At 42.0% G+C, this 71771-nt stretch overlaps 3 protein-coding genes across 7 annotated transcripts; all 3 read left to right on the top strand.

The window, feature by feature from the left end:
- Nucleotides 1-37365: 37365 nt before the first annotated feature.
- On the top strand, nucleotides 37366-50354 carry LOC115192574 (perilipin-3). Its single transcript, XM_029751229.1, has 8 exons — nucleotides 37366-37494; nucleotides 46987-47081; nucleotides 47380-47575; nucleotides 47678-47757; nucleotides 48260-48590; nucleotides 48812-49173; nucleotides 49279-49494; nucleotides 49679-50354. The coding sequence occupies exons 2-8, from the start codon at nucleotides 47010-47012 to the stop codon at nucleotides 49814-49816; spliced, it is 1395 nt and encodes a 464-aa protein (XP_029607089.1). The 5' UTR covers nucleotides 37366-37494; nucleotides 46987-47009; the 3' UTR covers nucleotides 49817-50354.
- A 390-nt stretch (nucleotides 50355-50744) lies between these two features.
- LOC115192575 (AN1-type zinc finger protein 5) lies at nucleotides 50745-58832 on the top strand. 3 transcript variants are annotated; one of them, XM_029751231.1, is made up of 6 exons: nucleotides 50746-50866; nucleotides 52330-52532; nucleotides 52815-52929; nucleotides 53122-53249; nucleotides 53445-53552; nucleotides 55183-58832. In XM_029751231.1, exons 2-6 carry the CDS (start codon nucleotides 52382-52384, stop codon nucleotides 55329-55331), a joined length of 651 nt encoding a protein of 216 aa, XP_029607091.1. In that variant the 5' UTR covers nucleotides 50746-50866; nucleotides 52330-52381; the 3' UTR covers nucleotides 55332-58832. The 3 variants fall into 3 exon arrangements, with proteins under 3 accessions (XP_029607092.1, XP_029607091.1, XP_029607090.1); XM_029751230.1 differs by having other exon boundaries at nucleotides 50747-50866; nucleotides 52330-52541; XM_029751232.1 differs by lacking the exon at nucleotides 53445-53552 and having other exon boundaries at nucleotides 50745-50866; nucleotides 52330-52541.
- A 5346-nt stretch (nucleotides 58833-64178) lies between these two features.
- On the top strand, nucleotides 64179-71072 carry LOC115192573 (alpha/beta hydrolase domain-containing protein 17A). Of its 3 annotated transcripts, none has more exons than XM_029751225.1 (5): nucleotides 64179-64417; nucleotides 65329-65710; nucleotides 66702-66896; nucleotides 67325-67504; nucleotides 68734-71072. In XM_029751225.1, the coding sequence occupies exons 1-5, from the start codon at nucleotides 64384-64386 to the stop codon at nucleotides 68957-68959; spliced, it is 1017 nt and encodes a 338-aa protein (XP_029607085.1). In that variant the 5' UTR covers nucleotides 64179-64383; the 3' UTR covers nucleotides 68960-71072. The 3 variants fall into 3 exon arrangements, with proteins under 3 accessions (XP_029607085.1, XP_029607086.1, XP_029607088.1); XM_029751226.1 differs by having other exon boundaries at nucleotides 64179-65153; XM_029751228.1 differs by having other exon boundaries at nucleotides 64184-64264.
- Nucleotides 71073-71771: the final 699 nt, after the last annotated feature.

Here is a 71771-nt window from a genome sequence, read left to right as displayed (position 1 = left end):
TGCTAACACTCGCAAAACTAACTCTAACTTCCATCATACTGGATGCCGAGACATAAAAATGGTATCCACAAGTTCATCTGACTCCAGGGAAATAGATGAAGGTCTTCATTACCAAAATCCTGAAGTATCCATTTTAAAGTCCAGGTAGCAGAGAATGGACCCTATCAGATATTTATGTAGTTTGTGCTGTACATTGCATTCGGAAAGTTTTCAGACCCCTTGACTTTTTTACATTTTGTTCCATTACATACAATTAATATAATTAATATAATTAATGTTTTTCCTGCTCAATCTACACACAACACCCCATGATGACAAAGCAAAAACAGGTTTTTAGACATTTTTGCACATTTATTACAATTAAAAAACAGAAATACCTTATTTATATACAGTACCAGACAAAAGTTTGGACATACCTACTATTTATTTATCTTTATTTTTACTATTTTCTACATTGTAGAATAATAGTGAAGACATAAACACTATGAAATAACACATATGGATGTAGTAACAAAAAAGTGTTAAACAAATCCAAATATTTTTAATGTTTGAGATTCTTCAAAGTAGCCACCCTTTTCCTTGATGACAGCTTTGCACACTCTTGGCATTCTCTCAACCAGCTTCATGAGGTAGTCACCTGGAATACATTTCAATTAACAGGTGTGTCTTGTTAAAAGTTAATTTGTGGAATTTCTTTCCTTCTTAATGCGTTTGAGCAAATCAGTTGCGTTGTGACAAGGTAGGGGTGGTATACAGAAGATAGCCCTATTTGGTAAAAGACCAAGTCCATATTATGGCAAGAACAGCTCAAATAAGCAAAGAAAAACAACTGTCCATCATTACTTTAAGACATGAAGGTCAGTCAATCAGGAACATTTCAAAAACTTTGAAAGTTTCTTCAAGTGCAGTCGCAAAAACCATCAAGTGCTATGATGAAACTGTCTCTCATGAGGACCGCCACAGGAAAGGAAGACCCAGAGTTACCTCTGCTGCAGAGGATAAGTTCATTAGAATTACCAGCCTCAGAAATTGCAGCCCAAATAAAGACTACACAGATTTCAAGTAACAGACACATCTCAACATCAACTGTTCAGAGGAGACTGCGTGAATCAGGACTTCATGGTCGAATTACTGCGAAGAAACCACTATTAAAGGACACCAATAAAAAGAAGAGACTTGCTTGGGCCAAAAAACACGAGCAATGGACATTAGACTGATGAAAATCTGTCCTTTGGTCTGATTGCATCACTGCCTGGTATATGGCAACTGCTCGGCCTCCGACCGCAAGGCACTACAGAGGGTAATGCGTACGGCCCAGTACATCACTAGGGCCAAGCTTCCTGCCATCCAGGACCTCTATACCAGGTGGTGTCAGGGGAAGGCCCTAAAAATGGTCAAAGACTCCAGCCACCTTAGTCATAAACTGTACTCTTAGCTACCGCACGGCAAGCAGTACCGGAGCGCCAAGTCTAGGTCCAAGAGGCTTCTAAACAGCTTCTATCCCCTAGCCATAAGACTCCTGAACATCTAATCAAATGGCTACTCAGACTATTTGCACTGCCCCCCCCCCCCCTCCTTTACATTGCTACTACTCTGTTATTATCTATGCATAGTCACTTAATAGCTCTACCTACATGAACATATCACATCAATTACTTCGACTAACCGGTGTCCCCACACATTGACTCTGTACCGGTACCCCCTGTATGTAGCCTCGCTATTGTTATTTTACTGCTGCTCTTTAATTATTTGTTACTTTTATTTCTTTTTTTTTTGTATTTTTCTTAAAACTGCATTGTTGGTTAAGGGCTTGTAAGTAAGCATTTCATTGTAAGGTCTACACTTGTTGTATTTGGCGCATGTGACAAATAAAATTTGATTTGATTTGATGTGAGGATATGCTCATCTCAACATGATACAAAATAACCTTTTTGATAAAGGGCTCTGGCACATACAGTGGCAAGAAAAAGTATGTGAACCCTTTGGAATTACCTGGATTTCTGCATAAATTGGTCATAAAATGTTATCTGATCTTCATCTAAGTCACAACAGTAGACAAACATAGTGTGCTTAAACTAATAGCACACAAATTATTGTATTTTTCTTGTCTATATTGAATACATAATTTAAACATTCACAGTGTACGTTGGAAAAAGTATGTGAACCCCTAGGCTAATGACTTCTCCAAAAGCTAATTGGAGTCAGGAGTCAGATAACCTGGAGTCCAATCAAAGAGACAAGATTGGAGATGTTGGCTAGGGCCGCCTTGCCCTATAAAAAACACTCACAAAATGTGAGTTTTCTATTCACAAGAAGCATTGCCTGATGTGAACCATGCATCGAACAAAAGAGATCTCAAAAGACCTAAGATTTAGAATTATTAACTTGCATCAAGCTGGAATAGGTTACAAAAGTATCTCTAAAAGCCTTAATGTTCATCAGTCCAAGGTAAAACAAATTGTCTATAAATGGAGAAAGTTCAGCACTGTTGCTACTCTCCCTAGGAATGGCCGTCCAGCAAAGATGACTGCAAGAGCACAGCGGAGAATGCTCAATGAGGTTATGAAGAATCCTAGAGTGTCAGCTAAAGACTTACAGAAATCTCTGGAACATGCTAACATCTCTGTTGACGAGTCCACGATACGTAAAACACTAAACAAGAATGGTGTTCATGGGAGGACACCACGGAAGAAGCCACTGCTGTCCAAAAAAACATTGCTGCACGTCTGAAGTTTGCAAAAGTGCACCTGGATTTTCCACAGTGCTACTGTCAAAATATTCTGTGGACAGATGTAACTACAGTTGAGTTGTTTGAAAGGAACACACAACACTATGTGTGTAGAAAAAAAGGCACAGCACACCAACATCAAAACCTCATCCGAACTGTAAAGTATGGTGGAGGGAGCATCATGGTTTGGAGCTGCTTTGCTGCCTCAGAGCCTGGACAGCTTGCAATCATCGATGGAAAAATTGATTCCTAAGTTTATCAAGACATTTTGCAGGAGAATGTAAGGCTATCTGTCTGCCAATTGAAGCTTAACAAAAGTTGGGTGATGCAACAGGACAATTACCCAAAACACAGAAGTAAATCAACAACAAAATGGCTTCAACAGAAGAAAATACGCCTTCTGGAGTGGCCCAGTTAAGAGTCCTGACCTCAACCCGATTGAGATGCTGTGGCATGACCTCAAGAGAGCAGTTCACACCAGACATCCCAAGTATATTGCTGAACTGAAACAGTTTTGTAAAGAGGAATGGTCCAAAATTCCTCCTGACCGTTGTGCAGGTCTGATCCGCATGTACAGAAAACGTTTGGTTGAGGTTATTGCTGCTAAAGGAGGGTCAACCAGTTATTAAATCCAAGGGTTCACATACTTATTCCACCCTGCGCTGTGAATGTTTACACGGTGTGTTCAATAATGACATGAAAATGTATCATTGACTGTGTTTTATTAGTTTAAGCAGACTGTGTGTCTATTGTTGTGACCTAGATGAAGATCAGATCAAATTTTATGACCAATTTATGCAGAAATCCAGGTATTTCCAAAGGGTTTCCATGCTTTCCCATCTGACCATTTAGAACAACTTGTTCCTTACTGTGGGGTTACAAATATTTATTTTAATTTTATTTCTTTAAATTTAACCTTTATTTAACTAGGCAAGTCCGTTAAGAACAAATTCTTATTTACAACGATGGCCTACCTCGGCCAAACCTGGGCAAATTGTGCGCCGCCCTATGGGACTCCCAATCACGGCCGGATGTGATACAGCCTGGATTTGAATCGGGGACTGTAGTGATGCCTCTTCCACAGAGATGCAGTGTCTTAGACTGCTCCGCAACTTAGGATTCTGGGCCTACCATTTATTTATATGATCTTAAAGGGCATGTAGAAGCTATTTCTCAATGTCAGAAACGCATATAATAGTAACTTAGAACACCCCAAGAAAACATGACCAAATTAAATACATTTCTATAGAGCCAGTTTGAGCTGTTCTGTGAAGAGGGTAGTATACAGTTTCTTGACAATTTCTCGCATGGCCTTCTTTCTCAGAACAAGAATAGACTGATGAGTTTCAGAAGAAAGTTATTTGTTTCTGGCCATTTTGAGCCTGTAATCGAACCCACAAATGCTGATGCTCCAGATACTCAACTAGTCTAAAGAAGGCCAGTTTTATTGCTTCTTTAATCAGACCAACAGTTTTCAGCTGTGCTAACATAATTGCAAAAGCATTTTCTAATGATCAATTAGCTATTTAAAATTATAAACTTGGATTAGCTAACACAATGTGCCATTGGAACACAGGAGTGATGGTTGCTGATAATGGGCCTCTGTACGCCTACGTAGATAGTCCATAAAAAATCAGCCGTTTTTGGTAAAATAATTGAGCTATATTTTGTTTGTGTACTGCCACATGTCGATAACATAGCGAAGTTTGTCACTGGTATGGGCAAGTAAATATCCAATAGCTATTCAGCTTGACAGTGATAGCTGCAAGCTAAAACCGGGGAGAGGGAGGGGAGAATTCACTTTCTGTTTCACTCAAATACATTTTTCCACATATAATTGATGAAATCTGATTTTTATTTGAAAGATTGTAATTGTGCCAATATCTTCAGAATATTGTATTTAAATCCTCACAGACGTTTCCCATACTAAACCGTGAAGTACAACTTGGTGCGCACAAGCTTACCTTGAAAAAATCGAATCAAATCAAAATATATTTGTCACATGCTCCAAATGCAACAGGTGTGTAGGTGTGTTGACCTTACCAGCCCTTAATCAACAATGCAGTTTAAAGAAAAATAAGAGTTAAGAAAATATTGAATAAATAAAGTAAATAAAATAACAATAACAAGGCTATATTCAGGGGGTACCGATACCGAGTCAATGTGCGAGGGTACAGGTTAGTCAAGGTAATCAAGGTAATTTACACATTTAGGTAGGGGTAAAGTGACTATGCATAGATAATGAACAGCGAGTAGCAGCAGCAACAAAATAAAAGGAGGGGGGTCAATGCAAATAGTCCAGGTGGCCATTTGATTTGCTGTTCAGCAGTCTTATGGCTTGGGGGTAGAAGCTGTTAAGAAGCCTTTTGGACCTAGACTTGGCACTCCGGTACCGCTTGCCATGCGGTAGCAGAGAGAACAATCTATGACTAGGGTGGCTGGAGTCTTTGGCAATTTTAATGGCCTTCCTCTGACACCGCCTCGTATAGAGGTCCTGAATGGCAGCGCCTTGCAGTCAGAGGCCCAACAGTTGCCATACCAGGCGGTGATGCAACCTCTCAGGATGCTCTAGATGGTGCAGCTGCATAACTTTTTGAGGATCTGAGGACCAATATCAAATCTTTTTAGTCTCCTGAGATGGAATAGGCATTGTCGTGCCCTCTTCATGACTGTCTTGGTGTGTTTGGACCATGATAGTTTGTTGGTGATGTGGACACGTTGAGGAAGAGTTTGCCAGGTCTCTGACCTCCTCCCTATAGGCTGTCTCATCGTTGTTGGTGATCAGGCCTACCACTGTTGTGTGGTCAGCAAACTTAATGATGCTGTTGGAGTTGTGCTTGGCCACGCAGTCGATGGTGAACAGGGAGTACAGGAGGGGACTAAGCACACACCCCTGAGGGGACCCAGTGTTGAGGATCAGTGTGGCAGATGTGTTGTTGCCTACCCTTATCACCTGGGAGGCCCGTCAGGAAGTCCAGGATCCAATTGCAGAGAGAGGTGTTTAGTCCCAGGGTCCTTAGCTTAGTGATAAGCTTTGTGGGCACTATAGTGTTGAACCCTGAGCTGTAGTCAATGAACAGCATTCTCACATAGGTGTTCCTTTTGTCCAGGTGGGAAAGGGCAGTGTGGAGTGCGATTGAGATTGCGTCATCTGTGGATCTTTTGGGGCGGTGTGCAAATTGGAGTCGTTCTAGGGTTTCCGGGCATGATTGTGTTGATGTGAGCCATGACCAGCCTTTCAAAGCACTTCATGGCTACCGACGTAAGTGCTACGGGGCGGTAATTATTTAGGCAGGTTACCTTCGCTTTCTTGGTTACAGGGACTTTGGTGGTCTGTTTGAAACATGTAGGTATTACAGACTCGGTCAGGGAGAGGTTGAAAATGTCAGTGAAGACACTTGGCTGTTGGTCCACCCATTCTTTGAGTACACGTCCTGGTAATCCGTCTGGCCCCGCGGCTTTATGAATGTTGACCTGTTTAAAGGTCTTGCTCACATCGGCTACCGAGAGCGTGGTCTCACTGTTGTCCAGAACAGCTGATGCTCTCATACATGCTTCAGTATTGCTTGCCTCGGAGCGAGCATAAAAGGCATTTAGCTTGTCTGGTAGGCTCGCATCACTGGGAAGCTCGCGGCTGGGTCTCCCTTTGTAGTCCGTAATATTTTTCAAGCTCTGCCACATCCGACAAGCATCAGAGCCAGTGTAGTAGGATTCAATCTTAGTCCTGTATTGAGGCTTTGCCTGTTTGATGGTTAGTCTGAGGGCATAGCGGGATTTCTTATGTGTCCGGGTTAGAGTCCCGCTCCTTGAAAGCGGCAGCTCTAGTCTTTAGGTCAGTGCGGATGTTGCCTGTATTCAATGGCTTCTGGTTGGGGTATGTACGTATGGTCACTGTGGGGACGACGTCATCAATGCACTTATTGATGAAGCCGGTGACTGATGTGGTATACTCCTCAATGCCATCGGATGAATCCTGGAACATATTCCAGTCTGTGCTAGAAAAACAGTCCTGTAGCTTAGCATATACGTCATCTGACCACTTCTGTATTGAACGAGTCACTGGTACTTCCTGCTTTAGTTTGTGCTTGTAAGCAGGAATCAGGAAGATCAAATTATGGTCAGATTTACCAAATGGAGGGCGAGGCAGAGCTTTATACGCATCTCTGTGTGTGGAGTAAAGGTGGTCTGGAGTTTTTTTCCTCTGGTTGCACATGTGACATGCTGGTTGAAATTAAATAAAACAGATTTAAGTTTCCCTGTATTAAAGTCCCCTGCCACTAGTAGGCTACAGTAGGCTCACCATGTGAGCTATCAAAATGATGATCTTGCATTCGGGCCTTTCTAGAAGTCTTCTTGGTTTTTATATGCAGGGAGCATAAAATGTACAATTAGAAACTAACAAATAATTTTGAAGTTAGAACCCATGTATATTAGATAGTGCATTCGTAAAGTATTCAAAACCCATTTTCCACATTTTGTTACATTACAACCTTATTCTAAAATGTATTAAATGTTTTTTTTACCCCTCTCATCAAGCGACAGAAAATACCCCATAATGACAAAGCAAAAACAATGAAAATATACATTTTATATACAGTTGAAGTCAGAAGTTTACATATAGTAAGGTAGGAGTCATCAAAAGTCATTTTTCAACCACTCCACAAATTTCTTGTTAACCAACTATAGTTTTGGCAAGTCGGGTAGGACATCTACTTTGTGCATGACACAAGTCATTTTTCCGACAATTGTTTACAGACAGATTATTTCACTTATAATTCAGTGTATCTCAATTCCAGTGGGTCAGAAGTTTACATACACTAAGTTGACTGTGCCTTTAAACAGATTGGAAAATTCCGGAAATGATGTCATGGCTTTAGAAGCTTCTGATAGGCTAATTGACATAATTTGAGTCAATTGGAGGTGTACCTGTGAATGTATTTCAAGACCAATCTTCAAACTCAGTGCCTCTTTGCTTGACATCATGGGAAAATCAAAAGAAATCAGCCAAGACCTCATAAAAACAATTGTAGACCTCCACAAGTCTGGTTCATCCTTGGGAGCAATTTCCAAACACCTTAAGGTACCACGTTCCTCTGTACAAACAATAGTACGCAAGTATAAACACCATGGGACCATGCAGCCGTCATACGGCTCAGGAAGGAGATTCGTTCTGTCTCCTAGAGATGAACGTACTTTGGTGCGAAAAGTGCAAATCAATCCCAGAACAACAGCAAAGGACCTTGTGAAGATTCTGGAGGAAACAGGTACAAAAGTATCTATATCCACAGTAAAACGAGTCGTATATCGACATAACCTAAAAGGCCGCTCAGCAAGGAAGAAGCCATAAAAAAGCCAGACTACGGTTTGCAACTGCACATGGAGACAAAGATCGTACTTTTTGGAGAAATGTCCTCTTGTCTGATGAAACAAAAATAGAACTGTTTGGCCATAATGACCATCGTTATGTTTGGAGGAAAAAGGGTGATGCTTGCAAGCCGAAGAACACCATCCCATCCGTGAAGCACGGGGGTGGCAGCATCATGTTGTGGGGGTGCTTTGCTGCAGGATGGACTGGTGCACTTCACAAAATAGATGGCATAACGAGTGAGGACAATTATGTGTATATATTGAAGTAACATCTTATGACATCAGTCAGAAAGTTAAAGCTTGATCGCAAATGGGATCTTCCAAATGGACAATGACCCCAAGCATTCTTCCAAAGTTGTGGCAAAATGGCTTAAGGACAACAAGGTCAAGGTATTGGAGTGGCCATCACATAGAAAAGTTGTAGGCAGAACTGAAAAAGCGTGTGCGAGCAAGGAGGCCTACAAACCTGACTCAGTTACACCAGCTCTGTCAGGAGGAATGGGCCAAAATTCACCCAACTTATTATGGGAAGCTTGTGGAAGGCTACCTGAAACGTTTGACCCAAGATCAACAATTTAAAGGCAATGCTACCAAATACTAATTGGGTGTATGTAAACTTCTGACCCACTGGGAATGTGATGAAAGAAATAAAAGCTGAAATAAATCATTGTCTACTATTATTCTGACATTTCACATTCTTAAAATAAAGTGGTGATCCTAACTGACCTAACACAGGGACTTTTTACCAGGATTAATTGTCAGGAATTGTGAAAAACTGAGTTTAAATTTATTTGGCTAAGGTGTATTTAAACTTCCGACTTCAACTATAACTTTAAGTATTCAGAACCTTTACTCAGTACTTTGTTGAAGCACCTTTGGCAGTGATTACAGCCTCGCTTCTTCTTGGGTATGACGCAACACGCTTGGCACACCTGTATTTTGAGAGTTTCTCTCATTCTTCTCTCCAGATCCTCTCAAGCTCTGTCAGGTTGGAAGGGGAGCATTGCTGCACAGCTATTTTCAGGTCTCTCCAGAGATGTTCGATTGGATTCAAGTCCGGGCTCGGGCTGGGCCACTCAAGAGCATTCAGAGACTTGTCCCGAAGCCACTCCTGCGTTGTCTTGGCTGTGTGCTTAGGGCTGTTGTCCTATTGGAGGGTGAACCTTCGCCTCCAGTCTGAGATCCTGAGTGCTCTGGAGCAGGTTTTCATCAAGGGTCTCTCTGTACTTTTCTTCGTTCATTCTTCCCACGATCCTGACTGGGCTTACAGTCCCTGCCGCTGAAATCCCCACAGCATGATGCTGCCACCACAATGCTTCACCGTAGGGATGGTGCCAGGTTTCCTCCAAATGTAATGCATGGCATTCAGGCTAAAGAGTCCAATCTTGGTTTCATCAGACCAGAAAATATTGTTTCTCATGGTCTGAGAGTCCTTTAGGCGCCTTTTGGCAAACTCCAAGTGGGCTTGCATGTGCCTTTTACTGAGGAGTTGCTTCCGTCTGGCCACTCTACCATTAAGGCCTGATTGGTGGAGTGCTGCAGAGATGGTTGTCCTTCTGGAAGATTCTCCCAACTCCACAGAGGAACTCTGGAGCTCTGTCAGTGTGACTATCGGGTTCTTGCTCACCTCCCTGACCATGGCCCTTCTCCCCCGATTGCTCAGTTTGTATCCTTCCCCAGATCTGTGCTTCAGCACAATCCTGTCTCAGAACTCTACGGACAATTCCTTTAACCTAATGACTTGGTTTTTGCTCTGATATGCGCTGTCAACTGTGGAACTTTATATAGACAGGTGCATGACTTTCCAAATCATGTCCAATTAATTGAATTTACCACAGTAACCAAAAAAGTGTTAAACAAATCAAAACATAAGTAGACACCCTTTGCCTTGATGACAGCTTTGCACACTCATTCTCTCAACCAGCTTCACCTGGAATGCTTTTCAAACAGTCTTGAAGGAGTTCCCACATTTACTGAGCACTAGTTGGCTGCTTTTCATTCACTCTGCAGTCCAACTTATCCCAAACCATCTCAATTAGGTTTAGGTCGGCGATTGTGAAGGCCAGGTCATCTGATGCAGCACTCCATCACTCTCCTTCTTGGTCAAATAACCCTTACACAGCCTGGAGGTGTGTTGGGTCATTGTCCTGTTGAAGAACAAATTATAGTCCCTCTAAGAGCAAACACAGATGGGTTGGCATATCGCTGCAGAATGCTGTGATAGCCATGCTGGTTAAGTATGCCTTGAATTCTAAATAAATCCCTGACAGTGTCACCAGCAAAGCACCCCCACACCATCACACCTCCTCCTCCATGCTTCATGGTGGGACTCACACATGCGTGGATCATTCGTTCACCTACTCTGCGTCTCACAAAGACACAGCGGTTGGAACCAAAAATCTGAAATGTAGACTCATCAAATTGTATTTGTCACATGCGCCGAATACGACAGGTGTAGTAGACCTTACAGTGAAATGCTTACTTACAAGCCCTTAACCAACAATGCAGTTTTAAGAAAATACCTAAAGAAGTAAGAAATAAAAGTAACAAATAATTACAGAGCAGCAGTAAGATAACAATAGCAAGGCTATATACCGGGGTGCCGGTACAGAGTCAATGTGTGGGGGCACCGGTTAGTCGAGGTAATTGAGGTAAGTTGTACATGTAGGTAGAGTAGCAGCAGCGTAGAGGGGGGGGGGGGGGGGCAATGTAAATAGTCTGGGTAGCCATTTGATTAGATGTTCAGGAGTCTTATGGCTTGTGGGTAGAAGCTGTTTAGAAGCCTCTTGTACCTAGACTTGGCGCTCCGGTACCGCTTGCCATGTGGTAGCAGAGAGAACAGTCTATGACTAAGGTGGCTGGAGTCTTTGACAATTTCTAGGGACTTCCTCTGACACCGCCTGGTATAGAGGTCCTGGACGGCAGGAAGCTTGGCCCTAGTGATGTAATGGGCCATATCCAGTAAGCTCTGTAGTGCCTTGCGGTCGAAGGCCAAGCAGTTGCCATACCAGGCAGTGATGCAACCAGTCAGGATGATCTTGATGGTGCAGCTGTAGAACTCTTTGAGGATCTGAGAACCCATGACAAATATCTTCAGTCTCCTGAGGGGGAATAGGTTTTGTCGTGCCCTCTTCACGACTGTCTTGGTGTGCTTGGACCATGTTAGTTTGTTGGTGATGTGGATGCCAAGGAACTTGAAGCTCTCAACCTGTTCCACTACAGCCCCTTCGATGAGAATGGGGGCGTGCTCGGTCCTCCTTTTCCTGTAGTCCACAATCATCTCCTTTGTCTTGATCACATTGAGGGAGAGGTTATTGTCCTGGCACCACACGGTCAGGTGTCTGACCTCCTCCCTGTATGGATAGGATAACGTGATTTACCACTTTCCAAAATCCGTAAATATAGAATTCTAAGGACAGACTATTTTGAAATGTCAACAATAAACAGAAGAACTATGTGTCCTGGGTCACACTATATAATCTCCTGATGGTGGTGATGCTTTTCCGCTGTCATTTGTCTGGAGGTGGCAGTTAACCTAGCCGTTAGTGTGTTGGGACAGTAACTGAAATGTTGCTTCTTCGAATTCCCAAACCTTAAGGTGGAATAATCTGTCCTTGAGCAGTTAACCCCCACATTGACTGCTCCCCGGGCGCTGTGGATGTCGATTAAGGATGTTGGGTTGGATGCAGAAGGCACATTTCACTTGAATGCATTCAGTGTGCAATTGACTCGGTACCTCCTTTCCCAAATGCAGCACACATTTTCCAGTTCATTCAATCTGATAGATATTAGCAAAATATAGTACTGTAACATAACACTATTATACCACTGCCATAACATAAGCAGTAATGACAGCTGATGTTAGCTTATTGTACTGAACTACATTGTCATGATACAAACGATTGCTTGGATCAGCTGATTGACTATAAGCATATACAGGACAGTGCCTAGTGAAAGTCTACACACCCCTTCAAGTCTTCACATTTTGCTGCCTTGAAATTAAATCTAAAAAGGATAACATTTGTTTGATTTGTCCTCCAGATCTACAGAAATAGAAAATATTCCTAATAAACAAAAAAAATAAACAAATAGTCTTGATTGTGTTTCTTTGCATTTGGCAGCCATTACAGCTGTGAATCATTTTGAATAATATTCTACCAACCTTGCACAACTCTTAGGACAACATATGTCCATTGTTTTTGTCAAAATTGCTCATGCTCAGTAAATGTGTTTGGAAATCATTGATGGACAGCAATATTCAAACTTTGATTCTGATTTTCAAGCAAATTTAAGTCATGACTGAGACTACACCACTCAGGAACACTCAATAGCTCTTGGAAATCTGGTGTGTCCGTGGCACAAACATTTGTGCAATTGTCTAGCTGAAAAATAAAACTCTATCCCAGGGTTAGATATTCAGAAGAATGAGGCGGGTTTTCCTTTAACTTTTTACCTGGGCTTTTCTCCTTTTATATCTCTTTTGATCCTGACAAACTCTCCAGTTCCTGCCGATGACAAGCATACCCATAACATGATGCTGTCACCACAATAATTTAAAATATAGAGGGTTTCACTCTGTTGTATTGGATTTGACCCAAAACTGTAGTTTTTATTTTAGGCCAAATAGTGAATGTCTTTGCTGTGTTATCTTGCAGTATTTCTTAATGGCCTTGTTGCAGACAGAATGGATGATTTGGAGTGGATTTTTTAACACAAGTTTCCTTCTTTTCACTTTGTCATACAGGCCAGTAATGTGGAGTAAATGCCATGTTGTTGATCCCTTTGTATTTTCAGGTATTGTGGTGGCAGCATTATGTGTATGCTTCTCACTGGCATGGGCTGTAGAGTTTCTTAGGATCAAAATAAATAGGAAAGGAGCAAAGGCCTACAGGTCCGTAGCTACATCTGAGAACACTGAGTTCAGGTCCTCTGTATTTTTTTCGAATGTATATTATAATTATAATTGGTATTATATTAATATATACTATATGTACACTACATGACCAAAGTATGTGGACACCTGCTTGTCGAACATCTCATTAAAAAATCATGGGCATCAATATGGAGTTGGTCCCCCCTTTGCTGCTATAACAGCCTCCACTCTTCTGGGAAGAAATGTTGGGACATTGCTGCGGGGACTTGTTTCCATTCAGCCACAAGAGCATTAGTGAGGTCAGGCACTGATGTTGGGTGATTAGGCCTGGCTCGCAGTCGGCGTTCCAATTCATCTCAAAGGTGTTGGATGGGGTTGAGGTCAGGGTTTTGTGCAGGCCAGTCAAGTTCTTCCACTCCGATCTCGACAAACCATTTCTGTATGGGCCTCGCTTTGTGCATGGGGCATTGTCATGTTGAAACAGGAAAGGGCTTTCACCAAACTGTTTCCACAAAGTTGGAAGCACAGAATCGTCTAGAATGTCAATGTATGCTGTAGCGTTAAGATTTCCTTTCATTGGAACTAAGGGGCCTAGCCCGAACCATGAAAAACAGCCCCAGACTCCAAAATGTACAGTTGGTACTATGCATTCAGGCAGGTAGCGTTCTCCTGGCATCCATCAAACCCAGATTCGTCCATCGGACTGCCAGTGTTGAAGCGTGATTCATCACTCCAGAGAACGCGTTTCCTCTGCTCCAGAGTCCAATGGCAGCGAGTTTTACACCACTCCAGCTAACGCTTGGCATTGTGCATGGTAATCTTAGGTTTGTGTGTGGCTGCTCGGCCATGAAAACCCATTTCATGAACTTCTTGTGCTGACGTTGCTTCCAGAGGCAGTTTGGAACTCGGTAGTGAGTGTTGCAACCAAGGACAGATTATTTTTATGCGCTACGTGCTTCAGCACTCAGCGTTCCCATTCTGTGAGCTTGTGTGGCCTACCACTTTGCGGCTGAGCCGTTGTTGCTCCTAGATGTTTCCACTTCACAATAATAGCACTTAGAATAGTGCAATTTCTGAACTTGGTTGTGCATTCTGTGCTGTTGTTTTTGTCGCACTGCTTTGCTTTATCTTGGCCAAGTCGCAGTTGTAAATGAGAACTTGTTCTCAACTGGTCTACCTAGTTAAGTAAAGGTGACATTTTTTTTTTAATAAGCAGTTTTCCTGTTGTTATATGTCATTCACTGACAGTCACTCAACTACCCAATGTCAGTTAAAACATTTTAGATTGGTAAATTAGTGTAGTTAGTCTAGCCAGCAATCTAAACTTGTAATATTCATGGCCGAATTACCGACCAGGCACACAGAGCACGTGCCCAGGGGCCCCCATTGATTTTGTTAGTCACTCTCACTCAGATATCGTATTAACATGGCGTAAGTCATAAGTCATGGCAAAATGTATAGAATAGCAGGCAATTAGCTGTAAAACTGCAACAAAAAGTTATGTACAGCAAACATATTTGTTCACCTTTTGTTAATAAAATAATTTTTCTGCTAACAGATCCCTCTCTACGTATTAAATGATAGTTTTTAATCTCGGTGCTGAGATAATGTGACTTTATGTGTAGCGGCTAATTGTATAGCTAATAGGCTATATGTTTGTATATCGACTGAGGTGAGTGAAGCCACAGCAACCAATGTCATAATGGCTGGATACATTTTTGCTTGTTTTTGCTGTTCTCCAAATAACATTTTACCTTTTAAATTGTATAGAAATGCACTAAATTAACTTCAACCTTCTTAACATGGATATATGAGCAGTTTTGATGAGCAGAAACAATGGATTTACTTGTATTTTGCCCTAAGAGTTGTGCAAGGTTGGTAGAATCTTATTCACAATTATTCACAGCTGTGATTGTCACGTCCTGACCATAGAGAGCTATTATTTTCTATGGTAGAGTAGGTCAGGGTGTGACTGGGGGGGTTTATCTAGTTTATTTATTTCTATGTTGTGTTCTAGGTTCTTTTTTCTATGTTGGGGTTTTTGTATGATTCCCAATTAGAGGCAGCTGGTCATCGTTGTCTCTAATTGGTGATCATATTTAAGTCCTGTGCCTGCTCCTCGCACTCGCCCTGAAGTGCGTGTCACTAGTCTGGCGCTACCTGTTCCAGCTCCACGCACCAGGCCTCCAGTGCACCTTCACAGTCCAGAGCTTCCGGCGACAGTTCCCAGTCCAGAGCTTCGGAGTCCAGAGCTTCCGGCGACAGTTCCCAGTCCAGAGCTTCCGGTGACAGTTCCCAGTCCAGAGCTTCCGGCGACGTTTCCCAGTCCGGAACCTCCTGGGATGGCCTACGGTCCGGAACCTCCTGAGACGGCCTACGGTCCGGAACCTGCTGAGACGGCCCGCGGTCCGGAACCTCCTGAGACGGCCCGCGGTCCGGAACCTCCTGAGACGGCCTGCGGTCCGGAACCTTCTGAGACGGCCTGCGGTCCGGAACCTCCTGAGACGATCCGCGGCCCGAAGCCTCCGGGGACGATCCGCGGCCCGGAGCCTCCGGCGACGGTCGGTGGTCCGGAGCCTCCACCGATGCTGGCGGATTCGCAGGATGAGAGGGCGTGACTGGGCGTGACTGGGGGTTTTATCTAGTTTATTTATTTCTATGTTGTGTTCTAGGTTCTTTTTTCTATGTTGGGGTTTTTGTATGATTCCCAATTAGAGGCAGCTGGTCATCGTTGTCTCTAATTGGGGATCATATTTAAGTTGTTGTTTTTCCCACCTGTGTTTGTGAGAGATTATTTTGAGTTAGTGCATGTTGCACCTCTGTCGTCACGGTTTGTTGTTTGTTATTAGTTTATTGTTTGTCTCGCTAAGTTTCACATTGAAATAAAAGATGTGGAACGATATTCACGCTGCGCCTTGATCCTTCTCTACAAACGAACATGACAGTAATGGCTGCCAAAGGTGCTTCCACCAAGTATTAACTGGGGTGTGAAGACATATGCAATCGATAAATCCTCATTTTATACTGAACTAAAATATAAACGCGAAATGCAACAATTTCAAAGATTTTACTGAGTTACAGTTCAAAGAAGGTTATCAGTCAATTTAAATTAATTAATTAGGCCCTGGTCTATGGATTTTACATGACTGGGCAGGGGCGTAGCCATGGATGGGCTTGGGAGGTCATAGGCACACCCACTTATTTTTTAATTTTTTTTATTAACCTTTGTTTAACTAGGCAAGTCAGTTAAGAACAAATTCTTATTTACAATGACGGCCTCCACCGGCCAAACCCTAACCCGGACGACGCTGGGCCAATTGTATCCCGCCCTATGGGACTCCCAATCACGGCCGGTTGTGATACAGCCTGGAATTGAACCAGGGTCTGTAGTGACGCCTCTAGCGCTGAGATGGCCGGGCCACTTGGGAGCCAGGCCCACCCACTGGGGAGCCAGGCCCAGCCACTGGGGAGCCAGGCCCAGCCAATCAAAATGAGTTTTTCCCAACAAAAGGGCTTTATTATAGACAGAAATACTCCTGAGCACCACCCCTCCTCAGACAATGCAGCAGGTGAAGAAGTGGAGTTCCTGGGCTGAAGTTCCATCCATCCTGAAGATGTGGAGTTCCTGGGCTGGCGTGTTTACACGTGGTCTGCGGTTGTAAGGCCGGTTGGATGTACTGCCAAATTGATGTAAATAAATTTGTGCACCAAATTTGTAAGAAATAAGCTTTTTGTGCGTATTTAAAATTTATGGGATCTTTAATTTCAGCTCATGAAACATTGGACCAACACATTACATGCTGTGTTAATTTTTTTGTTCAGTATACACTACCGTTCAAAAGTTTTTGGTCACTTAGACATGTCCTTGTTTTTGAAAGAAAAGCACATTTTTTTGTCAATTAAAATAACATCAAATTGATCAGAAATACAGTGTAGACATTGCTAATGTTGTAAATGGTTATTGTAGCTGGAAACGGCAGATTTTTTATGGAATATCTACATAGGCGTACAGAGGCCCATTATCAGCAACCATCACTCCTATGTTCCAATGGCACGTTGTGTTAGCTAATGCAAGTTTATCATTTTAAAGGGCTAATTTATCATTAGAAACCCCTTTTGCAATTATGTTAGAACAGCTGAAAACTGTTGTCCTGATTAAAGAAGCAATACAACTGCCCTTTTTTAGACTAGTTGAGTATCTGGAGCATCAGCATTTGCGGGTTCAATTACAGGCTCAAAATGGCCAGAAACAAAGACCTTTCTTCTGAAACTCATCAGTCTATTCTTGTTCTGGGAAATGAAGGCAATTCCATGCAAGAAATTGCCAAGAAACTGAAGATCTGTGTACTACTCCCATCACAGAACAGCGCAAACTGGCTCTAACCAGAACAGAAAGAGAAGTGGGAGGCCCCGGTGCACAACTGAGCAAGAGGACAAGTACATTAGAGTGTCTAGTTTGAGAAACAGACACCTCACAAGTCCTCAACTGGCAGCTTCATTAAATAGTACCCGCAAAACACCAGTCTCAACGTCAACAGTGAAGAGGTGACTCTGGGATGCTGGCTTTCTAGGCAGAGTTGCAAATAAAAATCCATATCTCAGACTGGCCAATAAAAAGAAAATATTAAGATGGGCAAAATAATGCAGACACTGGACAGAGGAAGATTAGAAAAAAGTGTTATGGACAAACAAATCTAAGTTTGAGGTGCTCGGATCACAAAGAAGAACATTCGTATGACACAGAAAAAATAAAAGATGATGGAGGAGTGCTTGACGCCATCTGTCAAGCATGGTGGAGGCAATGTGATGGTCTGGGGGTGCATTGGATGTGGTAAAGTGGGAGATTTGTTCAGGGTAAAAGGGATGTTGAAGAAGGAAGGCTATCACTCCATTTTGCAACGCCATGCCATACCCTGTGGAAAGCGCTTAATTGGAGCCAATTTCCTCCTACAACAGGACAATGACCCCAAGCACAGCTCCAAACTATGCAAGAACTATTTAGGGAAGAAGCAGCCAGCTGGTATTCGGTCTATAATGGAGTGGCCAGCACAGTCACCGGATCTCAACCCTATTGAGCTGTTGTGGGAGCAGCTTGATCGTATGGTATGTAAGAAGTGCCCATCAAGCCAATCCAACTTGTGGGTGGTGCTTCAGGAAGCATGGGGTGAAATCTCTTCAGATTACCTCAACAAATTGACAACTAGAATGCCAAAGGTCTGCAAGGCTATAATTGCTGCAAATGGAGGATTCTTTGACGAAAGCAGTCTGAAAGTTTGAAGGACACAATTATTATTTAAATTAAAAATCATTATTTATAACCTTGTCAACGTCTTGACTATATTTCCTATTCATTTTGCAACTAATTTCATGTATGTTTTCATTGAAATCAAGGACATTTCTAAGTGACCCCAAACTTTTGAACGGTAGTGTATATATACTGCTCAAAAAAATAAAGGGAACACTTAAACAACACAATGTAACTCCAAGTCAATCACACTTCTGTGAAATCAAACTGTCCACTTAGGAAGCAACACTGATTGACAATAAATTTCACATGCTGTTGTGCAAATGGAATAGACAACAGGTGGAAATTATAGGCAATAAGCAAGACACCCCCAATAAAGGAGTGGTTGTGCAGGGGGTGACCACAGACCACTTCTCAGTTCCTATGCTTCCTGGCTAATGTTTTGGTCACTTTTGAATGCTGGCGGTGCTTTCACTCTAGTGGTAGCATGAGACGGAGTCTACAACCCACACAAGTGGCTCAGGTAGTGCAGCTCATCCAGGATGGCACATCAATGCGAGCTGTGGCAAGAAGGTTTGCTGTGTCTGTCAGCGTAGTGTCCAGAGCATGGAGGCGCTACCAGGAGACAGGCCAGTACATCAGGAGACGTGGAGGAGGCCGTAGGAGGGCAACAACCCAGCAGCAGGACCGCTACCTCCGCCTTTGTGCAAGGAGGAGCAGGAGGAGCACTGCCAGAGCTCTGCAAAATGACCTCCAGCAGGCCACAAATGTGCATGTGTCTGCTCAAACGGTCAGAAACAGACTCCATGAGGGTGGTATGAGGGTCCGACATCCACAGGTGGGGGTTGTGCTTACAGCCCAACACCGTGCAGGACGTTTGGCATTTGCCAGAGAACACCAAGATTGGCAAATTCGCCACTGGCGCCCTGTGCTCTTCACAGATGAAAGCAGGTTCACACTGAGCACATGTGACAGACGTGACAGAGTCTGGAGACGCCGTGGAGAACGTTCTGCTGCCTGCAACATCCTCCAGCATGACCGGTTTGGCGGTGGGTCAGTCATGGTGTGGGGTGGCATTTCTTTGGGGGGCCGCACAGCCCTCCATGTGCTCGCCAGATGTAGCCTGACTGTCATTAGGTTCCGAGATGAGATCCTCAGACCCCTTGTGAGACCATATGCTGGTGCGGTTGGCCCTGGGTTCCTCCTAATGCAAGACAATGCTAGACCTCGTGTGGCTGGAGTGTGTCAGCAGTTCCTGCAAGAGGAAGGCATTGATGCTATGGACTGGCCCGCCCGTTCCCCAGACCTGAATCCAATTGAGCACATCTGGGACATCATGTCTCGCTCCATCCACCAACGCCACGTTGCACCACAGACTGTCCAGGAGTTGGCGGATGCTTTAGTGCAGGTCTGGGAGGAGATCCCTCAGGAGAACATTCGCCACCTCATAAGGAGCATGCCCAGGCGTTGTAGGGAGGTCATACAGGCACGTGGAGTCCACACACACTACTGAGCCTCATTTTGACTTGTTTTAAGGACATTACATCAAAGTTGGATCAGCCTGTAGTGTGGTTTTCCACTTTAATTTTGAGTGTGACTCCAAATCCAGACCTCCATGGGTTGATAAATTGGATTTCCATTGATTATTTTTGTGTGATTTTGTTGTCAGCACATTCAACTATGTAAAGAAAAAAGTATTTAATAAGATTATTTCATTCATTCAGATCTAGGATGTGTTGTTTAAGTGTTCCCTTTATTTTTTTGAGCAGTGTAATTTAGAAAATGTTCTATAATTTTTCTTTCACTTTGAAAATGTGATAGATCGGTGGGAAATAAATCCAATTTAATCCCGTTTAGATGTAATTTTAAGGCAGAAGAATTTGAAGACTGTGCAAGAGGTGTGTAGACTGTACCATTAGTCAACTGGCTTTCCATATTAACAACTTGTGTCCTGACTGTGTAAAGTCAGTTGCCAAAGTACCACAGAATGTACAGTCTACATTTCCTTTAACAATATATTTCTTGGTAGGACTATAAAAACAGCCCAGTGGACCACTGCACCCTCACCAGAGGACACTGCTCAGTCAACACACCAAGCAGCAGCATCATTATTCAAGCAGTGCGATGCTGGGGCCAGGGCCTGAATAGTGATGAGTTCTCCTCTCACAGACACACAGCACACCTAAGAAGAGCGGGTTCGATAGGATTGGATCACAGCCTAAACTAAGGTCTCTACAAGGTCACCTCCCATCTGCGTTGAACTGAAATGACTGCCAGTCACTTTAAATGTTACAATAGACAGGAGGTTATGGGCATTTGAGGACACTTAAATCAATGAAAAAGTATGGCTGTAAGGATATGCTCTGGTGGCCAGCCTTTAATTAAAACGTTTTCTAATTGTGTGTGTGTGTGTGTGTGTGTGTGTGTGTGTGTGTGTGTGTGTGTGTGTGTGTGTGTGTGTGTGTGTGTGTGTGTGTGTGTGTGTGTGTGTGTGTGCGTGTGTGTGTGTACTTGTTTTCCTACCTTATAAGGACACCAATGTCCTAACAATTCACCCAAATATTCTGACAAGGTAGGAAAACAATAACTTTTTAGAAAAGTCGGTACTTCTTTCATGTCCTGAATTTTTTCAAATGCTATTTTAAGCTTAAAGGTTAGGTTTAAGGTTTTGGGATTAAGGTTAGGGTTCATGTTAAAGTTTACAGTTAGGTTTAGGGTTTGGGGGGTTAAGGTTAGGTTAAGGGTTAGGTTTAGGTTTAGGGGTTAGAGAAAATTTGATTTTTAATGGTATTTTATTTTACGCCCAACAAGTCAAGTACACGCCAGTTCACACTTGCAATTTCAATCTATTGTGACATTCTCTGTACTGGTTTCCTAAAGCTTTATTCAAAGTAATAAATTAGGACAAAGAAACATTGCACCAAATTCAGCAGAAAAGTTGCGCTTCAGTTCATTTTGTCTATTTGATCTCTTGTCAAGGATGGAGGAGGATGGGAAACTGACAATAAATAAATAAACAAAAAGCATGTGTTGTTCTCTTGCCTTTTATCCCACAGAGTCTTGGAGCAGGCAGGCAGATCGCTATAGACCTGCACTAGATAAAACGAGAGCGGAGCAGGATGCGAAAATGAAATAGCAAAAATCGTAACCTTTGATGGAGAACACTGTGGTTTTTAATCTTTCAACAATGTCGGGAGAAGGGGCAGGGCAATGAAGTGCAGGCTTCCTCTGAGAGGAGAGCGGAGATGCTAAAACTAGATCAGTAGTGAAAACAGCAGTCATTATTGTTAATATTCTGCAGTATGTGCCTGACATAAGCCCATGGGGCAGGTGTCATCGTGATGATGGAAGGATAGGATATCAATGATGCTTAGTGTAGACGTAGATACTCTGTTTTCTACTATGAGCACTAGCAGCACCTTGTCCTCAGAGAGGTAAAAACATAGTTCAGCTACGGGCAAAGATACTGAGATATAATACATTCATGTGAAATTAGATGATCTGCTGTCACAAGTGAACCAGCAGCTCTGTCTGTCTCCATCTCTCCTTGTGATCTGATGCCATGTTTGATAAAGGAAGGCCCCATGAAAACCACTCAGACATTTTAAGAGTTGTTATGTGTCATGCCTTTCTCTTATCAAACATTTCTCCTGGAATGGTTTGTCGAGTAAACACAGTGTAAGCTTTATTTAACTAGGCATTTTACATTTACATTTAAGTCATTTAGCAGACGCTCTTATCCAGAGCGACTTACAAATTGGTGCATTCATCTATAATATCCAGTAGAACAACCACTTTACAATAGTGCATCTAAATCTTTTAAAGGGGGTGGGGGTTAGAAGGATTACTTTATCCTATCCCAGGTATTCCTTAAAGAGGTGGGGTTTCAGGTGTCTCCGGAAGGTGGTGATTGACTCCGCTGTCCTGGCATCGTGAGGGAGCTTGTTCCACCATTGGGGTGCCAGAGCAGCGAACAGTTTTGACTGGGCTGAGCGGGAACTGTGCTTCCTCAGAGGTAGGGAGGCGAGCAGGCCAGAGGTGGATCAACGCATGTCAGTTAAGAACAAATTCTTATTTACAATGACGGCCTACCCCGGCCAAACCCGGACAATGCTGGGACAATTGTGCACCGCCCTATGGAATTCCCAATCACGGCCGGATGTGATACAGCCTGGATTCAAACCAGGGACTGTAGTGACACCTCTTACACTGAGATGCAGTACCTTAGACTGCTGTGCCACTCAGGAGCCCAGAGTTTGATTGCAGTTGAATAACAGAGCTTGCTCACCAGTACAAATTGATTTCACTTCCCTGCCTCCCTAACAGTAAGGCATCCAGTCAAACTTTGGATTTTTTCTGCTTCCTCTGTGGAACCAAGAAGCTCAAACTGTGGTTCAATGTCATTGGCTAGACTTCATTGCCATGTGTCTTTACACAGAGAAACAGGAAAGGGAATTGTCCACTACTCTCATACATAATTTCTCTTGCACAACCTTGACTTATCCTGACTGTTTCCCATAATTATGAGCACATGCACCGATTGAATCAACAAGTATAATGCCCCACTTTACAATGGCTATATTCTATGTTGGGTATTAACTTGAGCTCTGCTAAATGCTAATGCAATTACTGGTGATTTTCTCTTGGTAGATGTCCAGAGCTGATAAAAGTGCTCTGCTTCTGACGTCTGCCCAGGCTGGATGGCCATGTTATTTCTCTGTGAGGGGCATTGTCATGGTAGCCATCATTCATGGTAGCCGTGTGAGTGGAGTGTGCAGCAGGGGATGAGATTATGAAAGAGAGGACAGAGGGAAGAGGAGAAAGGCCAATTTAGTGGAAGACTTATTTTACAGTACCTCACCTTTCTACAGTCACACAGCGTACTGCAGCACACCAGTCCTTTGTTTGGGGACAACACAGTTGTAGGCCATCACTGTCAGGACAGATCAGCAGTCACATCCCAGCCAGACGATTAATATTGCAGGGCTAGCCGTCTCCCCCGTGTTCCCAGTGCACCTCTACTGTTGCCACTGACCCGTTGGTAACCCCCTCTGGCCAAATAATCCCACTAGAATAAACAGTAGAAGAGACTACAGAGTCGCCTGTGTTTCAGACATGATGAAAAGTCGTAAATTAGGAGGATATTTTTTGCCATGGAGGAAACTGTGTCTTATTTGTTACTTTTCATTTCATATGACGTTTTGGGGCGCTTGGAGGTTTTTCATGCAGCAAATATGATTGTCTACTTTGTTGTTTTAAAGAGCCAACAGAGATTCACTTGAATCATATTGTCAATATTTTACAACCTGGAAATATGAAGCTTACTTAAAGTCTCAGGCTGTTCCAACTTCCTCAACAGAGGCCTTTGTGATTATAATAACCCAGAAAATGTAAGAGTGGGACACTCAACAGAGCCAAATACTGTACATGCAGTTAATGACTATGATGAGTATTCATTTTAAAAGAATAAGGATGAGTTCACGCTTCTTGAAAATGTTCAATTTGAATGCCCCCTGATGCACATAATTAGGACAGTTTTTTCCCTCCACTATTTCTAACACATGATTTTTAATGTGAACACATTGTACAAAAGTAGAATAGGAAAATAAGCCTTTAGAGAGAGCAAGAGCAAGAAAGTATTGGACACACTAACATCATAGCTGCTTAGGTTTTCATGAATGCATCGATAAGCCTCATCATTCAACCAAAAAACCTTTAAACATCGGTGAGAAGTAATCAATGTGTTTATTTATTGATTGGAACAGTAGATATAAAAAGGAACTGCCGCTGAAAGGAAAACAGATCTCAGTAAAGGGGTAGGTGGAGGCAGGCAGGTAGGTAGGGCTACAGTATAGTAACAGTATAGTATGAGTGTGGTTGACTTGACAGCCTCTGATGCATGGTCAACCTCTGCTCTCTACATCCCTTCCACGTGAGCTATGTTCCTGTTCATCTCTGAGACCTGCATCTGCTCAGCCAAGGTCACGCCTTATTATTAATATGTTATTGCACCATATATTGCCTGGGCAAGAGTTCATATCAAGTTTCAACCTTGAGATCATACCTAATGGTGTCTTCCATGTTACTGATATCTGATGTTGCAGTGCATTGAAAATACGATTTCTGCTGGGGAAAACAAACTGAAACAAACTTAAATTGAAATCGTCATAAAATAGCCAGATGGTAAATATTTCATACAGATTGAAGATTCAGCTCTCTTGACCGTAGAAACAACATTGAAGTGTTGCAGTCACATTGGGAAATAACAAACACAATGCAAGTATGGGGAAGAAGTTGAAAAGTTTTTTTTTAATGTTCTCCATGTAATGCACCTGTCCCATCTGTTTCTTGTGTAAACATGAAATCAGTGCAAATGTTTTTCATTATTTAATAATTGTAGTACATTTTTGCCTTGCAGAGATCACATTCATGTGACCTCAGAAAGCCTTCCTTGGTGGATAGCCTAATATTGGACCAATGAATCTTCCAATGCGAAGGATACAGTTTATAAGTACTACCTGATGTTTGGGTCTCATTTGAGTCCTCTTTACTAGTTAGTTTATTGGGTTTGGGTAAAAACAAATATCCAGATCAGACTTTTAAAACACTGGGTTTGGTTAAATTGACCCAGAATGTTTCACTAATGCTAAGAAGGTAATGCACAATCTTGTTTAGAAAATCAACAGCTGCCCCGGAAAACATGGTCTGCTCATCTAGAAGGGTATGTCCTCAGGCACAGGAAAAGTTATCATTTTCCTAAGGGATCAGTGAACTTCTTGTTATCTCCTAATCTTCAATTACTCAATATCCAGAACAATTTGGGCCACAATCAATTGATCCAGTGGAGCAGAGTCAGAGTTAAGCAGAAACAGATGACACTACGGGCCTCCAGGGCACATGCTGGTAACCCCAGTCTGGGGAAATTGAAGGAGGAGGAAGTAAGGGGACACTGGGGAACATTAAATCCCCACGCTCTCCAAAAACACACAAACCAATAAGTGAAATATATATGAGAGAGAAGGAGAAACACAGACACCCCACTGTTCTCCAGCTAACAGACTCCTGTTCGCTCTCTCATTCGTTAATATGTCTGCATGCTGTGTGAATACGTTTACTTTTAGAAGGGTTGCTGATTATAAATGTGACCATTTCACTTCAAACATGAACCAAAATATAACTGTGGAAGCCATTCAGAGTCTCTGATAGCAATATTAAAGTAATCTCTCCCTGTGTTTTGTCCTAATAGCTATGAAAATATGAAAGGGCAGATAATGAAAATTCTAATGGGTCATATTCTATTGTGATAAAAAATCTCCTAATGAAATGTAGGAGTTTTGTGGAAATGGAATCCTGCATAACAAATAATGGTAATATAAATGACTGTGTCTGGTATGCTGGGATAATATTATCCCAGTCACACAGAGACACACGTTGTTCTAGCTCAGGGTTGAGCAACTGGCGGCATGCCTTTTGTAGGCTCGCGGATCAATTCCCCCCCTAAGTTGAGACCCCAAACTCAGTCGGGGTCTCAACTTACTGAACAGTAGAATACAGACGGTGCAAACTTGTAGTAAACATTGCCGAATACCGACCAGGCATACAGAGCACGTGCCCAGGGGCCCCCTTTGATTTTGTTAGTGACTCTCACTCAGATATCATATTAACATGGCGTAAGTCATGTCAAAATAGGTAGAATTAAAGGAAATTTGTTGTAAAACTGCAAAAGTGTCTCTCTGCCCCATGAGAAAATGAGTAGAATTGCATTAAATGTGTTCTAAAACGGCAACATTCTCTCTACGCCCCATAGCAAAATGTGTAAAATTGCAGGAAATTCACTTTTTCACATTTTTCTCTACACCGTAAAGACGGAGGCCTACACCGTAAAGACGGCCCCCAACCAAATCTCGCTTAGGGCCCCCAAAAGGCTAGGGGTGACCCTGGCTAATGGTATAATCTATTTAGTTAAAGAGATTCTCAGGTACTTTTATATACTTTTTAGCCAGGAGTGCAAAGTTGCGCTCAAGAGTGGTCCCCGAAATTTCATCAGATATGTGCACCACATTATTGCTTTCTGTCTCTCGCTTTGCTGTGTGTGCATCTTGCTAGCTGTACCTCAAATGTTGAGGGGCTGAAGCTCATTGGCTTGAACTCAAATTGCTAGGGGGCTGGCCCACATGGGGGAAAATTTTGCGATAATGGAGCCACACAACTTCCAGAAAACAGTCACTTTCAAACTAGGGATTTTGTGGCTAATTGAGGTAAGGCGGTAATTCTGCTTATAGATTATGCATGTATGAACTACACATTGACACATCGAGCCCAAAGTGGGAGGTTTACTAGTCGTCAAAGTTCCGGAACATGTCTTTAAGAGAGTTAAGTAGGTTAACTGCAAAAATGGATTAATTGCACACATCAGTTGACTGCATGTGTGGGTATGGATGTGGGTATGCAGGCCCCTCATGATGAATTCTGATTTTTTGTGGACCCCACCCCCATCAAAGTTACCTATCCCTGTATTAGAACTCCACATGTCAGGAAATCATGAATAACCTTTTTATTTTCCTATGGACATTTCTCACAAGATTTCTTTCACAGCGATAGCCTACATATGAATCCCATACATTTACTTTATAATAATATATTATTATTATTATTTACTTTAAACTCCACACTTGTATTTATAAATGTATCCACATGCACTTCTCTTTCATCGGCTTCATAGTTGATTTATTCTCTGTTGAATTTTTGTTTTAATAAACTTGTAGTTATCATTTGTGTAAAAGGATCATCTGAACAAGTCTTACATATGGGTGCCAAGCAGACTTGAAAGAGGTTGCAGAGGTTCAGTCACATACAGTGGGTGAGGCTCCAGCAAATTGGCCTCTCTTTGTGGGTAAAGATTGCCCCCTTGAGGTGTAGGTACCAGCTACCCACTGCAGTTACAGTGCTTCCCTCAGAAATACAAAGCCACTCATGTAGCTGTAGTAATTACTTGAGTTTAAATCTCGGCAACCCAGAATCCAAATAAAAAAACTTGATTCGATTCTGGGGGAAGAGGTAAGAGATATGAAACGTTAGGCTAAATTGATGTTATTGGGACTTCTGTCCACAACAGATTACTTGAGTTATTAATAGGCCTATCTGTAATGGCGATTCCTGCCGTTGGCGCAGGTTGAAAACAATTGGCTTTCCAGGCGTAGATCTTTGCTTGGGTGATTTTAATTTATTGCAGATATAAAATCTACACGACATATACGACTTTGCATATAAAAACATAACATACAACATAAATTGAGAGGTAAGAATTGCCTGCCCTCTCCTCTCACCTGTGCAAACACTTACTGGTCCCCTGTAACATGTGACCACTGACCAGTATAACCATAGAATTAGGAATTAGAATACTATAATAGACATTAACCTATAGAGAGGGGTGCTTGCAACAACACAGGTTGTGGGTACGATTCCCGCTGGGGCCACCCATATGTAAAATGTATGCACGCATGACTGTAAATCGCTTAGGATCAAAGTGCCTGCTAATGGCATATATGAATTATTATTATTATTATATTGTTATGATGTTATAAAAGGTCAGCTATTTTGGTAAGGAAGTTGGTCAACCATGGTTTGCCAGTGCTGTGATAGGATATAGTATAAACAAATTTGAAGATTGTATGTACTTTATGTTTGTTAGCTAGCTAGTCAGCCAGTTTTGGAGGAATGCGTTTTTCAAAATAATTACCAAGTTATGCCGACATTCCATTCAAACAATGCAGTCAATCAATCCACCACCATACACTGGCTAAAATCATTGATGTTAGGACTTAGATCAGTTGTAAATGCATACTATTGTATCATATAATAACACTGAGCGCTTTCCAAAAAAACTAAAATGTAGACATTTATGGTCTGTTTACATATAAAAAATGGTGTAAAACTGTATTTATAATTATATATTTTTTTACCTTGTCACCTCAGGGATTCCATCTAGCAACCTTCCAGTTACTGGCCCAACACTCTAACCACTAGGCTACCTGCTGGCTACCTGCCTATTACACAATTTCTGATATACCGTTTGCTTTACTTTTCTCCCTGCATAAGTAAAATCACCTATGCCTCTACTGCCATTCTTTGCAATTAGACTGGTTTGGATTTCTCCCTGACCATTTTGGCTTCCATTTTAGAACCATTCTGGAACTTTTAGGGTTTATGACATAGCCCCTCTAGTAATTTCATAGGTTCTCTACGCCTATAACCAATTTGCCCCTACTGAACAAAACATCTACAGTGAGGGAAAAAGGTATTTGATCCCCTGCTGATTTTGTACGTTTGCCCTCTGACAAAGAAATGATCAGTCTATAATTTTAATGGTAGGTTTATTTGAACAGTGAGAGACAGAATAACAACAAAAAAATCCTGAAAAACGCATGTTAAAAATGTTACAAAATGATTAGCATTTTAATGAGGGAAATAAGTATTTGACCCCTCTGCAAAACATGACTTAGTACTTGGTGGCAAAACCCTTGTTGGCAATCACAGAGGTCAGATGTTTCTTGTAGTTGGCCACCAGGTTTGCACACATCTCAGGAGGGATTTTGTCCCACTCCTCTTTGCAGATCTTCTCCAAGTCATTAAGGTTTCGAGGCTGACGTTTGGCAACTCGAACCTTCAGCGCCCTCCACAGATTTTCTATGGGATTAAAGTCTGGAGACTGGCTAGGCCACTCCAGGATCTTAATGTGCTTCTTCTTGAGCCACTCCTTTGTTGCCATGGCCGTGTGTTTTGGGTCATTGTCATGCTGGAATACCCATCCACAACCCATTTTCAATGCCCTGGCTGAGGGAAGGAGGTTCTCACCCAAGATTTGACGGTACATGGCCCCGTCCATCGTACCTTTGATGCGGTGAAGTTGTCCTGTCCCCTTAGCAGAAAAACACCCCCAAACATAATGTTTCCACCTCCATGTTTGACAGTGGGGATGGTGTTCTTGGGGTCATAGGCAGCATTCCTCCTCCTCCAAACACGGCGAGTTGAGTTGACGCCAAAGAGCTCCATTTTGTTCTCATCTGACCACAACACTTTCACCCAGTTGTCCTCTGAATCATTCAGATGTTCATTGGCAAACTTCAGACGGGCATGTATATGTGCTTTCTTGAGCAGGGGGACCTTGCGGGCACTGCAGGATTTCAGTCCTTCACGGCGTAGTGTGTTACCAATTGTTTTCTTGGTGACTATGGTCCCAGCTGCCTTGAGATCATTGACAAGATCCTCCGTGTAGTTCTGGGCTGATTCCTCACCGTTCTCATGATCATTGCAACTCCACGAGGTGAGATCTTGCATGGAGCCCCAGGCCGAGGGAGATTGACAGTTCTTTTGTGTTTCTTCCATTTGCAAATAATCGCACCAACTGTTGTCACCTTCTCACCAAGCTGCTTGGCAATGGTCTTGTAGCCCATTCCAGCCTTGTGTAGGTCTACAATATTGTCCCTGACATCCTTGGAGAGCTCTTTGGTCTTGGCCATGGTGGAGAGTTTGGAATCTGATTGATTGATTGCTTCTGTGGACAGGTGTCTTTTATACAGGTAACAAGCTGAGATTAGGAGCACTCCCTTTAAGAGCGTGCTCCTAATCTCAGCTCGTTACCTGTATAAAAGACACCTGGGAGCCAGAAATCTTTCTGATTGAGAGGGGGTCAAATACTTATTTCCCTCATTAAAATGCAAATCAATTTATAACATTTTTGACTTGGATTTTTTTGTTGTTATTCTGTCTCTCAATGTTCAAATAAACCTATCATTAAAATTATAGACTGATCATTTCTTTGTCAGTGGGCAAATGTAAAAAATCAGCAGGGGATCAAATACTTTTTTTCCCTCACTGTATAGACTGACAAATACAACACAAATACAGCACATAAGCAGGCCTAAAATCAAAATAGATTATTTGGATAAGACACAGGTAATTATTTCAATATGAAATGTATCAGACAGGGAAAAATCCTTGACAAAGTATTTTTGACATTTGTTGTTTCCATTGTGCAGGTGTGGAACTCATCCAGTAGGCCACAGATGTGATGTCACCTTCAGGAATGTTATTGCTCAACATCTTGAAAACATGTCTCTTGTTGACTTTGTAACAGTTTATGGGCCTACAAGGTTTCATTGATTAAATATTGCCAGGTCTGATGTATTTGTTTTCCCTTAAAAAAGATTTAATTGGAGCTGCGAGGCACCTGTCTCCATCTGAAGGGTAATAATCACAACAGATGTTTCTGTGATTTTACCAGGCGTTGTGAAATCTGGCACATAGTGAAATCAGTTAAGTGTAGTTTATAACTCAGTTTCAGGAGGAGAGCTTAAGCTTCAGATGACACATCTAAAGGCGCTTATGCTGGCGCCTATGCAAACTCGGCTAGGCAAACCGAGCGAGTGTGCTCGCATACTTCCTTAAAAGACCTTTGCTTGAAAAATGAGAAGAAAAAAAACTGCAAAAGTACTGTTTGTCCATTTTGAGATGCTGTAGCCAGTAATAGTCTGAATTAATCTAAAATAACTCAGGAAATCTGTAATTGATTTTGTTATTTTTTTTTGAGGAGATCTTAGTTGCGCAATTTCACATCTAACTAAAATGTTTGGTGCAGTATTACTCGAGTGAAAATATTTGCATGAAAACAAGTTGTCTCTCATTGAATGACAACAAACACTTTTTGATTCCCTACTGTTGACCAATCACCAACGAAGGAGCATAGACTTCTGTTACCGACTTCGGCTTGCCTGAGAAAAAATGTTGTGTGCCCTAACAGCCGAAAAAAAAATCTTGCAGAAGACCAAAACCAACAAAAACGTCATAATTTATGCATGAACTGTTCTGAACTGTTTCAGCTGGGAAGCATTGTGGACGCCTTAATCCACAGCAGGAACTTCCATATATGGGCTTGTCTTCAGTATTGGCACATAATCAGAGCAGGGACTCCTTATATGGGCAAAGCCTTTTCATATTGGAATGCGGCCTGGAGCTGGAACTCCATACATGGGCACTGACATTCATATTGTAACGCAGCCCTGACCAGGACCTCCATAAATGGTCCCAGACACCAATTTTTGGAACGTGGCTTATTAGCAAGGAACTCCATATATGGACATATTACATCTGGTTGGTGAGCATGTTTATATTAGAAGCATGTTGAAGAGAGTGAAATATTGTGTAGGGTCATTGAGGTTTGGAAGGGATTTGGGAGAGAGTCTATTAGAAGTTAGAAGGGCTATTTTCTTATTTTCTCAAAGTATTGAGTTAGGTAGAAGGATTTAGAAATGTGGAACCGATGTTGTAAAATGTGATTGACCACATTCTAGCACAGTAGGTGGCGGCATGCATCTTTAACATTTGTTTGTGCAAACAGTCTGTCTTTGGCCGTCCTGTGGCTGGTACAGGGGCGGAAATCCCGGGGGGGACGGGGGGGACACGACCCCCTCATCCTGGGAAAAATATGATTTGTCCCCCCAATATATCACTGAAACATAACTATGTAATTTAAATAATATTAATAATACGCACTGAAAGCAATTGTGCTGATTATAGACACTTAATAGCGCATTTTTAAGTTTCAAAAGATTGCGACCCCCCCACCCTTTGCCTCACAATGGTTTGATCCACTGCCAGTTCCTTAGCTTGCTAAGTAACAGAGAGGTCGTATCTACTGTCTGAAAGGCACTCAACGAACGTAACTGACGTGAGGTTAATCCAGTCAATCGCGCACACACACTAGCTGAATATGCAGAGCTAGCGCGCAAATATTAACTATTAAGCTAGCTAGTACCTATTCCATTTATGTGGCGTCGTCAAAGATGGAACCTTTGCTATCGTCAATTTATTCCAAGATCAGCATGCAGATTATGTAAGTTTGCAGATGATGCTTCATGCAGATGATGCTTCAAAGTCCCTGTGATAAGGTTAGCGATAAACTGAAATCCAAACTGAACAGAACTACACTCTCTTCTACCATTGTCTTAAACATATTTAATGGTCTCGTTTCAAAAGCTAAATTGTCGCAAGGGAACTTTTATTTATTTATTTTATTTCACCTTTATTTAACCCGGGTAGCAAAGATTATAGCAAACACCACTGAAACTGAATTGGTGCTCGCTAGCTTTGCAAATTCAGATATTGTTGGAAGCCAGCCAATATGAAACAAACTATTAAAATTACAAAAGGTTGCAGCATATGTTGTGTAAATGGTGAACTCATACAGCTGTCAACTCTTGTCATTTTAATCCGTTTCACATTTGCTAGCTACCTTTTAGATCGAAGCCCAAATAGAATGATTGAAGATGATAGAAGCCCATCTCCTACTGTAAATAACCTACACACTGTGTGTGTAGCCAGCCAGCCAGCCAGGTAGAAAAATGGCAGAAAAATATGGACATCAGAGTATTTTTCAATACACCAAAACGCATAGTAAGAACCTTAGTAGCCTAATATCTCAAAGACTAGTTGATAAAATGTTCATAAGAAAGAAATGAAATTCTAATGGAAATGTTTCACAATGATGTCATTAGGCAGAGCAGGCAACAAATGGCACACAGACAGCAGAGTTGGGGACAGATATGCAGGGACAGACTGGCAGAGACAGGGAGTCTCAGGTAAGTTTGTTGAGTCTTTGTTTGGCAACATTATGAAAGGTTCTCAATTTTTTTGACTTGTAAAATAGGAACATAATTGGAAAATGCCATGGATACCCCCACTCTCAACTTAAACTGGTGACTGAACTAAGATTTGTTAAAGGCAATGGTATTGCTGTTGTGATTAGTTGTGTAGTTTTGGGTACCGGTAGTTAGGAGTACGGCAAACACCTTATTTCTTTGGTTCCTCAATATACATTTACCATATTACAATGTAGGCTATGTGTTACAGCACTACTTTTGGTGTCCCCCTCAGGAATTGCTCTTGAGAAAATTTAATGTAATTGTCCCCTCCAAAGTTGATATCAGATTTTCGCCCCTGGGCTGGTAGTGGGCCCACCATTTGTTGCAACTGGCCCACATGGCATTACCCACCCCAGGACGGAAATACTCGGACCACTAAACAACTATTGATTTAGAACCACAGAGTTACCGCAAGTCACAAAGAAAACAGAAGCTGCCTCCACTATTCCAGCACCATTTCAACCTCACAAAATCAGCTATGCTTACTCTAATACAGTGACAACTAAATGACACCAAAAACCATTTGGTCCAATCAATGTAAGCTAAATATGTGGCTGTCCATGTTTCTGATGTGTGCGTGTTGACTCACCCTACTAAAAAACATGTTGTCTCACCCTACTTGTAGAGAAACACCAATGCCATCTTCCTCTCTTTCATGTTGAGGAAACAGTATCACTGTCATACAGTACACACTTTTATTTTTTGTTGTCTTTGGCTACCTGGCTACCATGCTTGCTCGCTAGCCTAACTTCCTTTCATGGGTGACATTAGTTAGTTAAAATTAGCCTTGTACATCTAGCTACATACTGACCTTCCATCCTCTGAAGCCAGGAACACAATGTAAGAATGAATGGTTGGATCAGAATCGCAGGTATAATCATTGGCCAGTATGGAGAACTAAGTAAAACCTTTTTTTTTATCAAGGTAGGCTAAATGCTCACTGGCTTCCTTTCAATGCTACAGGGGGCAACAATCTAGTGGCCAGATAGCTGCCAAAAGGTTGAACGTACGTATCGTTAGGATCATAAGAAAAGCCATGAGTGAAACATGAAACGTGAAACTTTATCTGTGAACATACAAACACCATGTTATGATTACGGAATTTAGGGGGGGCAATTCTGACATACAATAATACATTTCAGAGTTCTGGCAGCTTCATCTCACCAACAACAAAAAAATCTACACCAAACGGCCTGTGAGGAGTGCTACGCAAACAAGCATAACACAGTATAAAAAAAAACTGAAGTCAGGGAAACCGGAAAAGGTATCCTGCATGTTTTCAAGTCTCTATTACTCCTCACTTGAGTTCATTTCACATTTATTTAACTAGGCAAGTCAAGATCTTATTTACAATGAAGGCCTACACCAGCCAACACTGGGCCAATTGTGCACTGCCCTATGGGACCCCCAGTCACAGCCAGTTGTGATACAGCCTGGATTCGAACCAGGGTGTCTGTAGTGACGCCTCTAGCACTGACATGCAGTGCCTTAGACTGCTGCGCCACTCGGGAGCTAATCTAATGGATCTCTACAGCATGGGCATACAGTGCATTCGGAAAGTATTCAGACCATTTCCCTTTTTCCACATTTTGTTACGTTACAGCCTTATTCTAAAATGTATAAAATATTTTTTCTATCTGCACAAAATACCCCATAATGACAAAGCGAAAACAGGTTTTTAGAAATGTTTGCAAAAATAAAAAACAGAAATCCCTTTATTTACATACTAAGTATTCAGACCCTTTGCTATGAGACTCGAAATTGAGCTCAGGTGCATCCTGTTTCCATTGATCATCCCTGAGATGTTTCTATAACTTGATTGGAGTCCACCTGTGGTAAATTAAATTGATTGGACATGATTTGGAAATACAAGGTCCCACAATTGACAATGCAATGCATGTCAAAGCAAAAACAGTACTGGTGTGCCAAATCTAGGTCCAAGAGGCTTCTAAACAGCTTCTACCTCCAAGCCATAAGACTCCTGAATGTCTAATCAAATGGCTACCCAGACTTCCAGAGGCATGCAGCCATAGAGTCATTATACCCTAATGTAGGCCTATTTGCCTACTAGCCAAATCAAGTGCAGAGTATGCATGATGTGTGCAACTCATCATTCCAACATATTTGAACATTTAATTCATCCTTCATTCATTTCAGTCAGTCAGTATGTCATCCATTCTGTCATTTGTTGCAATAGGAACTAAATCAAAGAGAATAGAACAGTCTTATCCATTTGTTTTCTGAAATCCATGTGTGTATCTAAAATTATCTAAATTCTCCAAAGTTCTTTATACTATTTGTGTTTTAGAACTGTTTATATTATAGGACTCCCCTTAAAAAGAAACCCTAGCTCACAGGCCTCTAAATACAGCCTCTAAATAAGTGTTAAACAAAATAGTTGAAGAAGCACATGTAGTGGCTGATAGGGAAAACAGTACTGGCAACAAGAATAGGTTATAGATAGTCTTGACCATTTGGGACCCCTTGGTTATTTTGCTCGGGACAGGTTATAGCCACGACCGGGAGACCCATGAGGTGGTGCAGAATTGGCCCAGCGTCGTCCAGGCTAAGGGTGGGTTTGGCCGGCTAGGATGTCCTTGTCCCATCGTGCTTGAGTGACTCCTTGTGGCAGCCGGGCGCATGCACACTGACTTCGGTCGCCAGCTGTACTGTGTTTCCTCCGACACATTGTGTTTCCTCCGACACATTGTGTTTCCTCCGACACATTGGTGCGGCTGGCTTCCGGGTTAAGCGATCACTGTGTCAAGAAGCAGTGCGGTCATGTTTCGAAGGACGCATGGCTCTCGACCTTCGCCTCTCCAGAATCTTTCCCGGAGTTGCAGCGATGGGACAAGACTGTAACTACCAATTGGATATCACGAAAGTTGGGGGAAAAAGGGGGTAAAAAGTACCCCAAAAATGTTTTATAATAATAATTTTGCTTTGTCTCATTATGGATATAGCCTCTGCGTGATGGGGTTGTGCAACGCAAATGGCTATAACAAGCCTACATACAGACTGGAATTCACAAATACAACAGTCAAAATGCCTAACATAAGGCCGTGCTCCCAAATACTGGAAAAGTGTGATTCGTTAGATTACATGATCACCACAGTAGCCCCACGCGGCCATAAAAATGTATTATATGGCCATTAAATAACACACAACAGCATGGCAAATTTAGATAGTAGAATAGGCCTAGCCTAAATCATATTTACTTTCTATTTTGCAGTTCAGGTGGTTATTCTAGACAAGGCTCTTCTGTGTCTTTATAGTATCATTCTCACAAAAGTAATTTGCTGAAGGCCCAAGCCTATACTACGCCATCAACTGGTATAATGTCGTTATTGAATTTCTGTTCTAAAACAAGCTCTATACTTTTATTTTGGAAATGAAACTGGAATCTGCAAAACAACTCTAATGTCGGGCTAGAGTTGCTTGATTGACTAGTTAGTTAACTTCGACTAGCTACTTTCGGTTCATGTCCTTTGCAGATTCCACATTCCTGACAAAAGTTTGTATGTATAGAAAAGTAAAGGGAGACGTAAATGTTCATTCATAGATGTAACATAGGGTTTGTACATTTACAGACCTAATTTAACGGTTACATTTCATGTTTCACGCATGGATTTTCTTACAATCCTAACAATTTACGTATGGATTTTTTAAAGATGCTAACGATACGTACATTCAAAAGTTTGGCAGCTATCTGGCTCCATAACAATGTCATACTATTTTGGACCAGACAGCATCAGATAGATGGTCTAGACTTACAGAGACAGAGTGACGCTGTTTCACTCACTCAGTTGCATTCTCCGGTGAGATTTGTATTTATTATGGATCCCCATTAGTTGCTGTCAAGGCACCAGGTATTCTTCCTGGGGTCCATCAAAATTAAGGCAGTTAATACATTGTCTCTTGCGTATTGAAGGATAATTATAAAACACAGAGAGACGAAAGATGTTAGTTTTTTTCTTGGTACATTTTTGGGGGTAGCCTTGCTTCCCTTGGCAGCCATGAATACACGCCACTGACTACTACCCTTTCAGACATGTTCCTCAGATGGTGAGAAGCTGAACTCGTGAAACTCCCATTTGTGAGCCATTTTTCTTCATCTGATAATGCAATGTCAGGTTGTGTACTTGGAGATGGAGAGACTTTATCAGTTAGCTAAAACTGTTCCCCCTCTATTTATAATCAAAATGATTATTGGAATAGGCTAAAACAGTCTCATCATCAATTATGACATGAACACAACACTTACATGAATATACATTCACAGACATAGACAAATGGCTGTGGATATTCAAAAATATATTACCATCATCATACAGGCACAACTATTGATATCATAATTGTTAGCCTACATTGCTTCATATAAGCAAACAACATTCATTGGCTACTGTAGCTAGTTTGGTTTCAGCTTACTGTGATTGGTTAACTTTCATGGAAATTGGACAACCCTGCCTTTGCTAAGCCATCATGTGTTGCAATTGTGTTGTCAAGAGGGCTTGGTCGGGACACAGCTAGTTCGGGTTAACTTCGCAGCCAGATAAAAGGAGGACAGCATTCGATCAGTGAGGTCAGTAAATAAAATTACAACCTATAGCGACAAACATATATTTTAAAAAGCATGACAATTGTAGTAATTTGAAGACATCGCCACGTTTCGTGACTACTAGCTTGCTTACTAACAAACTCTACTGTAATATTAGATGTCTGCCTAAGTGCCTGTTTAGATGCCTATTTCGATAAAGTTAATCAAGTTACATGACTCAATAGTTATCTCCCAAAGACGCTGTTAATATTATTACAGTACAAGGAAAATTCCTCTTGTGGGGGAAAGTTCAGCTGAACCATCTATCAAAACAGCAGCACATTTTCAAATGGCCACTCAATGCAGACCTCTTATTGTTTTCTTCTTGGTAAAATAGTATTTTTCATACTTTAACTTGGCATAACTGTACATGATGTGTCTAGATCTGGAATCGTAATGTTGTAGGCTGCTGGGACCATTCACTTCTATGCCTGGGACATTTATATATATATACACGGGCTATGGCTGGCGCCCAAGTCTTTCTTCATACAATCAGTCAGTTTCACTGCTTGCATACTAACGTGCTTGCCATATAGGCTTGCCCTACTAGCTGCAGGGGTAACAGAGAGTGCTTTTTGATAGTAGATTGAACACTCACCAGGATGTGGTTGTCCCAAGGTGTTGACCTTCAATGCAAAATAATGTCAATCCCCCCCTCCAACTGTTTGGTATTGTTAGTTGCAAAGCTTGTCACAGTTATTAAAATATATTGCTCTAGTATTATATTTGTCTTTATCTGATGCTTGTTATCAGATATGAGGGACGCAGACTTTGCTCCAGTGGTGTCACAGTGTAAGTGAAGATCTCACTGTCGATCATTTCAGTTCTAAACAAGTATGCCTACAGTTAGTCTGTCTGTTGTATTTCCACCTGTTTGTCCTGTAGTTTATAGCTTCAGTCGTGACCTTGACCCAGGACCACTGAACTGTATTATCATACCAAGCTAGTCTTCTCTCTCCATTCATGTTACCTTCACTAAGAATGAGAGAAGAGTAGGCCTACACACACAGTGACAAAAAAAAATACTAATTGCGGTTTAGATGCTTAATATAGGTATTAATACTGACCAAGTATTACGAATATAAGAACACAGTTAAATGTGATATCAGTTCAATGGGAGTCTAGTCAGTTCAATCACATCAGTCAATCAGAGCATGTGTTGGATGCCTCGGAGTCTGAGGCAGGCAGGAGGCCCATGTTTTTGGCCAGCTCCATCACTCAGAATGGCAGTAAGCCTCTCCAGGATGTTATCAGGGCAGACCAACTCCTCAGTGGTTTTTATAAGCTGCCTGCTGGCAGGAGGCTCAGCTGCCCTGTCCTCATCCTCAGCATGGTCAGGTCCAGACTGGGCCTTTCTCTTCCTCAGCTGCATCAGTATGCGTGTGTAGAACTCTCTCGTATGGGCAGACTCTGCTCTGCGCATCAGGTCCATGTAGTAGCAGACCTGGTTCCACCTCTCCTGATCAGACAGCTGCTGGTAGTACTGCATGCACCTCTGCCAGTACTCCTTCTGGTTGTAGCACTCTGCTGGGTGACTGAAGACAGGTGCCTGCCATGGACCATAAGCGATGGGGAGAGCAGCAGGAGAGGGGCCTGCTAAGGGGATGAGCCCAGGGGGTGCCCAACTTCCTCCTTCTGCTGCTGCAGAAACGGCCTGGAGTGGGCACAGTAGAGGGCTGTTCTTGGACTGCTTTGGTGGTGAGGACTGGTCAGGAGTCTGAGGGAAGTTTACGGTTCTCAGGTAGGTCAGTCAGGGGCTCATTTGGCTGTACCTTCAGACCCTTTATTGAGCTCTTATGGCTGATGAGAGAGGAGGAATCTGGAAGATCTTTCATGGTGTCCACATATCTGATATGGGTCTCCTCCACCTTTACTTTAGGAGCCTGCTCTGAGGTGGGCGGCAGGTTGACTGTGCCCACGCAGGTCAGGGTCAGTGAGGCCTGCTGAACAGGGCCAGGGACCAGAGCCACAGGTCTGGGTGCTGCCACAGTATCAGTTTGACATGAAAATTACACATCCATATTGCTGTTGTAATAAAAACTATCAGTAGGGATTTGAAATTGCTTTGTGATGTTGCTTTGAAGAGATAAGATTTTGGTGACAGAATACTGTTTGTCCACTGTCTCTATGGCAATTGGATATAGTGACGTCCAAAGATTTTGGCATCTCTGTATTAGAGGTCGACCGATACCTATTATTGGAGGACCGAAAAAAGACGATACCGATTAATCGGACGATTAAAAAAAAAAAAAAATTAAATTATTTTTATTTTTTTATTAAAAAAAATATATATTTGTAATAATGACAATTACAACAATACTGAATGAACAATGAACACTTTCATTTTAACTTAATATAATACATCAATAAAATCAATTTAGTCTCAAATAAATAATGAAACATGTTCAATTTGGTTTAAATAATGCAAAAACAAAGTGTTGGAAAGTAAAAGTGCAATATGTGCCATGTAAAAAAGATCATGTTTAAGTTCCTTGCTCAGAACATGAGAACATATGAAAGCTGGTGGTTCCTTTTAACATGAGTCTTCAATATTCTCAGGTAAGAAGTTTTAGGTTGTAGTTATTATAGGACTATTTCTCTCTCTACCATTTGTATTTCATATACCTTTGACTATTGGATGTTCTTATAGGCACTATAGTATTGCCAGCTTAATCTCGGGAGTTGATAGGCGTGAAGTCATAAACAGCACAATGCTTGAAGCACAGCAAAGAGCTGCTGGCAAACGCAGTAAAGTGTGGTTTGAATGAACGCTTACGAGGCTGCTGCTGCCTACCACCGCTCAGTCAGACTGCTCTATCAAATCATATACTTAATTATAATATAATAACACACAGAAATGCGAGCCTTAGGTCATTAATATGGTCAAATCCGGAAACTATCATTTCGAAAACAAAACGTTTATTCTTTCAGTGAAATACGGAACCGTTCCGTATTTTATCTAACGGGTGGCATCCATAAGTTTAAATATTCCTGTTACATTGCACAACCTTCAATGTTAGGACATAATTATGTACAATTCTGGCAAATTAGTTCGCAACGATCCAGGCGGCCCAAACTGTTGCATATACCCTGACTCTGCGTGCAATGAACGCAAGAGAAGTGACACAATTTCCCTAGTTAATATTGCCTGCTAACATGAATTTCTTTTAACTAAATATGCAGGTTTAAAAATATATACTTGTGAATTGATTTTTAAGAAAGGCGTTGATGTTTATGGTTAGGTACACATTGGTGCAACAACAGTGCTTTTTTCGCGAATGCGCTTGTTCAATCACCCGTGAAGTAGGCTGTGATTCAATGATAAATTAACAGGCACTGCATCGATTATATGCAACGCAGGACAAGCTAGATAACTGCACATGGTTGATGATATTACTAGTTTAACTAGTGATTATGTTAAGATTGATTGTTTTTTTATAAGATACGTTTAATGCTAGCTAGCACCTTACCTTGGCTCCTTGCTGCACTCGCATAACAGGTAGTCAGCCTGCCACGCAGTCTCCTCGTGGAGTGCAATGTAATCGGCCATAATCGGTGTCCAAAAATGCAGATTACGGTTTATGAAAACTTGAAATCGGCCCTAATTAATTGGCCATTCCGATTAATCGGTCGACCTCTACTCTGTATATAAGTTACATCTCAATAACTTCTGACATTCCATAAACCAAAGTAAAGACAAGGTAAAACAACAGCAGATCACCATACAGATGTAGGATCTTAATTTGAGCAAGTTTGCTACACAGAAAAATAATCCTGCAGCAACAGGAAGTTTAAATTATGTGGATTATAATTAATGGGCATTTTTTTTGTAGGTGTTGATACATCTTTCATTAGGGCAAATCAGTGTTGTGTTCGAGACCGAGTCAAGACCAAGACCAGAGGGGGTCCGAGACCAAGTCAAGACCGAGACCAGAAAAATGCAAGTCCAATTCAAGACCATGAATGTAATTTGGTCAAATCGCCACCATAATAAGAGAGAAAATGTCCAGTATTTCTGTGTTCATAATTCAAAAGAACATATGGATTCTTTAGACATTCAGAATGGTGAAAAAAATGCATGCTGAAGGCAAATAGAGCCACTCTACAAATGATTACTAACCCAAACGCAGTTGGGAGCAATGAGGGACTTCTATGCTTTCAGAGAAAGGCTAAGGATCTATAAAATAATAAAATTGTTTTTTTTCCAAAGATGTTCTGATTTTAATCTCATCAGTTTTTGTTAGAAAGGAAAGGGTTAACGCTGAAGAGAAAAAAATATTCCATCAGGATTTTTCTTTGGTGGTCTCTAGGGTGATAAATCTAGCTAGCTAAGTCAGCCATTGGCTAGGCCATCAGAATCTTGATAGAGGGCATCTGCCATTCAACTATATTAGGGGTGTCAACCAATCACATTGACTTCTAATAAGTGGGACCACTTTTACAAAAACCTATGGAAACTTCTGCATTCTCGAAGGCCAACAGGCCACTGTGCAATAGCAAGCAGTAGTTTTCCCACGGTCCAGCTAGCTAGCTTTTGTTGTAGGCTAGTTTGCAGCGGCTGCAGCAGGTGTAATCGAAGTAAATGTTGTTGGCAATTTGTTAGCTTGTCCTTTTTCAAGAATAACTTTCAACAAGAAGTTAAGTTTCAAATGATGATCATCTGGTAAGTGGAACTGTGTTTTTTTTTATTATTGCACGCTTCCTGTTGTTAGCCATCTCTTTTGAAAATAACTTATGTCAAATCAATCAGATCAAATGTTATTTGTCACATCTGCTGAATACAACAGGTTTAGACCTTACGTTAAATGCTTACTTACAAGCCTTTAACCAACAATGCAGTTCAAGAAATAGAGTTAAGAAAATATTTACTAAATAAACTAAAGTAAAAAGTAACACTAAAATAACAATACAGAGGCTATATACAGGGGGTACCGAGTCAATGTGCGGGGGTACAGGTAAGTTGAGGTAATTTGTACATGTAGGTAGGGGTAATGCATAGATGATAAACTGCGAGTTGCAGCAGTGTAAACTCAAAGGGGGGAGGGGTCAATGTAAATAGTCAAGGTGGCCATTTGATTAATTGTTCAGCAGTCTTATGGCTTGGAGGTAGAAGCTGTTAAGGACTATTTTGGACCTAGACTTGATGCTCCGGTTTTGCTTGCCGTGTGGTAGCAGAGAGAACAGTGACTTCGGTGACTGGAGTCTTTTACAATTTTTTTGGTCCTTCCTCTGACACCGCCTAGTGTATATAGGTTCTGGATGGCAGGAAGCTTGGCCCCAGTGATGTACTGGGCCGTACGCACTACCCTCTGTAGCACCTTACGGTCGGAGACTGAGCAGTTGCCATATACCAGGCGGTGATGCAACCGGTCAGGATGTTCTTGATGGTGCAGTTGTAGAACCTTTGGAGGATCTGAGGACCCATGCCAAATCTTTTCAGTCTCCTGAGGTGGAAATGGTGTTGTCGTGATGACTGGCTTGGTGTGTTTGGACCATGATAGTTTGTTGGTGATGTGGACACCAAGGAACTTGACACACTCCACTACAGCCCCGTCGACGTGAATGGGGGCATGTTCGGCCCTCCTTTTCCTGTAGTCCACAATCATCATCTTTGTCTTGCTCTCATTGAGGGAGAGGTTGTTGTCGTGGCACCACATTGCCAGGTTTCTGACCTCTTACCTATAGGCTGTGTCATCATTGTCGGTGATCAGGGCTACCACTGTTGTGTGGTCAGCAAACTTAATGATGGTGTTGGAGTCATGCTTGGCCACGCAGTCGTGGGTGAACAGGGAGTACAGGAGAGGACTAAGCACGCACCCCTGAGAGGCGCCAGTGTTGAGGATCAGCGTGGCAGATGGGTTGTTGCCTACCCTTACCACCTGGGGGCGGCCCGTCAGGAAGTTGCGGAGGGAGGTGTTTAGTCCCAGGGTCCTTAGCTTAGTGATGAGCTTCGTGGGCAATATGGTGTTGAACGCTGAGCTGTAGTCAATGAACTGCATTCTCACATAGGTGATCCTTTTGTCCAGGTGGTAAAGGGCAGTGTGGGGTGCGCTTGAGATTGCGTCATCTGTGGATCTGTTGGGGCGGTATGCAAATTGGAGTGGGTCTAGGATTTACGGCATGATGGTGTTGATGTGAGCCATGACTGGCCTTTCAAAGCACTTCATGTCTACCAACGTGAGTGCTACAGGGCGATAGTCATTTAAGCAGGTTACCTTCGCTTTCTTGGGCACAGGGACTGTGTGAAAACATTCTTGCATTTAAACTTTAGATCACCGGTTACTTTGTGTGCTAAACGGGAAATGTGTTTTGCAATGGCAAGTAACAGTTGTATATTTCAATTCGGAAATGCTTAGTCTAATGGTTATGTTTTTGTGTTCTTATGATTGGGACCTACTGGCTTATTTTGTTTGAGTGAATTGACTGCTTATCCTTTAACATCATGCTGTGTGTGACTGCTGTCTTTCCATCGGCCCAATGTAGTGGTGGCTTGAGAAGAGGGTCCTGTGTGACGTACTATGTTTTCCTAAAGATTTTTCTGATTTCACTCTCAAAATCCCACTTAAATTCTTTTTTTTTTTAAAGACAAATGTGATGTCCTTGAACCACATCAGGAGACCATTTGAGGTGTGGGAAAAATAACTTTTTTTTTAGTTGTCCCTTATTTCAATTGAGCAAAACAAATGCCCTCCCCATTGATACAAATCAGCATTTATGGCATTCTATCATGTAGGCCTGCATTTCGGTCAACATTTAATTGGGATGTTTTTTTGGGAAAGCCTTTAGAAATGTTCATGCAAACAGTTTATGATGACCGAATTGCACATTGCAAATAGCCTACTAACCAAGACTACGGATGAAACTTTTTCAATACCTGGTTTACATATCCATTGTTGCCATAGTTAGCATTTACTGGTAGATATAAGTTGAAATGTCTTTCCTACCCTACCAGCTACCGATGTCATTCTGTGAGCTGCTCCATGCGACAACCAGTTGAGAGCTGCGCACTCTTGCTGCCTGCAGATGATATGCTGCTGAAACTAGGCTATTCGTGCTGCAAGCAGATGAATATATTTCACGTGCTTTGCAATTGTTTTGGCTATTTTGTGCATGATTTCTCTATTGTACTACAGCGGGGACTGTGAAGAGACACAGACACATATACACACGATAAGACACTCGATCTACTGTTAGGTTCTAATTATCAGAGTAAGAACTCGACTTACACTATGAAAGCTTAGACCAAATGTATTCTTCCCAAAGGATCGAACCGCTGAATCGACAAAAACGTGTTTACTATAGTGGTGGTATATACCCCAGTTTGGGTGGAGTCTCCTCCTTCTCTCTAAACATTGTATCTTTATTGCTAGGCAGGAAACTAAGTGATACGGACAATAAACTTTTCCTTCTCCCTTAATGTGACCTGACCTGACCCCCTTCATCACTAATCCATGACTCTCTCCCCTTATCAATGCCTGCCACGTATGATCGTTTTCCCTACACTCAGTACATTCCGAGCTTAATTGCACCCACCATATACCTTCCTCCTACAGATAACTATTAACTTCTGGTGTAAACCCTCTAAACCATAGCACTCAATATTTCAATAGAATACCTGATAATTAACCCTATTTCAAGTTTAGGAGTTAGAACCCAGAATCCATCACTACACACACGTGGATGTTGTATTGTAAATATGTGATAGTGGAGTAGTGGCCTGAGGGAACACACTAAATGTATTGGGTAAGGTGTTATGAAATGTAACGTCATATTTGAAATTGTGTATATAACTGCCTTGGTGTTGCTGGAAACCAGGAAGGGGATCCATAAGTCGTATACCTCCACTACACTAATTTGATACACAAACAGTAGGGATTAAGAAGTGAGTATAGGCAATGCCCACTGAAAAACAAAGTGTGTATACGGCGAATACCTGCGTATAGCCTCCACTACACCACTGGCCCTTTGTGTTTTACAAAAAGTGCACTCCAACCTACATGAGTACGCTGGTATTACGCTTGCTGTCCTTTCAGAATCATGAGCCTGATGGCCCAATAGGCTCGACGCTGCGCGAACATGTCTATCACAGATATAAATACTGTTACAATTTCCCCGTCTCCCCTTACTAATAGTGAGCGTGCAAATTTCCAACAATTTCCCCCACTCTTTCCTACCAACAAGTCAATTAAGTTCAGACAAAGTTTTGATGATATTTTTCAACAAAAGTGAAGAACAGTAATGTTACGAGTAAAGTAGGAATCCCAGGTTTCAATAGGCGATACAATATTAATGTTTCAAGAAAGGAGTGTATATATTTGGCCTGGGGAATCGGTTTTATCCGCTGACTGACTGGAAGCTGATAATTATGTTTTTTTTGTGTTTTTTTTACTCCGCTGGTCTCGGTAAGAAATTACAGACCGATATGGTCTCGAGACCAGACTTGTATTACAACCCTGGGGCAAATTAAGTCTGACATTTTAAAGTGGAAATTACAAACTTTAGAAGCCTTTTTAAACCTCGAATAGACTACAAGTTTGCATTTGCTGTGCAGAAAAATTCTCAGCAAAGTGACCAAATTGAGATCCTACATCTGTGCCTTTTTGGACATGGAATATTGAGCAGTACACAAAAATAAGCTATAGCCCTGTCCTCTGCAGCGGAATAAAATGTTCTTACCACTATAGATGAAAATAGTTGGTCTTGCAGAAAGATTTGCCTGTTCCATCAATGGCACAGACTGATCAACTTCCTGAATAATAAAAAAAGAAAAGCACATTTTTGTACAGAAAGCTTGGTCTCAAATGGCCTTAAATTTGATGCCACCAAAACTGAATTCAAGATCAACTTTGGCACATTCTTGGCCCAAACATTCTACCAAAGTTGCTATGTTCAAATGTTGTCATCAATTGAATAACAAACGCATTCAGAATCACCATGACATTATGAACAAAGGTCTGCAGGATTTTGATGTTCAATTGTGATGTCATCAAATAAAAATGTTTGCCAAAATTGTTCAGGTAAAATATAAAAAGCACATGATCAAACTGCCACATCCCAATGAAGGCCTACATTACTTTGGTCTGCAGTGAGATGGGCCAGGGCCCAGATAGACCTGTAGCAGAGGAGCTATACTGTTTGTTTGTAATATAAACAATTACTGTATCTGCCTCCATCATAACGATATTAATATTTTGGCTGTGGGAGACATAATTGGAAACCACAAGACTTCAGTCATCCTTGCTCAGTCCAACTTCTGTCCCGTGACGTGAATAATTCTGCCCTATCCATTTCCATAATTCTGCCCTATCTGTATCCTGTTGTTTGACAAATGAAGCAAACATGCCTGGGTTGTCCTCTAACAGATGGATGGAGGGACAGCAAAATAAATCCCATCGCTGCTGTTTAGCTGGATAATACATTTCTGTTTTCTGAAGCAAGTAAAAGTTCTGTCTCATAAACCAAGTCATTTCATGTCAGAAATTAAAGAAAAATCCTGCACAATGGCAGACAGCGAGAAGACTGATGAGCCCAGTGCAGCAGCCATAGCCCAGCCAGCTAATGGAGACCAGCAGGTGAGGAGCACCATCACTGGGACAGTAGTTTACTCTACAACACACAGCTCTCATGAAGGGTCTGGTACACGGATCATTTTGAAACCAGCATTCAATATTTCACAGAGAATAGGCACTCAAAGTTGATTAATTGGAAATATGCAAACACTCCTCAATTGTAATATAGACACACAAAAACTCAGTGTGCAGAGTTGAGTTATCAGTACAAAGCAAACAAAATATGAAATTGGCATCACAATGGCTGTTTCTTCTCTCTTAAACCTTGGTAAATTATAAGCATTGTGTGTTTTGTTCCCAGAGTGTTGTGTCCCGTGTGGGTAGCATCCCCCTGGTGAGCTCTGCATGTGGCGTAGTGTCCAACGCCTACAGCAGCACTAAGGACAGCGTTCCCCTTCTGAAGGGGGTCATGGATGCTGCCGAGAGCGGGGTGCGCACCCTGGGGGCAGCCGCCACCACCAGCTCCAAGCCACTCCTGGACAGACTGGAGCCACAGAGTGAGTTCTGATGCATAGTGACCACAGAAAGACATCATTTTAAAAATTATTTTATTTTAGTGGATCACTTTTTGTTAGGAAATTATTCATAATTTGTTGCAGTTTCTGTGGTGAATCAATATGCCATGATGGGACTGGACAAGGTGGAAAAACTGCAAATCCTCCAGCAGCCAGCTGACAAGGTGAGACTTTCCAAATCTAATGTTGACTAGTCAACAATGCTTCCTCATGCATCCAATTTCACTAAAGTCCCCAAGAAAAGACAGGTAAACTACTTGATATCTCATCCCTCACTCACTCATCTTCACTTGGAGCATAACGCCTCAACATATGGAGCCCCACGCTGTCCTATTCTAGGTCAGGTCTCAGGTTGAGTAGGTCGTCCTCTTTGGGCGTGTCCAGTTGGAGGATGGCTCTTTGAGGATGAGGGTGGGCTCTAGAGGTGGGTTTGATCAGGCCAAGTCACCAAACAGTCCAAGTCGGGAGGCACTGATCAAGGAGGAGACAGGGTTGGTCCGTCTTTCCCCGTATTTTTTTTTTTCAGAGAGTGTGTGTTGTTTCCAGATGTTGTCTAGGCTGGCCATGGTTGAGGCTTCCCATGGTTGTCACCGTTGCTCCTGCAGATATATAATACCTCATATTTATAACAGCTTTTTAATGAGCTGTATATATTCTTTCCCACAGCTGGTTTCAGACACAGTGGGCATGATGTACCAGTCTGTGAGCGGGGCGAAGGAGACCATGACTGGGGCTGTATTGGGGGCAAAGGAGTCGATAACTGGGGCTGTGACCGGGGCCAAGGAAACCATGGCTGGGGCCAAGGAGACCATGACTGGGGCTATGATGGCTGCAGTGTTTGGGGGTGTGGAGATGACCCAAGCAGCAGCCAGTGGATGGTTAAGCTCATTCATGGGGACCGGTGTGGGCCAGATGGTCAGCAGTGGGGTGGGCCTGGCCCTCAGCCACTCTGAGAACTTGGTGGACCAGATCCTGCCTCTCAGCGACAGAGAGCTGGGTCAGTATGAATGAGAAAATGAACTAGTAACCACTGAATGGACTGTACTGAAATGGATTTGAACCAATCCCTGGTGTGGGTGCTGCTGAGTCAGGTCTAGAGCTGCAAGATGGTGTGATCATTTAATATATGTGTATGTAGACAGGGTGGCACTAAAATCAATAGCTCTGATCTCAGACTGAATTATCCTTTATAGATCATCTTCATTTTTTCCTGTTCAGCTGCTTTGGCCGAGCCTGCAACAGGTGAGGTGGCTACTGCACCAGTGGTGGGTTCTAGCCCATCTAGCCCCAGCTATTTTATCCGTCTGGGCAAGCTATCCTCCAAGGTGCAGGAGCGGGCCCTGGAGCAGTCCCTGGTGAGAGCCCGGTGTGCCAGAGACACCACATATGCCACCATAACCCAGATCACCAGCACCTTGGACCTGCTGGAGAACGCCCGCTCCACTCTGGCTGCTGCCAACCATCAGCTGGGAGGGGCACCAGAGCAGCTGCTGCAGCGCTGGAAGGAGTGGCAGGAGAAACAGCCTAAAGATGGACAAGTAGATGGCGGGAAGATGGATGGTCCCAAAGACCAGACTGCGGTAGGGAGTCTCAAAGTAGTCATGGGAATGAATGTACTTGGGGAACTTTATATACACTGTCTAGTTAACCACAGCTAACTGTAAATGCCATTGTTTGTGTTGCAGTTGGAGTGGCGAACCCTCTCGATGGTGCGTGGTCTCAGTGACCAGTTGCGGTCTGCCTGCTCTGGTGTGGTGTCCAGCGCCCAGGGCCTGCCCAGTGTGGTCCAGGACCAGTTGGCAAATGCACAGAAAGCAGCTGAAGAACTGCACTCCTCACTGGGCAACACTAGCACCCTCACACCCCACCTCCTGGAGCAGACCCGTTATCATCTAACACAGGTACACCAAACTCTCTGTCGCTCCATTTTTCCTGTGTGTGTTCATTATGAATACACCAGCTGCTGGTTTCTCATTATTTATTCATAGTTTTAATATTTCAACCAACACATTGCATGTACATCATCATAACAGATAATTATGAATCACTCTAAAGTTATTTATGTTGATTGACACATTTTCGCAGGTGCGACATTCTCTGGATGGTGTAATGGAGTATCTGCTCAATAACACTCCTCTCAACTGGCTGGTGGGACCCTTTGCACCCCAGCTCACTGAGAAGGGAGAGGACAGACAGGCTGTGGATAAAGGACCTCAGACCTAGGCTTGGTTTGAGGACCAACAGGTTGGAGTAGATTTCTTCAAAAAGGCTTGCACTTCATCTGCTTTCAATGACCGAGGCCTTAGATTAATATGTTGCTGACATGGTGTGTGCATTTTTTTTGTACAGTGCAGTAAATTATGCGCTTTCTACGCACTTACTGCACACACTTGTGAGTATAAACTATGCTGATGATAACATGGTACATGCATATGGTAATCACAATACTGTTTTGTATATTCTCCAGAAGGGGATGACCACTAAAATGGCCATATTTGTGCTGTAAATCACACTCCAATCTGTGAATGTTAAGGAACCATTTAAAACAAACAAATTTTGTTTTTCTGTAACACTAACTGTACGAAATGCTGTATAAACCCCCCACATGTGACTGATCTTTAATCCTCAAAAATGTACGAAAAGGGTTCATGACAAATTGGTGTGACATTTCTGTGCTCTCCTCTGTATGTGTAAGCTCCTGAAGGGTCTCTTGCTGTTGTTCTTGATTGCTAATACGGTCAATAAAGTATTGTTGACTCTCCTTCCTGGGCTTGTAGTCCATTATATTTGCTATTTCAGCTTTTTATATAATACAGGATTTCATTCACCTGCATCTTTCACTCATTGTTAGTTTATACTGCCTAGTGAATATTTGGAATTGGTTATGTCGTCTCCAATCTAAGTACTTTGCTGTTCTTTTTTTATTTTTCCAATTAACAAACAAACATGTTTTCCAAGAACCTGTAACTTATAACACTGTAGTAGGGAGCTGATATTGACAGCAATACTCAATGTCACAGTACTCATTAGCAAGCATTTTTTTTATATAATTCAATTCTATCACCCCGTTTCTACAATGGTATTGTATTTGGCAAATGAAATGGGGATATTATGCATGTGAGAAAATAATGAATTGTTGCTTAGAATTACGTCACGGTGGTTTCGAATGTCGGGAGCTAGCGCTGGTTAGGAGGCCGCGCGCACAGAGGACAGATTACTTGTACATTTCTGGAGACTAAGGTCGTCAACACAGCTCATCACTTCGTATTTCAGGTACTGGATTGCTTTAATAATAACAAATAAGAAACGGTTTCGCTAATGTAAACCGATTAAATCCGGTCAGATCCGTTCCCGCTGACTACAAGCTAGCGTACCGTTAGCGCTTCATGCTAGCTAGTTATAGTAGCCAGATAGCAGTTGTAGCTGGCAGTACATAACGTTCGTTTAGACACTTGTGTGAAAACAAAGTCACGTTACATATTCAATGTAATTCGTCTGACTAATAAATATCATTACCCAGATAAGCTAGTGCATTTTTTTACATCCAGGACATTAAAAATATGACGTCGCCGCTGGTCCTTGTTTTCAATGAATTAGCTGTCTAAATGTTACTGTAGCTAACTAAATACCCAGTCTCTTGCTAGCATAACGCTATTTGCTTTTGAGCGAGGACGCAATTGTTTTCGACTGCGGACAAACAAGACCTGGGTGGATGATCAGCAGTAACGTTAGATACTCATTTAACTAGTTATCCAGACAGCTAGTTTGCCAATTATAGTCCGTCTATGACAAGGGAATGCCATCATTTTAGTGTTTTGTTCTTTGATTTCAAGTTTGCTTGAACCGACCAAAACATGTAGCTATGATGCTGGCGCTGTAATTGAATTTAGGTTATCCTGGCAGCCTTGGCAGAGTTAGTATTTCTTGGTTTATCGAGGCACAAACTCTTTTGTTTTCAGTGCACACACTACAGCTAGCTAGGTAGCAAGCTTTTGTTTGTGACACAGGCACTGTCTGACAGTTTGCGATGTGTCTTTTGTTGTTGGTCTGTTATCCATGCTGTAAAACAAGGGAGTACCAAAGCGTTCATGGAAAATGACCCCATATGTATTGTCATGGTGACTGATGATATTTAACATTTTTAGTCATTTAGTAGACGCTCTTATCCAGATTAGTGAGTGCATACCTTTTCATATTTTTTCGTACTGGTCCCCCGTGGGAATCGAACCCACAACCCTGACGTTGCAAGCGCCATGCTCTACCACACGGAATATCTCAGTTTTACTTCCAATCAGGTGCATGTGTAATAGAGTATTGTGATTTGTAACTGCTTGTGTTTCTATTGTCTGTGTTATCTGACCATTCAAATGAAGTAAACAAGCTGTTTTTGTGGTTTGAAAGCTACGGATGTCAAATTCTAAGCCTAATTTAACAGAATAAAATCATAGCCTCTGGATTGGGTAGCCTACATGCTAGTAACAATAAACAGTATTTGTATTGTATCTAACAAAATAGATCACTCATCACCAGTACTATACAGATTAGATCTGTCAGGATCATCTCAAATACACTAAATCAATAATCAATCATTCACACTTACTCCTAGCAAAACCACTAACACTTTCAGAACTGCTCTCCTGCTCCAATGCCGGTCTCCAAGCTCTCTTAGCCTTTTTATAGAATGTTCATGTAAACAATGGCCGTGAGTTTGACTAACTCTTCAACCCCATTTTCAGGAATATCCTCTCCCATCCCCCTCCCCCCCCTTCCCCCCCCTTATCAGAGAGCATGGCTCAGGAGACCAATCAGACGCAAGTGCCAATGCTTTGCACTATGGGCTGTGGTTTCTATGGTAATCCCCGCACCAACGGTATGTGCTCGGTCTGCTACAAGGAACACCTACAGAGACAACAGGGAGGGGGCCGTTCCAGCCCCCCAGGTGAGAAAGGTAGGAAGATGGTAGAGGGACCCAAAAGGAGGGTGGTGGGTTGCTAAAAGGGTCTGGAGAATGAGGTAGCAATTGCTGCTAAAATCTTGGTATTATAAAGCAAGAGAGTGATTTATCAGTTCGTGAAACAACACTTTTTTTTGTTAATTGGAGCCATGTAGGTAGTCAATAGCGTGTGGCATATGATTCAATATAGGTACAATTCATTCATGGTCAACAACTGGGGGGAGGGGGTTCAGTAGTGTCCTATATAAACGTGTGGTTTATCCACAGGCTCGGCAGCTTCATCGCCAGTGGGGTCCCCGGGAGCAGCTGGTGTGTCAGTGGAGAGCACAACGTCGGAACCCAGCACGGAAGGGGTCACTCCACCCGAGGAAAGGACATCCAGGTATGCTGACATAAAATCAGCTTGTCTCTGCAAACAAACACACAGACTGCTAAATGGAATCCATTACATTGACAGTAAGCTGTTGCTCAAGAGGCTTTTGTTCATCATTGTTTTTTGGAAGTTCCATAGTATATTGGATTATGGTTTCAGTTGTTCACCTCATTATTGGTCTGTGTGAATGTGTGTCTCCAGTCCCAACTCCCCCAGCCCAGTAACCCAGCAGATGACAGCCATGAGTATCTCCCAGGATACTGGAGCCACTGACTCAGACCGGGCTGATGGGGACGAGGAAGAGGACGAGGGGACATCCAAAAACACTGGTTAGAACAACAGGGAAAAAAGCTTGAGACTTTCTTGTTTTCCAAACTGTTTTCCAGTAGCAGTCATCAGCAGTATATGGCATGGCTCCTGTCTTGTAATACATAACTACACGGCAGCCACCCGAGGGTACACTTCAACAGTAATATATGGGTAGCTCCGTTTGTGAGGTTCAGTTAGATGTTGTATTTTAACAGGGCCAGTGGGGGAGGCAGCCCAGGCCTCGTCTGATGGTGATCAGACCCCTGACAAAAATAAGAAGAAGAACCGATGCTTCACCTGCCGGAAGAAAGTGGGCCTGACGGGTAAGACGGAAGATAGGGTGTCCAATCAGAAACGCATCTTTTGACCAATGGGTAAAATAATATGGTAATTGTGTAGATACTCCTCTAAGAAAACCAATGGTCCAAACCTTGTCTCTCATAATCCATTCAAAAGTTATTGCAGTATTTACCCTTGTAGGGTGGCTGAAATTAGGGACCCTAAATCAACGGAGGCCAGAGAAAAAAGTGGTAAAAAAACAGGAAAATAGTATTGCATCAGCTAGGCTGGGTGCTGTGTGAGAATTAAGTCTAACTGAATGGCTCACTGTTGAACTCATCTTTCTTCTCGAATCCGGAGGGCATAAAACAATATAGAGGTAAGATAGATATTGATTTTGAGACATGACATGTAGTATTTTCATATTATAATATACACTTGTCATTTTAATGCGAAATTCTCGTTTTTTAAAGATTTTTCACAAAAACAAGTGTATCCTTGAAATGTCAACGGTGCACTGAGCCGTACTGCAAGCGTTGTATTTTTGAGCATTTTACATTTAATTTAGCTTTTTGCAACCTGCGGAAACTACTTTGCAGAGGACTACCAGAACATGTAAAATCCTTAAGTTGCTGTGATAAAGCGTCACTGCTTAGTCAACAGAGCTGGGTGCTTATTAGCTGACTTTTAGGATATAATGTTAATAGCATGTTAGAGAAAGACCCCACTGAATGATTCAGGACACGAAGAATCATATTTGTTCTGGTAAAATGTATTTTATTACATAAGGAAGTGAAATTTCATGACCAAAATGTGTTTTCAACCACTGGGTAGTGGGTGGACACCCTACAGAAGAAGGTTTCAGGGCGCACAGCACACACAGGCAGGTGGCTGCTGAGTTAAAAGGGTTTATGGGGCATTGAGCTCGAGTGCAAAGGAGTTAGTTTCTGAATTAGCTTTTAGGTGTTTGAGTTTGTCTATGATTTTTACCCCTGGGGAAATGGAAGCATGCAGGGCTTATTAGTTAGTTCAGATACATATTGTTTTTTTAACTGACTCTGATGTTACTGCTCACATACAGTACTGATTTGATGCTTTTTCAATGGTATGTTTATTTTTTCAAAGAAATTCTCAAATCTGCTACACAAAATAAATGATATCTAATTTTCAACAGACATGATTGATCCGCCTATTTGAACGTCAGAACATCATATTTATCACACACAGTGCAAAAATAGCACAGAGACCTCAAGACTGAATTTTAACACGATGCCATTGTCCTTACTGGCTGTTTTTTAACTAAATATTTGGTAAATGTTTTCAATATTTGCACGTTTATTTAATAGTTCCTATTCCAAACGTAGACTACAACTTTTATGAAAGTAGTCCACCTATCACATTGCTGTTTGTGTAGAGAGCAACATACTGCAGGTTAGTGGTGCATTTCACGGTCCACTGCATTTCACAGTGTACTGTTGGCTTGCACTCTACCGTGGTGTTGGCCTGCTATACAACAATCTCTTGGAAGAGCCTTGTGCTCACCACCCTCTAAGAAAGCACACTGTTACTACACATCTCAGGTTTTCATCTTGGTCCTGTTGGTTGGAACTGACCTTGGCGACTGAGACGTAGATAGGGTTGGATGTTAACTTTGTCCATCTCTTCACTCTCTAGGCTTCGACTGTCGCTGTGGTAACCTGTTCTGCGCCATTCACCGCTACTCTGACAAACATAACTGTCCTTACGACTACCGAGGCGCTGCCGCAGCCCGCATACGCAAGGAGAACCCCATCGTGGTGGCTGAGAAGATCCAGAAGTTATGAGGACTAAATAGAAAAGTCCCTGACGTGAAAATTTGGAACAATGGCGGCATGGAATAATACCAGATAAAATGGCTTCATTTGTTCATGGTAGGATAAGGTGGGTGGGGTGGCAGCGTCATAGCCCCTGTCCAGCCACTCCCTTTATTGGCATCTCCCTCTCTCTCCTAGAGTGACTGCTGGAGTGTGAATGCGTGTGTGAATTCCAATGTGGGGAGATTGTGTGTGTGTGTGTGTGTGTGTGTGTGTGTGTGTGTAGCTTGCTTGAGAGTCAGGGAGAGTGCAGTAGGGTTAGGTGGGCATTTGTCTGCTGTGGGGAGGGAAGGCATTACATTTCTACCCTTTTTATTATTAACTTGGGACTTATTTTTATATTATCCCTGCGAGGTAGTTAAAATGAGACAGAAGTAACCTGTTTAAGAGCATGCCACAGCTCGGATAAGGACATTGGGAGGTCAAGTTAAGATCCATACTGGGAGTTTCTGTGTGTATCAGCAAGATCTTTTGAAGACTTCACATTCATTTACTCCCAAAGAAAAACCATTGTCTAGTTTCTGTCAAATTGGCCTTTTGTTTTATTTTAATGTTTCCCTCTGGGTGATTAGTTCACAACATGTCAAACTCCCAAGTCTCTGCATTCAAGAATGTTTTCTCTTTGATATATTGACTTCTCATACTGATGTTGGGTGCATGAACAGTTAGTTATTGGAGGGGGTGGGGCAGGGCTGGGGTTATCAAGATAGCCTTGACATAACTGAGTGATTGAGTTCTTCCTTTTTGTTTTAATGAGCGAATGATATCAGAAGATCTATATTAATATATTGTAGTTAGCTTGAATTGTGTGATTGCATTCTATTTATTTTTTGAATCAATTGGTTGGTTTGTACTGGAGGATTGGCAGCATGTGTCCGCAAATCATTTGATTTGTACTTAAACTTTCAATTCTATTTAAGCATTTCCATCTGATTATGTAACCATTTGAAAGAATACAAGTTCTGATATGTGATGGAGTAGAGTGGACATAAAAGGTCCATTATTTTGGAATCAAAACACAACAAATAGTGTCAACTGCAGAGCACAAAACATTGAATGTGCAAATGAACCTACTCTGTTTTCTTCAACCTCTGGGTCTTTATAGTTTAGTTGGATCTCTGCAGGTTTGCTACAGAGAATAAAGCATATTCTTCCCATGCTGGCAGGACATAACGTAGTGTTCTCTTTGAACACCTGCTTCTGTTCCATATTGCTTACACTTTAAGCCTCCTTGTCCTTAACCACCATCATACCACTGACATATGCTGAATGATAACTGAACTGGTTGGCAATTCATCTCCATAGTGACACACCTCTATTCTCAGCTGAAGTGAATTACTTCAGAATGACAGTGGCGTGCTTTATAATGTGCTCCCAAATGAGTCCTTTTTCGAAGACGCTTCTAGCTAGCTACTTCCGGAAGATCAAAATGTGCATGCATGTGCAGTCAGATGAATAACTGTTTATTATAAACAGAAAAACGAGCGAGAATGTTAAGACACACAGCATTAGCACAATGCAACGCGTTACTGGAACCTTGACTGGCTGAGGGTCAAGTTAATGGGACTACTGTGTTTTCAATTGTAAATACCATGTGGCTACTATTCATGTAGTATAATCTTATGTAGAATGTCGCCAGATAATAGGTGGGGAGAAAAATATCAAAATATTAGTATATGTGTATAACAGTGCTTTTCATAACTACCCTAAAAGAAGTGCAGTGGCACTGCTTAGTTTCCCTTGTATTTTGTTTCACTGACAGGTAATTCCTGTGTCTTCAAACAGGGTGTAGAATTTGGTCAACGGGCTAAAAATCACCCTGGATGACATATTTATCTTTGACAGTGTCATGCTAGGTTGCTTTCCAGTTCCTCCTGACTGCCCTGAGATTCAGTGACTCAACTCTACAGACAGTCAAACACATCCCTTCTATGTCCAAAGTACTGCTACTAACTGGCTCACTCTTCAGCAAGGGCCTTGTCCCTGTGGTTGTTTTCAGGATTGGTCACACTAGTTTCTTTCAAAACAATTTGTGGCAGTTTTGCATTGTTGAATCAAAGGTATATCAAACATTGATTTACAATTCATGCTTTTTCATAACATAGCAGATGTCATTGAAAAAGATTGTGTGGAAAAAGCAGATACTGAAAAACAGCAAGTGTAACACCTGGCAAAACAACAAGGAGAAAGTCTGAACTGAATGAGATCTCTTTATATAAACAGGGAATAACCTAGACTTAATTTAGTCAGACCTGTGATATGCGCGTTAGCCTGGGTAGTATTACCAGTTAAAGAATGTCTTAGTGAAGGGCGGGTAGCAGTGGCTTAGGGCCTTGGCATGCAAACACCAAGGCTGCCTGTCCCTGAGCCTAGCCCGGAGCTCAAAGCCCCTGTTACGAGATGAGTCCTCTGGTTTATCATTTGGAATCAGACACTCTTGGATCTTAGGGTTCACACTGTTTAAAGTATCTGAGTGGAGATGGTGCGGTGCCTTTGATACCATGTAAGAAGAGGGCCTGAGAAGAAGTGTGTATGATGAGCTAGGGCTAGGCTGTCTGAGTTGAAAAACCTTCCTTGCTGTTGGTTTATTCCCCATAGTTATGTTTCGGTTTTAAGAGTATGCACTAAACTGACTTTAAAATGGGGCAGAGATGCGTGTCCTCGTGTACCTGATGAGTGTACTCTGTTCTAGGGCAAGGGAACAGCGTCGGCTTGTCCTTCAGTTTGGCTGACTGTCGTCTTTGCAGTTGTGATGTGTTGCAGGTTGATAGTTCCCTTGACTGCTCAGACTATCCCAGCATTTAAAAAGGATTGCAGTTTGAATGTTACCAACGGGTTGATGGGGTCATGCTTATCAAGCTATTTATGTCTCTGGAATTGACCACACTGAGCCTCCCTTGTGGGGCCCACTGAGCTTATGTTTTAGGCTTAATAAGATCTGTTGAATCACTGCAATTGTATGTAAATGGATCAAATAAACCGGATCAGAATCAGTGATTTGATGTTACGAAAACATCCACTGCAATTTCAATCTGTTGCACTTTTACAATGTTGATGTCATGAAGTATGTCTTTAGCACACTTTAACATAATCATTGTCCTCATCTTGCGGCCATTACTACAAAAGCTTTTGATCTGTGATGAGTAACCAGCTAATGGGTGACCAAATCTGGCAATATTCTCTCAATGTGTTGCAGCAGAACTGTGTTCCCATAAAATACAGTGGAGTGCTTGACTCATTCCACTGATGTAAGAGAAATTATGGAACAGACAATAATTGAGTTCCAGAATGTTACAAATTGTAGATCTCTCCTGCAGGAAATTGCAAAAGTGCAGTCAAGTCCTTTGGACTCCAGTCCCCCAGAAACAACACCAGATATCTTTTAATGTTTTTTTTCTTTAAAAATGTAGGGTTGTATGATGTGTAAGAGTAAGTATAAAACAATAAAATCACAAAGTTTATTTTAAATTTACACTTGTCTTTTGTATTTATTTGTACAGCTGAGGGTAAGCAGGACAGATATGGTAAAGCAGGGTTCATGGATTCAGACTTTCCTCTTGAGACCGGTTAATTCTATAAAAATCCTAACATTCCATCACAGCCTCCCAACACCTGGAGTACATTCAATGGACAACACTTAATATTGCAGTAGCCTATTGTTGTACAGCTGTACATTTACACAATGCTTTGTACTGATGTGTTTCTCCGACTCTGCAAAACGCTTAAGAGACAAATGGGTGTCCACAATGTCACCAAATGTTCAACTGGAATAGATGCTGGCTCTAACTAGAATTTACCATGAGGGCCGACATATCCCACTGAGTGTGTAACACACCTAGACTGAGGCAGCCATGTCCATGTGTGCAGTAGCTGTGTACACCCGTGCCACAGAGCCCTGCCCACTTCCACATCAGCAGCCATTCACTACTCTTGGTTGGATTTGAGCAACAAAGTAGGTGTTAATCTACCTCAGATGTGACTTCTGTTTTGGAAATGGAACACTCCACACTTAATGATGATGGTATACCTCACCTTTCAACTATTTTAAATGTGTTGAGTAAGTTGTTTACTACACACACTCTGGTCAGTTTATTTGGTACATCACCCAATTCACAAAAATGGATCACTCCTACAGACAGTGAGTCACGTATCTTGTTATATAAAGCAGACAGGCATTGAGGCATTCAGTTACTGTTTGTTGAATGTTAGAATGGGTGAATCGAGTAACCTAAGCAACTTTGAGTGTGGTATGATCGTTGGTGCTAGGTGCGCCAGATACAGTATCTCAGAAACGGCTGCCCTACTAGATGGGTGTACCTTATAAACTGTCCAGTCAGTGACAAAGCTACTAATTACTATGTCCTGGAAGAGGTCCATGCAACAAACTAAAATTTAGAAAATATGCTGACACCTATTTTCCAGAGGTGGGACCAAATCACTATTATTAGAGTCACAAGCAAGTCACAAGGTCTGAGTCTCAAGTCGTGTCCCAAGTAGAACGGGTCATGTCTCTAGTCAAGTCCAAGTCGTGCATTCTAAGAGCAAGTCGAGTCAAGACAAGTTTTTTTTACATCTCAAGTAAAAAAAAAAATGCTATACATGCAAATCTTTGTCTATTCATTGAAGCTACCAGACAACTCTTTTCATTATTTTGTCTAACACGTTTTGATATGTAAGAATTAAGTTTAATAACAAATTCCAAATGCAAGCTTCATAAGTAAATTATAAATTTACAATAAGACCAGTAGCTAGGCCTATGCTAGTAATTGTTGATTGACGCTCCATTGCTGGTGAGCTTGCAAAGTAACCAGTTAATATTGTCACCAAACAATATTTGGAGCTGGATATTTATTTATGGAAATCTTCTCTCCCTACACTACCGGTCAAAAGTTTTAGAACACCTACTCATTCAAGGGTTTTCCTTTATTTTTACTATTTTCTACATTGTAGAATAATAGTGAAGACATCAGAACTATGAAATAACACAAATGGAATCATGTAGTAACACAAAAAGTGTTTAACAAATCAAAACATTTTATATTTGAGATTCTTCAAATAGCCACCATTTGCCTTGATGACAGCTTTGCACACTCTTGTCATTCTCTAAACCAGCTTCATGAGGTAGTCACCTGGAATGCATTTCAATTAACAGGTGTGCCTTCTTTAAAGTTAATTAGAGGAATTTCTTTCCTTCTTAATGTGTTTCAGCCAATCAGTTGTGTTGTGACATGGTAGGGAGGTATACAGAAGATAGTCCTATTTTGGTAAAAGACCAAGTCCATATTAAGGCAAGAACAGCGCAAATAAGCAAAGAGAAACGATAGTACATCATTACTTTAAGACATGAAGGTCAGTCAATACAGAAAATGTCAAGAACTTTAAAGTTTCTTCAAGTGGAGTTGCAAAAACCATCAAGTGCTATGATGAAACTGGCTCTCATGAGGACCGCCACAGGAAAGGAAGACCCAGAGTTACATCTGCTGCAGAGGATAAGTTCATTAGAGTTAACAGCCTCAGACATTGCAGCCCAAATAAATGCTTCACAGAGTTCAAGTAACAGACACATCTCAACATCAACTATTCAGAGGAGACTGTGTGAATCAGGCCTTCAGGGTCGAATTGCTGCAAAGAAACCACTACCAAAGGACACCAATAAGAAGAAGAGACTTTCTTGGGCCAAGGAACACGGGCAATGGACATTAGACCAGTGGAAATGTATCCTTTGGTCTGGAGTCCAAATTGGAGATTTTTGGATCCAACCGCCATATCTTTGTGAGACGTGATGTGGGTGAACGGATGATCTCCACATGTGTATTTCCCACCGTAAAGCATGGAGGAGGAGGTGTGATGGTGTGGGGGTGCATTACTGGTGACACTGTCTGTGATTTATTTAGAATTCAAGGCACACTTAACCAGCATGGCTACCACAGCATTCTGCAGCAATACGCCATCCCATCTGGTTTGGGCTTAGTGGGACTATAATTTTTTTTTAACAGGACAATGACCCAACACACCTCCAGGATGTGTAAGGGCTATTTTACCAAGAAGGAGAGTGATGGAGTGCTGCATCAGATGACCTGGCCTCCACAATCCCCCGACCTCAACTAAATTGAGATGGCTTGGGATGAGTCGGACCGCAGAGTGAAGGAAAAGCAGCCAACAAGGGCTCAGCATATGTGGGAACTCCTTCAAGATGGTTGGAAAAGCATTCCAGGTGAAGCTGGTTGAGAGAATGCCAAGAGTGTGCAAAGCTGTCATCAAGGCAAATGGTGGCTATTTGAAGAATCTCAAATATAAAATATATTTTTATTTGTTTAACACTTTTTGTGTTACTACATGATTCCATGTGTGTTATTTCATAGTTTTGATGTCTTCACTATTATTCTACACTGTAGAAAATAGTAAAAATAAAGAAAAACCCTTGAATGAGTAGGTGTTCTTCAACTTTTGACCGGTAGTGTACAATTTGACGTTTGCGCTGCACCCGATCCTATAGCTGTACAGCAAATCAGCAATCTGTTCGCTAGCTCAGTGGTTCAAAGCTCGCGACCCCCACGCACGCACATGCGCGCACACAATCGCTTTGAACGGCCGCCTGCCCGCAGAATGCTTGTTGCCAACTGGGTAGCCCATTTCTTCCTCACAAATATCGTAATTAATTCGCCAGAATATGTTACATCTTCATACCATAATATTGAAGGCAATGCGATGTTACAGCTATCTTTAGACATATAGCCAGTAGCCACCAAAACTAGGCCTATCTGAAATATGAAAATTATCAATGAAATCGCCAGGTAGCCTGTTATTGTTCTGACGAAGATGCCTCTGAAATAGCCTTCTAAACTGTACTCTGTTTTTGCCAGGCAAAACCTGAGAAAATGAAGCAAGTGCTTTCTGGTCATTTATCTCTGGATATGCGCTCTAGCCTTTGCGTGCCAATCCTGATGACTGGTCATTGGTCAAACACAGACGAGATGTTTTTGAGACAACAATCTAGTGCAATACCGTAGCCCTATATTAGAAATCAGATCAAATGGACAAAGGTATATATAGAAAATATATATGAAACATATGTATTTTTCCCATTCTTCGCTAACTCGCCTGACCTGTTTGCTCATCCAATCAGAGGGCAGAGTATGCGTTTCACAAGCTATTCTGTTGCACGTTTTTTTGTCAATGCTGCGGCTACTGTCTGGCTACGCGGAGGGTAGTCAACAGATACTCTGTGCCACAAAAGGAGTGATAAAACGTTACAAAACCTGCCCAGACAATTTCAAGTCATCAGACTCAAGTCAAAGTCTCTAGGCTCCAAGTCAAGGCTCAAGTTATTTGGTTTTCTATCAAGTCAAGTCTAAAGTTATCAAATGTGTGACTCCTGTCAGAATACATGTGACTCGAGTCCACACCTATGCTATTTTCCAGAGAAGTAGTACAACTCCAGAAACCACCTTCTCTTAGTGCCTCACTACAGCAAATATTTTCTCTCCAGAAGAATGTCTCCTCCTGCAACACTTCCCAAACCCTCTTGCTTCCTTCATTCCTTCAAGTGTGTGTAGGCCTACTGTTTTCAAGAGTAGGCCACTATTCATGGTAGTTCCCAATGAAGTTCTAAGGATTATTCAATTGATTTTTTACAAGTAACCAATAGCATTATCTTGCAAAGATAACATTCTCACTCTACACAGGAATACTTTTTCATTGAAATAAACCAAATGATATTAATTTGAGATAAACAACAATTGACAAACTGAACAATAAGTGATTCACACATCATTATTGTATTTGTATTATGGTATGTATTTAGAGTGATTCACATTCCATCTGATCTGGTAGTTAGAGAAACAATAGGGATACATTCCCCATGAAATGTAGGCCCAAATGAGGTCCAAAAAAAGATAACTAGATAATGGATATATGTGTTCGATATTGCAGCTGACTTTAAAGGCGAGACTGATCTATAAATTACATTGCATCCTAAATTGAGCTTGCCAGATAGTAGTTGTAAAACCCAGAAAAAAAGTTACCTCTGGTTCGTTGAGCGATCCCTGTGGGAAAAATGAATGGAGAAAGAATAGGGTTTTGGAATAAACGACGAAAATAAGGTCTGAGGTTAACACAGGTTTAGGAGATCTTATATAATTTGTTCTATCAGATAATAGCAGTCAGTTAACATGACATTTATGAATTATGAAGCCTTTATGTTGTTTATTATTAAATACATTCTTCAAAATTCACAAAAAAATGACGTTAGCTGATGAAGATTATCTCATAGAGCAAAACGTATAAAATCTAAGCCTGTTTTTACCACAGACCTTATTTCCTGCGTTTATCCAAAAACCCAACAAAAACGCCATTAGCTTTCCTCATATGCTTTGTCCAACGAACCATGGTGGAGTAAGTGCCTACAAAAACAATCCATTACTATTTCCGTCATTGTTCTATCTGTGCTATAACTAATCAACGTTATTTCTTGATCAGTCGGTAAATAATAATTTACCCATGAAACATCACGGGTGTTGATGCTCTCGAACACTGTAACATAGATCTGTTTGATAACAATGTTCTCGGTTTCCACTAGTTACCACAGCCACAAAGTCAAAATTGGCTATATCGTAAAAAAATAAATGAAAACAACCATTTGCTTTTTAATCTTAATTCAAGGTTATGGTTATGCATAAGATTGGCAGTGTGTTTTTAAATTAACGTTTAAAATCATATTTTAAGAAGATAAATTGTAAAAATAGGCGGGGTTTATGATTGTGTGTTTGTGGTAACTAGTGACGATCAAAGTTCCCCCTGCTTTCCCATTGGAAGCTTTCCCCCTTCACAGTCATTTCCGGACGCGGCGAAATAGAAGGAAAAAAATATTTTGCACATCCAATGGAATGGATTAATAAATGACAGTAGGTAGCTAGCTGCTCGAAAGTAATAATTTCAACCACAAAACATATGTGATTATCAAAACGGGTATCCTGGACGCTTGGTTTTTTAAGTCTCGCTATATATTTGCATCAGTCCATAGATGACGGTCCTATCTGAGGAGACGGTGTTTCCAGGTCTGAATAGCTAAACTAGTTAGCTGGCTACCCAATGCTAGCTAGTTAGCGGATACATTTCTGCTAACTAACATTAGATGGCCAGCCTTGATTTGGTATCTGTGATTAATCCGAAAATTGTATTTGTGCCTCATCATTTGTAGCAGTGCCGGTGTGTTTACTTATTTCGTTGCAGTTTGAACGTGTTTTAAAGGCACGACTTAACGTTAACGTTTTGACTGCTTCGCTTGTAGGCTAGCTAGGTAGCTAGTAGAAGGTCAACATTGTTGAACCCTGTTAGCTACAGCTGACTACAGTGGGTGGGATAGACACTTCTCAGCAAACCGTCAGCTGCAGTTATGTGTAATGAGATATAAACAGAGTGGGTGTTTCAGCTATCCAGATCCAGACAGTTGTTCATTAGTTAGTCATTAGCTAGCTAACTGGGAAAGTAGCTATAACATTACCTGCTGGCTGAAGTTACTCAATTCTCTCCAACCATGATCAAGTTGATGCGCACGAAAATACCTCAATAACAACAGCCAATACTTGGAAATATGGATTTCACGTGGACTTCAGCCATACTTCAAAATCCCCCGATTTTACTTTCAAAATTACATTTTCAGACTACTGTCTTAGCTACTTTTTGATTTTTGCTGACAGGACAACTTTCCCTGTTTTGTTTTGGAGAGTATTGTTTTGACTTGGGATCTCTGGTAGATTTTTGCATGGTAGTTAGTTTCTTTCTCAATAACAGGTAGGCCTGACTTCTAACATAAGATGTTCTGTTATTGTTATTAACCATTGATGACAGATACATTTGTCAAGTCTTGTTCTGAACATTTTTAACTACAGTGGAATTTGTGAATTAAATTCCCTTGTAGTACAGAATAATATACAATCACAGTGCTCACCTGTCTTTGCCCCCACAGAGTGGATGATGAATGGCCTATCTGTCAGTGAGCTATGCTGCCTGTTCTGCTGCCCCCCCTTTCCGAGCCGTATTGCTGCCAAGCTTGCCTTCCTGCCTCCTGAGCCTACATATTCCCTCCTCCCAGACCTGGAGGGGCCTGTAGCCCCGGGGACAGCAGGGACCGCAGGGCTGAGATCCAGAGCTAGTGGGGTACCTGGAGCTGCTGTAGGGGGTTCAGTCAGCACTGGTCCTGCAGAAGGAAAATGGAAGCTCCACCTGACAGAGCGAGCCGAGTTCCAGTATTCCCAGAGAGAACTGGATGCTACAGATGTGTTCCTTACCCGCTCCAGTCGTGGAAACAGAGTGGGATGCATGTACATCCGCTGTGCCCCCACTGCCAGGTTAGTCACGTGTGTGTGTGTGTGTGTGTGTGTGTGTGTGTGTGTGTGTGTGTGTGTGTGTGTGTGTGTGTGTACACACCTTGGCTCATTGAGGCCCTATTGTTTCACCATGTCAGACATCCTCTGATAAACTCACCCCCTGTTCCTCTTGTCTTGTTTTTGTTATGCCATTCTTTTGCTTGTCCTATGTCTTTACTTCCTGTACTTGCTTCCTCATTGTGTCAGGTTATCTCAAACCTGTTCTCTTCCTGCTTTCCTCATTCATTGCTCATGCCATCTTCTTTGACCTACCGATACCATTCTCCTTGTCCTTACCCCAATTCATGCTCTCATTTTTTGCCTGTGGTCTTGTAAGATGATATTGGTGAGTTGTGATAGTCTAATTTGTCTATTGGTGATTGATAGTCTGCTTTGTGGAGGTTATACATCATTATGTTTTCATATGGTATGGCTTCAGGTAGCCTACTTGTTGCTCCTGTTGATTTATTTCAGTAATCAGCTAAATTGATTGGCGAAGACATGGACTGGGTCCTGTTACACTTGATGTAGTGCCAGTGTCACACGTGAATGTAATATGACACTCCTTGTTCAGGGTATTTTGAGTAAAAAGCCCAAGAGCAAAGCAATGACTTACTGTATGGGAGGTGCCAACTCTCTTTAGGGAATAGAGAGTATCCAGTTGCTTTAGGGAGCACATCTTGCATTCATGAATAGAAAGCACATAGATGATGCTTGGGGAATAGCAACCCTATTATTCATGTAATACAGAACAAGTAAAAAGACAGGAGTTAAACTTAGTGAACTAGTCCTCTCTTCAGTCTGTGGCCATAACCAGTTTACCTTAATCAGCACATTCAAGTCCCATTCAAATAGGTAATTCCTGAGGTTTTAATGGGAATCTGCTATTCACACAGTACAGGTCAGGAGAGGTAAAAAGACCAGGTACGGTCTGTCTTGGTAACCTAGTTGTCTCTGTGGCCTCTCTCACCAGGTTCACAGTGCTGTTCTCTCACGGCAACGCGGTGGACCTTGGCCAGATGAGCAGCTTCTATATCGGCCTGGGAACGCGTATCAACTGCAATATCTTCTCCTACGACTACTCCGGCTACGGTGTCAGCACGGGCAAGCCTTCAGAGAAGAACCTCTACGCTGACATTGACGCCGCCTGGCAGGCCCTGCGCACACGGTACTTACGCAACGCACAGGGCTGGGCAGGCTGGGGCTCTATACATCATCATGTCAGGGAGGGACGGCTGTGTAGTCAGTGGGAGATGTCACCTTACAGAGAGGGGGGGTGTAATGTCACACAATGACAGGCTCATGCAGCTAATGGACTGTCTCATTAGTTTGATGGGATGCTGTGTTATCAATGGCTGTCCTTGGGTAGATGTTATGGAGCTACAGCTGGTTTTTATGTTAGGCGTGCCATGTTCGCAGACATTTGTTACCCGTTTACTCCTGGATTTATATGGTAAAAGTATGTTGTCATTACATATTATCATAGTTTAGGCTTCATAGGAGTGATTTATGTTCAAATTGTTTTAGTGTTTGCTACTCCTAGCTTTTCCCTGACATGATTGTGTTTAATTCCTATTTCTTCCTGGTTGTGATCAGATATGGCATCAGCCCAGAGAACATAATCCTGTACGGGCAGAGCATTGGCACCGTGCCCACGGTCGACCTGGCATCTCGGTATGAGTGTGCCGCCGTGGTGCTCCACTCCCCCCTCACCTCTGGCATGCGGGTGGCCTTCCCAGACACCAAGAAGACCTACTGCTTTGATGCTTTCCCCAAGTGAGTAACCTACAACACCTTCCTCCTTATCTCTTTATCTTCAACTCTGACTGCTTGTCGGTCTGCCTTTTGGCATTTTCACATAATAGTACATGATGAGATTAGGATATAAGTGTAGAATTGGAAATATAAGTGACAAAAGATTTGTCCAACTAAAAGAAGAAGAACTGCAATCTCTCATGTATTTCATTATTTAGTCTCTCTCTATGGGGAAACAGCCTCATCACATCTGAGTCATAACTGAGTCATCTCTCACTCTGTATCAGATCATAAGCAGGTGTTGTAAACACTGACTCCTCCAGCCATTTTATCATATCATCACCCTTTATTATGTAAAGTGTGATGGTGTGGTATTTGAGCCATTAGAATCACATGTTTGTTCACTGAATAGGATTCCATTACAGTCCAGTACAGTACCAGGCAGTGCCAGTGTAGGAGTAGAGTAGGTGACGGGGATGCCTCTGCTCTGTGGTGAAAGTCTCCAGTGTTCTCCTCCACCCCCCTGAGTTCTCCCACCCCTGGGTGCCTGTTGCCTAGCTGGCTATCCCCACTCTTCAGCCCACACTGACTCCCATACTCCAGGAGTAGGCAACTAGATTCAGCCGAGGACCGATGTGTCCAAGCAGGTGGTCGGGGGCCGGAAAATTCTGATAATTTGTACACTTGAACAAGTATTTGTAGGAATACAAAGTTTTTGCTGAGTTCCTAGTTATTTTAGTCTTTTTTGATAAACTAAAATCACTCGCAGGCTGGTTTTGGCCCGCAGGCCGCCTGTTTCCGACCCCTGCCATACACCATCCGGTCAGTGGACTCCCAGTAATGTAATACTAGCTGGGTTCAGATCTGTATGTGCTTATAGCTAACCCACAGTTATGTGTGGGACAGAGGAAGGACTATGAGTACTCTCTTCCTTCTGAACTAGTTGATTGAGCTGAGCTGGGAGATGCATTTACATGCAGCAGTATTGTGCTCTCATATCTACTGTCTGTCCTGTTTGTTCCTCGACCTGTTAGGCAACAGTTGCTGGTCAGTGCTCACAGTTGCAGAGGGCAGGTTGCACTAACCGGCCATGCTAAAACAGACAGACGTCTGTACAACGCTTTCTGTCCACGGTTACCCTTTAAGAACATACTTAGTTATAACAGTGTTGTTACACACATGGCAATCTAGTAACTACCTTTGCTTCCCTTATCCCCAGTCTCTAACTCCATTGCCTCTCTCTCTGTCAGCATTGAAAAGGTGTCTAAGATCACGTCGCCGGTGCTGATCATCCACGGGACTGAGGACGAGGTGATCGACTTCTCCCACGGCCTGGCTCTGTTCGAGCGCTGTCCCAAGGCCGTGGAGCCACTCTGGGTGGAGGGGGCGGGACACAATGACATCGAACTGTACAGCCAGTACCTGGAGCGCCTGCGCCGCTTCATTGGCCAGGAGCTGGCCGCACAGCACGCCTGATACCACCTGAGCCCCCAGTCCTCCTCTGGCTCTGTGCTGTTCCCCTGGTCGGAGTGAGTCAGTGGAAATGGGTGGCTTTGTCTGGGAGGAGGGGTGAAGCCTGGCCTCTCAGAATTAATAATCCTTCACCTTTTGGTCAACTTTGTCTGGATGCTCGCAGCCCTGTCTTTTTGTTGTTTTCCATCTTTTCTGTCTCTGTCATTAATCCTGGTCAGGGATTCTCTAGTCCACCTCCAGCCCCGGGGTCAGTGCAAGAATGCAACCCAGACACGGAGGGCTCTCTACTGGTCTGTCTAAAGCCCCTCTCTCTTACCCCAGCCGAACACAACCTCAGATAGGTCAGCTGTTCCAAACATGTACTGTTTAACCTCTTCTGAGACATTTACACATGATTCAACTTTAACTAACAACCCTAACATGGACAAATAATTGAGTGATGAATATTTGTCATTTTATCTTTTATAACACATGACACTGAGCCACTACTTTACAAATCATGTGGTATTGACAGATGAGTATAACTGTCCTGTTTGAAAGCAGGTTTGTTGCTAATGTTTCGTGTGGGATCTTCTTAGCTCTCTCTCGTTTACAACTAAGATGTCAGATTAATAGTCTGTCTATGAATCATTTGTTTCATAGACATATAAATCAGACATTTTTATAATTATTAAGCATGGATTCATTTGAATCCGGAAAGTGATTAGAGCAAATAGTTGCTGAATTATTGCTTTGGCTGAAGTTCAAAATCTCAGCCAAATTAATTGTTTCAAAAGCATTCTTAAGTCGCTTGCATATCTCTAAGGAAAGATTGATTTCTAGCTCGGCAACCCCTCTTATGTTTATGTTTCTAGCATGGCAACCACTCTTATGTTTCTAGCACGGCAACCCCTGTTATGTTTCTAGCTCGGCAACCACTCTTATGTTTCTAGCACGGCAACCACTCTTATGTTTCCCGCACTGAACTAAATTCACCTCTTACTGGGTTTCTGTCTGAATTGGTGGTTCCACATTCAGCTTCAGATGTTTTCAAAGGCTTTTTTGTAAGTGTTTTACAGAGTTGTACAAACAATTTCACTTTAGGTATTTCTAAATCAGTGAGTTTATTTCATACCTCCAAAAACACTAAATCATTGTGAATCACTAAGCTTTTGCCAGTAATGGCCATTCACATAGTAAATTGGGTCGGGTCAGTTGAGACTAAGCTGGATGGAGTATTAACTGAACTTGCTGCTAAAGATTAGGATAAAATGGATTGAAAAGGGTCAAACTCTCCACATCCATTAATGCAGCTTAGTTTGATGGGAAATTGAACAGTCATACATGTTGCAATAATATTGTTTATGCTGTAGAGTAGAGTGGAGCCAATGATGTACAGTACATGCTGCTGGTCCCATATGACATTTGAAAACACTTATTCAGCCATGTCATGTTACATGTGTGATTAGTTTATTGTTTACTTCATTTTGGGGTAAATCACACTTCATTATAACATTAGTAGAGCTATGGAATAGGATGTGCTCTATTTTGTTATTGACCCGGTTTATTTCCAGCAGGCTCCCTTTTCAGCTCCAACTAGCCCTTTTCACTCACTTCGTCCTGTTGCCACACTATTTCAGACAGACTTGGGATTCCACCATTTCTGTCCGTCTGTGTGTGAAAGTTGACTTGAACGAATGCCCAACTTCTCTGGCATATGGGGTCTACCACGACAAGATAGTGGAGATCCTTGGGTTGGGTTTTGGGGGAGTCAGGATAACATGTACACAGCAACCAAAGTTTAACAGGAAATGTTGTCTTGAACAAAGCGTGCCTGCTTTTCTAATGGTATGTTCATCAGAACCAAAGAAAAGGTCCATCACATCACCCATAGTACATGGGTTTCTTATCAGTCACTGCATACAGTTAGGGAACAAAAGTGAGTGTTTACTCCCTGTGATGGACTATTGTAACGATAATACAAGCAATACAACTGATTTCTGTGTCTGGGTGGTCTGAGAAGAAGCGCATGTGTCTGTGGGAGGTAGGGTTGTCAAATTCTGGGAACAATCAAGAAATGCACTTTTTTTCCCGAAATCCCAGTTGGAGGGTTCCTGGATGCAGGAGGGAATAAGCAGGACTCGAGTCATCCAACCAGGACTTACGGAAAACAAGGGAATTTATTGAAAGTTCACAGAATTTTGCAACCCTAGTGGGAGGTGACGGACTGACTGTAATTCGAGTGTGAGAAGAGTTCCAGACAGACACATTTAGAGCTTTTGTTTGAAGAAACTAAGTTATGGAAAATATTTTTTTTATTCAAACGTAATGTGCCTTCAAAGTATTCAGACCCCTTGACTTTTTCCACATTTTGTTAGGTTACAGCCTTATTCTAAAGTTGATTAAACTGCATTTTTTCCCCCCTCATCAAGCTACACATAATACCCCATAATGACAAAGAAAAAACAGGTTTAGACATTTTTGCTAATTTCTAGAAAATACAAAACGTAAATATAACATTTACAAAAGTATTCAGACCATTTACTCAGTACTTTGTTGAAGCACCTTTGGCAGCGATTACAACCTCGAGTCTTCTTGGGTATGACGCTACAAGCTTGGCACACCTATATTTGGGGAGTTTCTACCATTCTTCTCTGCAGATTCTCTCAAGCTCTGTCAGGTTGGATGGGGAGCGTTGCCGCACAGCTATTTTCAGGTCTCCAGAGATGTTTGATCGGGTTCAAGTCCGGGCTCTGGCTGGGCCACTCAAGGACATTCAGAGACTTGTCCCGAAGCCACTCCTGCATTGTCTTGGCTTTGTGCTTAGGGTCGTTGT

This window comes from Salmo trutta, chromosome 4, assembly GCF_901001165.1.
Source record: "Salmo trutta chromosome 4, fSalTru1.1, whole genome shotgun sequence".
Classification (NCBI taxonomy): domain Eukaryota; kingdom Metazoa; phylum Chordata; class Actinopteri; order Salmoniformes; family Salmonidae; genus Salmo; species Salmo trutta.
Note: the sequence above shows the minus strand (reverse complement) of the source record. Positions and strands in the feature narration are given on the sequence as shown.

Coding starts and splice junctions, on each gene's coding strand:
- LOC115192574 (XM_029751229.1), top strand. CDS start 47,010: ATGGCAGACAGCGAGAAGACTGATGAGCCCAGTGCAGCAGCCATAGCC. Junction 47,758..48,259: donor TCCAGCAGCCAGCTGACAAG/GTGAGACTTTCC, acceptor TCTTTCCCACAG/CTGGTTTCAGACACAGTGGG. Junction 48,591..48,811: donor TCTCAGCGACAGAGAGCTGG/GTCAGTATGAAT, acceptor TTTCCTGTTCAG/CTGCTTTGGCCGAGCCTGCA.
- LOC115192573 (XM_029751225.1), top strand. CDS start 64,384: ATGACGGTCCTATCTGAGGAGACGGTGTTTCCAG. Junction 64,418..65,328: donor TGAGGAGACGGTGTTTCCAG/GTCTGAATAGCT, acceptor TTGCCCCCACAG/AGTGGATGATGAATGGCCTA. Junction 66,897..67,324: donor TGGCAGGCCCTGCGCACACG/GTACTTACGCAA, acceptor GGTTGTGATCAG/ATATGGCATCAGCCCAGAGA.
- LOC115192575 (XM_029751230.1), top strand. CDS start 52,382: ATGGCTCAGGAGACCAATCAGACGCAAGTGCCAATGCTTTGCACTATG. Junction 52,930..53,121: donor CCCGAGGAAAGGACATCCAG/GTATGCTGACAT, acceptor GTGTGTCTCCAG/TCCCAACTCCCCCAGCCCAG. Junction 53,250..53,444: donor GGGGACATCCAAAAACACTG/GTTAGAACAACA, acceptor GTATTTTAACAG/GGCCAGTGGGGGAGGCAGCC.